The 72089-nt window shown below is 46.6% G+C and overlaps 1 long non-coding RNA gene across 5 annotated transcripts; it reads right to left on the reverse strand.

Moving 5' to 3' along the window:
• Nucleotides 1-1770: 1770 nt before the first annotated feature.
• LOC135184036 (uncharacterized) lies at nucleotides 1771-54195 on the reverse strand. 5 transcript variants are annotated; one of them, XR_010305834.1, is made up of 7 exons: nucleotides 53950-54195; nucleotides 53088-53212; nucleotides 31100-31190; nucleotides 29462-29560; nucleotides 28780-28902; nucleotides 27507-27643; nucleotides 1771-1878 (listed from the first exon to the last, which is right to left on the reverse strand). It is a non-coding gene; the product is annotated as an uncharacterized LOC135184036 (long non-coding RNA). The 5 variants fall into 5 exon arrangements; XR_010305830.1 differs by lacking the exon at nucleotides 1771-1878 and adding an exon at nucleotides 25101-25223; XR_010305832.1 differs by lacking the exon at nucleotides 1771-1878 and adding an exon at nucleotides 25101-25223 and having other exon boundaries at nucleotides 29458-29560.
• Between the last annotated feature and the right edge of the window lie 17894 nt (nucleotides 54196-72089).

Consider the following 72089-nt stretch of genomic DNA (forward strand, 5'->3'; position numbering starts at 1 on the left):
ATGCACAAAGCTTTGCCTAGAGCTCCATGCTGGGAAGCACCAGTGGGCTGGGCAGGTGAGGGCAAGTAGCCCAGGGAATGTTGGGCAGGGCTGGGAAAGGATGGTCACTGAAGCACCCACCACCACCACCTGGCATCACACAATGGCAAAAGCTGCAGTTAATATGGAGAACAGCTGAAGCCTGCTCCTGGAAATGCAATACAACATAAGGCTCCCTACAAAGTCTGCATGGTGACCATACACCACCTCAATTTCCTGGAGTAGTTCAAAGCAGCCCCAAAATGTTATTTTAGCATAGGGTTGGGTTTTTTTGTTATGTTTTTTGGGGGGTTGGGGGTTTTTTTGGAGGGGGTTGGTGGTGGTGGTGTGTGTCTATGAACATTTATTAAACACTCGATTTAAATACCCCTTTAAAAATAAAAATAATAAAGTGAAATAACACTCTAAGCCTCACTACTCCTTATTGCATCGTTAGCAAAATATTGTCATAACTTTCCTCATTTTCTGCCCTGGGGCTTTTGCTAGATGAGCAAAGCTCTCTCTCCCCCCAACCATAGCTCAGCGTGCCTGTTCTGCAGGACAGCAAACATCTTGCTTGGTGGTTAATGAAGTTGCTTAGAACTGTAGGAATGTCAGGATCTGGGAGGAAAAGGAAGCAGAGGGAAGAAATGAAACTTCAGACCTGTTGTCCTGTGGTGAGCATTTGGTTTTCATACACAAGGGTCAGTGTGAGAAGGAAAAAGTTCATCGATGGTTTACTGACATACAGGTCGAGGGAGGTGTTTCTCTCCCTCTGCTTCGCTCTGGTGAGACCCTACCTGGAGTACTGCATCCAGTTTTGGAGCCCCTATTACAAGACGGATGTGGACATGCTGGAGCATGTCCAGAGAAAGGCCACGAGGATGATCAGAGGGCTGGAGCACCTCTCCTATGAGGACAGACTGAAAGAGTTGGGGCCGTTCAGTCTGGAGGAGAGGAGGCTCTGAGGTGACCTTCTTGCAGCCTTCCAGTATCTGAAGGGGGCCTACAAAAAAAGCTGCAGAAGGACTTTTTAGGCTGTCAGGGAGTGACAGGACTAGGGGGAATGGAGCAAAGCTGTAGGTGGGTAAGTTCAGGGTGGTAGTCAGGAGGAAGTTCTTCACCACGAGAGTGGTGAGAGCCTGGAATGGGTTGCCCAGGGAGGTGGTTGAGGCCCCATCCCTGGAGGTGTTTAAGGCCAGGCTGGATGAGGCTCTGATCTAGGGTAGGGTGTCCCTGCCCATGGCAGGGGAGTTGGAACTAGATGATCCTTGTGGCCCCTTCCAACCCTGACTGGTTCTATGATTCTATGTTTGACTCGCAAGGCTTGGGACCTTGGCCAGGACTAAAGGGCTGCTCTGCATGTCCTGGGCTTGGGAGACTTCCCTTTTCTCTGACTCTGCCAGTTATCAGCTAGGAGCAGTCTGGCCACTATAACAGAAGGGCCATGGGGTGATGTCTTTTTTACCTCGGGTCTGGGCCAGCTACACAAGTGCTCTAAACCAGGAGAAAAGCCACACCAACCCCAGAAGCACCCAAACTTCAGCCCTGAAGGCAGTGGAGAAAGATCCAAAAGGCTTGAGCTAAATGATGAAGGCTCCATCTTTTGCTGTACAGCTAGAGAGAACCACAGTGAGGAGGGACCTTTGGGAGGCTCTCAGGATGTGGAACTAGGGTTACCTGTGTGTCTCCCAGAGGTGAACAAAGCTTCCATTGGAGGACCAGGGAAGGATCTCTTACCTTTTCCTCCTGGCTGGTCACCATCCTTGGCCTAGGAGTCTGGTTCTTCCCCAAATGATGACCCTTCCTAACTCATCCACAGCAGCCAGGCTGCCACCTGTGGCCGGTGAGACTCAACACCTAAAAGCAAATCAGCCCATTTTTAAAGTCACCTTATTACCTGGGATAATACAACTCATTTTATGTCCACAGCATTTGCCCCTTTCTGTTCCTAAAAGTGTCTGGTTAGTAAATCCCAAGATAGAGCTGTCACTCTGCCCCCGGCCATCTCTGCTGCTGCTGCACATGAATGGGGACAGACTCATTTTGCAGTGTTCCTGGGGTAAGGGTGACCTACTTTCATGGCTGCCATACAGTTCATTACGAATTCCTAATGATCTCATTGTTCCATTAAATGAAGGTTGCCACCTGTCCCGAAGACTTTAGATCAAGCTGGGATTAACATATCTGCTGACCCATTTCTCCCTTTTGTAGGACACAACCCCATGATCAATAGGAGTTTTTTTTTCATACCAAGGTTGAACTTTAGCAGTGAGGTAGTGCTGAGTCCCATTAGCAGAAGGTGCTGAGCAGTGGGGCTCCTGCTGGTGCTGGGCAATGCAGAAAATCCTGCCCAGCTGATCTGAACATCACATTCCATCTGCCTCGATCCTACCAGAACAGAAAAAAAAGTGGGGGGAGAGTGGGAAAGAAAGGTCAAAGTCTATGCACATAACTCACTATGGAGAAGAGAAAAAGAAAAAGGAGAAGGAATTGCTTAGGTTGCATTTAGGGCAAATTACATTCTTCCAATTTAAGAGAGAGTCTATAAGAGACTTTATTAAGGACCTGGAGGCTGCTTGTGGTTTTGCTTCAGGCAGTCATCCCTACTGCAGCATTATGGTAACAAGAAAAGCCCAGGTAAGCACCCAGCAGCCGCTCTGGGTTGTGGACCCTTGCAGGGATGCTCATTCAGCAGGCCGTCCTAGTACAGCCAGCTTCTCTTTGGCCTCTCCAAGTACAGAACTCAGCAGCCAACAGGGATGGAAAGGGCAGGTTGGAAGCACAAGCCATGCAGCATGAGGAATCAAACAAATAAAGAAAGAAAGGGAGAGGAATAAATTCCCATGGACAGGCTCAGTGAGCGCGTTGCAGCCAAATGACCTCAAGTGCACTGCTTTCTTCCCCTGCTTGAGGAAGGCAGAAGCACAGCTGCATTTTTCATAAATAGGAACACCCTAGCTTGATGTTTTTTAAAGCTGTCTAGACAGTAGTGCAAGACCTTATTTCAAGTCACATAATCACTTTCCCATTTTTCTTTGCAGCAGAGGACGTTTTCCAAGATTAGAGAGAAGCTGGTGGAGCAACATGTTATTAACCTTGGGTGCGCCTCCCTGCTTTAGGCTCTCCTTGTCCGAGTTGGAGGTGCCTTTCTGTCTGATCACGTCCCCCCTTTATTCATGCCTTCCCCTCGTGTCAGAAAAGCTTCTTCTTTCACTAGCTCACAGAAGTTAGATAGAATTACACATGGGCTGCAGACAACTGGGAGCCCGGAGGGTGCTGTGCTAAAATTCCAGCTCCCTTTAGAAGGCAAATATTATCTTATGCTTCCTAGCATGGCACTGATACCTCCACTTGAAAATAGCATTAAGGGGGGGGGGAAGAAAAAGCTTCATGCTGACCTTCACCAGGCCAGTGTGGCCCAGGGTGTTGGAAGGAGGTGGTCAAAGCTGCTAATCGTGAAGGATGGCGAAGAACAAGCTTTGCCAGGGAAGGGTGCTCTGAGCAGAGACACACTGTTTCAGCACACCTTGCATGGTGCAGCATGTGCCTCCCAGGGCTGACTGTCCCTCAATATTGCTCTGTGCACTTCCTAATTCTTCTGCTTTTTTGTGTTGAGACTGCAGCCCATTCCCACGGATCGGAGAAGGCAAAGCAAATACCCATGTGCCATTTGACTGCAGCACGTGGCTGAACCAGCAGCAACAGCTCATCATCAGGGCCTGCGGATAAAGAGCTGCCATGGAGAGGTTCACCAGGCACCTCTGCTGCAAAAGATGCTCCTCTAGGGCCAAGAATGAGGGTTTCTGAGTGTGAATGGCATGATATACGTACATGATTACCATCCTGTACCTGACATGGACCATTTTTGACCACAGTGATGTGCAGCGATCTGTGCCCAGGTTATCTGGGGGAAGCAGAGTCCAGTTCTGCTCGTTATGTTGAATTAAATCAGCAAAAGCTGAAGACAAATAGACCATCACAAATGAGATTATTTCACTTTAGAGAGCCAGGATAAGAGGTTTGCTGCCCTGCCGGAGAAGCACCAGGTCATTAGGATAGAAAGTCAGTGTTTTCAGGGGAGGCAGGGAGGTGTTCATCACCAAAGCAGAGGGTGCATTGCTTGCCTGGTGTTGCAAGAGCAATGCTGACCCTCTTCCTAAGCACCACATACGTAGGGTCACTCATCAGAAGTAAAACATACAGACTGGGACAAGAGGACTGCCCTCCACTGCACCTCTACCCAGGACTGCCACATCTCCCCATGGCTATTACAGTGATTAGCCAAATACAGTAGCAAGACCAGGCAGGGGTCCCTATTTTTTTTCCTTTTGCTTGCTTAATGTCCTGCTTTGGAGAATGCAGAACCTGACTTTGGGAATAATTTCAGTTTTACAGTATCCAGTATTTCTCTGCTCCCTAAGTAAGCAGTTAAAATCATCTGGGGGAGCTGCCTTCCCTTAAATGAATTTTCTACTGCTAGGCAGAAAGTGAATACATGAGCTGCCTAATATTAATGCTTTACTTCATAATTTACATATCAAGTGCTTTAATGAATTGTTTTCAGTATCATTGTCCCTACCATGAATAAACTTAAAAGTAATGGATCTGTAATTAATTAAAGTTTAATTACAATAGTTTGTCATTTTATTATTTGCAATTATTACCATAAAGGTAATAAAAATTGCAGGATGTCACAACTGAATACAGATCCCTAATCAGAAGCAATCAACTTACACTGTAACCTTGAACAAGGGTGATTTTATTAATGCACCAACCCTGGAGCTCAAACTGCTGCCTTACATGTGGTGGCTGTGGTATCCTTAACATGCTGCATGGTACTTTGAGCAGTCATGGTGGGATCCTCTTGTCTCAATCCCTGGGCAGCTCTGTCCACTTCTCCCCTCTGAATCTTTCTCCACATGCAGATAGTCAGTGACAGACTGAAGAACCTTTCACACACCTCCTCTGCATTCCCCTTGAGCACACTGATTTACTAAAGCAGTTATCCACCATAGTCCTTATTAGGTATCATTTTTTCTCCAGATAGCTTAGAGGAGTTTTTCATTTCCATCAGTTTAAAACTCTGTGTTAAATCCTTTTAATCCTTTTTTTTTAATCACATTCTCATAATATTTAATTTTTTTTAATTATGAAAGGTCATTCCTAAACCACTCTCTATTATGTCTCTGACTTGTTGACCCTTGCATCAGAAGTTCCTTTGCCCTGAAGGACAAAGGATAAAAGGAGAAGGGTTAAGTTATATCTGTTTGCTGCTTCTGTCCCCATGACTATTTCCAGGACTCACAGTATCCATGTTCACATGCAGTTAATTCTTGCTACTTGAGGGAACAATATAGGTATTTCCTCATCCCTGCATCTTGATAAGCTCCAATCATACCCATGATTCTTTGGCATATTTCCTTTGGCTTGGCCCAGTATCTTAAAAAAAACATGTTTTCCACTGGCCAGTCTCTCACTGGAGCAGTTTTCCACTGGCCAGTCTCAAGACCTCTTCAGCAGGCATGAGAACTGCACCCAGAGCAGCAATTAGGCTGTAATTAATCAGAGATTTTCCCAGTGAATACCCCCAAGGGACTATATTAGTGATGTGAGAGGGAGTCTTCAGGTTGGCTTGTGCCATTCTGATAAAGTTATTGCTTCTCACCATATTTTGCCCATCTTTTCCACAGACCAAGCCATGATTTAGGTTTGTTCTTTGAAGTTCATTAGTTGGTTTGAAAGGAGTAACTCCAATTTCAGCATCATTTTCTATGTAAAGCATATATGCATTTGCCTGTCCTCCTTTAATCATTATAACATGTATTGGCCAAGTTATAGATTGATAGAAAGCTTTGGTTGGAAGAGATCTTAAAGATGATCTAGTTCCAACCCCTCTGCCATGGACAGGGGCACCTTCCACTAAACCAGATTGCTGAAGGCCCCATCCAACCTGGCCTTGAACACCTCCAGGGAGGCTTTTCACCTCATGTAAAATCCAGTAGAAGGAAAGAAGTTTTGTGGCCACTCTGTCCCTACAACTTACACAGATCCAGCCAGCTGGGGAGTGGCAAGAGAAACCCATTTGATGTCCCTGAATCAGTAAGCAACTTTCACCAGACTTGAGAAACCTGACATATGTACCAAACCCAGGCAGCCCACAGGCCTCTGAGCTGTCATACTTCAAGTGCAAAATGTCTCTGCTGCTTCTGGTTGGGAACTCAGCCATCACTTCATAAATCAACACCCCTGCTATCGCCTTTCCTCTGCCAGCAGACGGTTGGATGTGAAACAATACAGTCCTGGAGGCGTCAGCTTCCTTGGGTTATCTTAGTGGAAGGCTAACATCAGAGACCTACTTTATCCAGTGGATCAGTGGCATTTTCAATCTCCTCACCTCCAACTGAAATTCTCTAGCATGACACCTTGAGATGTCTAAGCAGCCTCTATTTTTAAGCTGTGATACAACAGCCTTTTCAAAACATTCAAGATCTCTTGTATCTTAGCACCTCACCTTGGAGAGGTTTGCAGAGACATTTAGATTCAGGCATGCAATCTTTCAATTGCCATAGCATGAGCTGAGTCATAAACGTGTATATAAAACCTGCAGGGGGGGTCAGGGGGAAGAGTTAAGGGTAGAAAATAAAGACACCATAGTCATAGAATGATAATATCATTTAGATTGGAAAAGACCATTCAGATCATGGAGTCCAACTGTTCACACAGCACTGCCAAATCCACCACTAAATGGTGTCCCTCAGCACAGCTACAGGTCTTTTAAATCCCTTCAGGGATGGTGACTCCACCACTTCCCCAGGCAGTCTATTCCAAGGCTTGACAACCTTTTTGGTGAAGAAATTTTTCCTGATGTCCAAGCTAAACCTGCCCTAGTGCAACTTGAGTCCTAGGGTATTTGCATTGCTCACAAAACTGCTTGCAAAACCACTTAGCAAATGAATGTTAATTGTTCTGCAGAAATCCCACCCTGTTCACTGGGGAAGGGGAAAAAAAAACCCTCTAGGTAGCTGTTGCCAATTTTCCCTTTGACCCCCCAAATAAAATTCAGGTGATCTCATCCCACACTGATCAACAGAGACCGAGTAAGAAAATAAAAAGGAAATTACTTCATTTTAAGTGCCTATTAACCGATGTTGTGATAAAATAAAAAAGCACTATTCACCAGCAAAAATCCATGTGACAAGCCCACGAATGCCAGAACAAGCTGGGTATGGCAGGAGCTGTCAAAGGCATGTAACTGCAAACCTTTAAACCAATTTAAGTGCCTTCAGTTGGGTTTGCGAGACAATTATGCCCTGCACAATCATTTGCATGAAAAAGGCTGCGGGTCTCTGCTTTTGTTGCTTCTCCAGCCAAAAGCTGGAGTATTTTACACACACTGCAGCTGCTGGGGTAGCAGAAACAGATAAAACTTGACAAATTAACACAGCATGCACCAAACAAAGAAAAAGACCTTTGAACTTCAGCCTTGGGGCTGCAGAGGTGCTGAACCCAAGCTTAACTCTGGCTTTTAGACTTGCCCCCATCATTGCATCTGGTCTCAGTGAGGTGATGCTGGCTGCGAGGCCGACAGCATGGATGGATTCAGCATTATCCTTACCCAGGGCTAAGAGCAGAACAAGCCTCAGAAACTAAGCACTTCTCCTGGGATTCAGGGCTTATCAAGATGATTCAGCAACCCCCATTCCAGAAACACCTTCATGCCAGCACTTCTGTAGTTGTTTCAGGCATATTTTTGTGGAGCAAATTCTTCTGTATGAAACCAAACTGAGACCATTACTGTAAGCTAATGCCTACACAAGAACAAGGAGTCTCTTTGGAGAGAGTTCAGGCATCAGCTGTTGAACTTGGTTTGACCTACTGACTGCATGGACCAGTGACTTCCAAAGCAGCCAAGGCTGAGGATCAACATCTCTCTGGCTTTTCTTTTCTCTCCTTGAGCCTTCCTACAAGCTCGCCTCAGTTTTTTTAAGTCTGCCTTAATGAAGGTGACTTCTGCCTATCTTTCGCCTCTCCTAGCAGCCCCATGTCAGATGTTCTTAAGGTAGGAGGGAAACAACTTCCTCCCTCATTTTTCCAGGGCTTTCTGTGTCTGAAACACATTAGTTAATCCATTGTTCAAGGCATAACCTTGGTTCTTATTGTGGAAGAAAAAGGAAGTGAGGTGGCTTGACAGCTCTGTTGCTTTCTTCTCCATGGATTTAGACTTTCACAAATGACCCTGTCAAAGTTGCTGCTTGTGATGCCACAATGCTAATTGCTCACAGTATAGACTGATGACACCATATTAAAGTTGTTTGGCAGGGATAAGAGTTGACATTTTGTGTTCAGACCAACAGCAGTGTGGATGCTTCATCAGACAGAGCATCTCTCAGCCTGCCTCTATATCTGTCCACCAGTGCTTCTACAAGCCAGTGTCTCTGTGGTGGAGTGCACAGTGTCATCTCAGGGCTTCCTGGAAAATGGAAACCATTCTCTTTCCTGAGAGAAACCTTCTCTTTCAGATCGTCTTCTTTATATGGAAATACTCATCAAGTTCCTTAAAATAGAAACAAATGGGAAATTTTTTTATGTGCCACTGAAATAGAGTAAAAATCCTCACTAGATTGACACAAAAGTAAACAAAACATGGACTATGTGGGCAAAAAAAACCCAAAACTGAAATTACTGCAGATGTCACCAAACGATTTGAATTTTTTTGTTAAACAAAATAGATTCATTTTTCCTTACTCTGCCCTTCATTGCTCCAGTGAAAGCTTTGCCAAACTTTGTGGCAATTCTCATTTTCAAGAAAGGAGCTCCTATGAAAAGCTTCTCTTATTTTTTAAGCAAGCAATTTTTGTGACCACTCTTTTTTTTCTGTAGTATCTTGGGTTTGTCACCTAGATCATTCAGTTTCTAGACAGTGGAAGCCAAAAAGAGGAGCCACAACTTCAGAATGGTCTCCTGGCAATTCCTGCCCCTGAAAGGTGCAACTACAACAGCTCACAAGAAGATGGAGGAGAGAAACAAGCCATAAAGCAGGGAAGTGTCTGGGGAGCACCTAACTCCTCATGTTCCATTACATCTCTCAGCACTAAACACTTCCAATGCATGGTGGTCACACTGTGAGGTCTGGACAGGTTCATGCAATGAGGGCTCCACTGAGGGTCAGCAAATAGTGAGCAACTCCCAGGCCCAGAGCAGCTGTTTTTGTAGGATAAAGCAACACCATCTTTTCAAGGTCATCCTCACAAGTCCTTCCAACCTTGACCGGGGCTAGGTGTTTCTGAGAGACCTTGCATCATGATAATCCCACAAGGACTCTCTTCTTTCTTGCTTTTTAAGTCTCTTCTGTGAAAACTACGTGAGGTTTTCACTTTCCTTCAGCAGGGAAATTTGAAGACCTGTGCAGATTCCCTCGTGCCATGCCGAGAGAGGGGAGTGATGACTGATTGATCTAGGTTTCTCCCATCAAGAACACCAAAGGAAGTACCCAAAGTATCTATCTTCTCAAAGAGGGTTAATTACAGAAGCTCAGCTTGCGCACAGGGGTCCCGGCAGTCAGTGTGAGATAAGCAGCCTTGGGAGTATAAATTATTACAGATGATAAGGCAGCATTTCCCCTTTAACAGCTTTGTACATATGTTCCTAAGATTGACTCCAGAGATACCTGTCATCAAATGTCAAACAAGAAGCAACAAAAAATACAGCAAATTAATTTCTTGTCTCTTTTCTTACACGCATATGACACTTTCTCCCTTGTTTAGACTAACCAAGTGATTTCAGATCCTAACAAGATGTGGCTAGATAACAAGACCTGGGAATTGGAACTGATGCCTGATCACCCATGCCTGATCACAGCAGGCTGTGAGAGCTCCACCACTCTATCACGTCTGAAGAAATGGGGGCTGGTTTCAGCTCCAGAAATAAGGTAAATTACAGGCACCAATTGCTACCTGTTTTGTTGTGACTCTCTCTTCTGCAAGACTGCATAAGCAGGAAGCCAAAGTTCCATGCCAGGGTACTGACTCGGCAATGAATGCTGATACAAATCAGGTCATATTGACATCTTTTGTTCACTGCTTTGTTAACACTGTTTATCCCTAATGTCTTGGCCACAGCCATGGAAAACCCCCCACTTTGTCACTCATCTATCACTTTTTTATCCCCCCAAATCACACCATTGGAAACACCTTGCCACTAACCATCCTTCAGACCCAGGTGTACAATTTTGGGGTACAAACTGGGTTACTCCAGTCTCCCAGAGAGGTTTCTTCCTGATGTCTAGGATTTTCCCTGCAAGAAGGAATTTCTCTCTTCTACCATCTTCTCTCCATCTTCCTACTTGCTTAGCAGTGGTGGTGGAATTGCAAGCAGTTGGACTTAATAATCTCAAAGGTTTCTTCCAACCTCAACAGTTCTGTGATTCCACCAAGAAGTCAGTTCTGTTTTAAGTGACTGACCTGCTGAGACACAGCCCACAGCAGGACAAGTCTGCAGCCTAACTGCACCACAGAGCAGAGATCAGCACACATTTGGCTGTCAGCTCTTTACCTCTACCTGGTAGCTTATTCCAAGCCGGAGTTCATCCTACCGGACTGAGTTTACATGCGTTAGGAATCTGTTCCAACACTAACACACCAACATCTGCACTATTGCAACCATGATTCATTCACAATGTTCTGTATTTTACAGCTGTAAAATACAGTTTCCTCCCCAGTCCAGATATGCTGCAAATATCAAGGTAGTGTTCCCACCATCAACTCTGAAACATCAGAAATAGATGACACAAAAGACCCTTGAATTCCTGCATTCATGTTTGAAGGATTTCTTTACCCAGCTGAGTTCACAGCAGGTCACAGGCTTCTGCTGGCAACTCTTTCTTTCACACACCCTTGGCCTTAGAGAAGGAAAGCTACTGTAAAAGTCAAAACTTTGGAACTCAGAGGAGAAAAGTATTTCAGGTGTAAACTCTCACTATTCCACCCACCCCCATTTTTGCCAGCTTGGGGGTTCCTTCTCCATCCCTACATTTCTGCCATATTGCATCAGCTCTTCATCTTTGCAATCCAGCGTGACTCATTTTGACGCACTGCCTCTGTCAAGAGAGTTGTTACTAGCCACACAGCATGAGGAGTTTAACCTTCACTGAGTTAGCTGTGTGCTGAATTCCTTCCTGCCAATCAGCCCCTCCTCTGCATTTACCACATCTTCAGTCATGGAACCATAGAATAGTAGAACACATCTGGTTGGAACGGACCCTTGAAGGTCCTCTTGTCCAACACCCCTGCAGTGAGCAGGGACATCTCCAACGAGATCAGATTTCTCAGGACCCCATCAGGTTTGACCTTGAATGTCTCGAGGAATGGGACCTCCACCATAGTCCTGGGGATCTGTCCAGCTGAACCTTCTGCAGATGGGCAACATAATCCACATTGGTGCCCAAAGTCATTGATTACTTGAGAAGGGCCTACACCCAGTTATTGACTGGGGTGACAGAGCTCAGCCCTAAAGCTGAAATTTGGGACCAAACAGCTCAATACCCTAGGGGTGGAATGGTGAGGAAGAGGATGAAGACTCGAGGGCATTTTACCAGCCAATGACCCACTGAAATTTGTGAGCTGGATCAGCAGGGATATGCAGAGAAACACTTTGTTCAGGGAAATTAGTGCCAGAGGAAGTTTCTACCTCTGTGGCCACATACACAATACTGGGACATGAACTGGCCATTGCATGCTGGTATAAATACCTTGTGGAGCTTCACAGCAGGCTTCTGAAGCACAACAAACAACAAATATCTTGGAAATAACTGCTAAGATCTCCAACTTTCAGAAGTCAAAAGGACCCATCTCAGGCTTCAGGACTTAACAACACGGGAAGAATCCTGTTGGTCCCTGTCAGACCAAGGGCCCACCTAGCCCAGGACTTAGTATCGCACAGCAGCAGGCAATCCTTGTTTGGGGAGTACATGAGCCCCACTTCTCTCTTGGATGCCTCCAGCAGTCCCAGCTCCTGCCTACACCCATCAAGGTAGCAATTTTCCCCAGTTTGCTCTTTCAGTTATTGTCATGATTTTGCAGACCTCCACTGTCCCCTCCATCCTGAGCAGCCCTAACATTTCCAGTCCCTCCTGGAAAAGCTTTTTGCCCTCTGTGGTTTTGGCTGCCCTTCCTGGTCCCTGCTCTACCTCTTCTGCCTTCCTCAAGATAAGGACAAAAAAAATCCTTATTATAACCCCAGGACAACGCAGTTAGGAGCAGAGTCTTTCCAGTTCTCATAGACAACCACGTGCAGTTAAAAATCTCGCAGCTGGTCAGAGCAGCCAGATGTTATTGCTGCAAATTTCCTCGGCCCTGTGCTTCTTCTGTGAAAGGATAACTCTGGTTGGAGCTGCAGTTGTAGAAGACTCTGCTAGAGATATAGGGTGGGCTTGGTGCTGTGCTTCTTCGAGGTCCTGATGGCAAGAGAGCTCTGCACATACTCAGATATTCCCAGTCACATCCTAGCCGAACCAGTGTGAACTGGGAAGTTGGGCTCAACAGGGCTGCATCCAGCTTCCATCCTGCACATGCTGAAAGGTTAAGAAAGGCCATGCCACCACGTGGGGCAGGGTTTCATCCTGTCCTTAATTTGCCTGTGGGATCCAAAAGGAATTTTTTCCTATTTCTCTGCCAGGCAGAGGGAAAAAAAATCACAAAAAAAACCCAACCTCAAACTTTGTTGTTGTTTATACTGGATGGGATTAAAGTTTTCAATATTTGTTATATTTAGATGTCTTTCAGACACACATTACACATGATTCTTGCTCTGTTTACCCTTCACTCCATTCCCTTGCTTTTATTGTTCTTCAAGTTTATTCCTCTTCCAATTTAGGTCGCATTTCCTGAGGACTGCAGCATAACCCCAGATTTCCCAGGGAAAGCAGCACCTCTCAGCAGCAGTGACTAGTTTTGTCATTCCAGCCAGACCACTTTGGTCCTCCCTAAAGCAAAGTGCATCCTCATGGCTGAAGTTTATTGCCAGTGCAGACCCAGGCAGAGATGAGGCAAATCACTCTTTCCTGAATAACAACCCTAAAGACCCCTTAAAGTAAGTAATGCACCCCAGGACAAAGACACCTATTCTGAGCATGATGCTTTGTCTGGAATCCTTCAATCTGCCCTTGCTTCCTTCAAAAAGGAGCTCTCAATGCCTGCTGTGCTTCAGGGCTGGGACCAAGGTGCAGCACAACTCTGGCTTCTCCAGGGTCTGAGGAATTGTTATTACTCTTCCCCTCTCTGAATTTCCTTGGGAGGAAGAAGTGCTGAGTATCCCTGCAGTGAAGGACTTGCAAGCAAATCCTAGGCTGCAACATATTCTCATAAAACCTTCCCAAAGATGCCTCTATAGACAGGGCAGATGGGAGAGAAGTTTACATCCACTGCCCATTTTCCAGTAAATCATTGCGTTCAGTCTAGCTGAGAAACACCTTCCCCACCCCCACCCCTAAACTCCACGTCTGCTGCAGTTTTCCAGAGCAGACACATGTTTTGGTGAGCTCTTCCTTCACCCTCCCTGGCCATCAAGGCAGGGCAGATACTCAATCTCTCTGCTCTGCCCTGGCTAATGGAAAAAAGCTGCTCACTCGGAGCTGCTCTGATTTATTCCGTAACAACCTCTCTGATAGGGAGTCTTTGACCTCCCCGTTGGAGGCGCCATTAAAACCAAGCCTGATGGCTGGGTAAGGACAGGTAGTTACCTTTTCCTGTTAGCAATAGTTGGGCACAGTAATGTGCCTTTTCTGCACATTGTCTTCACCTTAAATGCAAAGACAGCCAAGAGACCTGAAGCCGTATGAGTAGTTCTTCAAATTCTGGTCCAGAACCCTTAGTTTGCTTTAGCTTAAAACCCTGTGCACAGATCCTGGCAGAGATCCTGCCTGTGTTTAATTTGAGGAGCACAAGCTATTTGCCTGCTCAAATCTGAGCTTGTGCAGAGCTGCATGGAGGAACAGGATGTAAAAGGCACTTTGACGCTGGTTAAGCCTGACCTATCCCTTTTGGTCACGGGAAACACAGGAACAGATGTTTGGTGCTGGGATTTGTCTCCCAAAATACCTCTGATGTTTAAGTCACATTGTACAGATTTGCTATCGCCATGTGTAGCAAAGAGAGCACACAGTTGGCTTGCAGGAAGGTAAAGAAGGCATCTACCAGCTCTCCTCCTCTTCTTACAGATGGCTCAAGAGAAGGTTTTGTTTTTGTAAGTGATGGGCAACTTTTCAAATGCATTCACTATGAGCTTGTTGGAAGTCTTTGCTATCTTCCATTTTTAAACACGGTGCTATTATAGCCTGAATAGTGGAGCACTGAGCATTTACAGAGAGGGGCACATCTTCCATTAGCCCAAATGATGTCACTGGTACTATAACCAGATGAGCTTTCAAGTGCAAAAGTCCTTCTGCAATTCTTTGATCTGACTGTTCACCCAAAGATCACTGCATTATTGGGCTGGGGGATTTTTTCCCCCTTCAAGCTGTATGCTGTTTGCAGTGGTTAAGTGATTTCAGAGAAGACTTTTGCTAGCAGTTGATTGTTACATTTGAAGGAGTCTTTGCATGTGGCAATTTTTAAGACCTCACCACATCATCCCCTGATTTATTTCAGTTCTAGGCCTCTGAGCTGGCCTAGAAATATTAAGGCACATGGCTGGTTTTACTCCTTTTTGACCCAAAAGGGAACAATGGCTGCATGCACTAACTGCTACAGAAGGGAGCCAGGGCGTTCAATCAGAAGACAATTGATGTGCAGGAGTGCAGGTCTTAGGTGACCAAATATTTACTGCAGCAGTGAAACTATTAATAAAAAAAAATCCCACTCCAAAATAATTGAAATTATCAGACTTTCTCCCAATTTTTCTCTATATGAGCAATCAGAAAGTTTCCTCTGGGAAGAGCTCACAGAGCCACAGCTGCATTCCCCTCTAGCTGAACAGCAAGGAGCATCCTCTGGACACAGATCAGGAGGCAGAAAGAGGTGAAGGACCCTAAATATATGCTCCACACCAGTCCTCCAAGGACAAGGAGAATCTCACAGTCCCAGCTGTGTTTGGGGATTTTATTAACATGAATAAGTCAATGCTAAAAATAACTCGGGGGCAGAGAGAGCCTTGCTGCACCTCCCCATCAGGACTGGAGGGAAGATGGCAGAACAGAGGAGGGCGAGTGGCAAGGTGGGACCTTGCTGATCCTGCTCCTCCATATAAGGGGTTTCTTTCAAGCACATGGATTGATGGGAGTTGTTTTCCCAGACATTGCAAAAGGTTGGGGTTTTTTATGCCCCCTCAGCTCTCTAATCAGGAGAATACCACCACCAGAGTGGGAAGTGACCAGCATCTGCCTCTATGTAACTCTTGGATCCATTTACAGGCCTCATGAGGCTACAGATGTGCCTTACCCTCCATGGTGAAGCCACTGAGCACCTGTTCTGCAGCCATGTTTGCTGCTCAGCTTTCCAGGCAGCTGCTTACTGTCCCTGACATCACTCAGGCTCTTCGTTGACTATGCCACACATCCCTGACACATCATTGTCTTTTTTGGGGGGTATTTTTCAGACCAAGGATTCCTTGCAGGCTGGATGGACTTTCTGCAATTACAGCATTTTTTTACAGGGCATGAAAACCATTTTCCATTAAACCCTGGGGAACACAGATGAGAGTCCTGACAGGGCCAGGGCCAGAGCCAGAGCCAGGATATTTTCTGTCCTCCCCTCCTGGGGGGCTGCTCTACTTGGTAGCTGGGCTGCAGAGAGGGCTGATGTAACAGCCTTTACATGCTACATTGTCCACATGGAGCTGAGCCATCTGGGAGACCCTGGAGCTAAACCTGAGTGCTCGCAGGTGTGATAAGGATGGGGTGGATGGATGGGTTGCTGTATGCCAGCCATCTGTTCACATGCCCTTCGTTGCTCCCTGCAAGAGCATGGCAGGGAGTGGAAGTGAGGACACCAGCACAGGCAGTTGCTGGCACACACCCTGGCTCTGATAAGACTTGGAAGCTTGGTAAGTGTGGTTGAGCTTTGACAGCCAAAGGTGAGAAAAATGGAAGATGTTTTTCTTTCCTGGCTTCCATTGGACAGCTGGTTGTTGCTAGCTCCTAACTCTGACTCCAGCCCCATGGACAGCTGCCACATTATAGAATCATGGAATGTTCTGGCTTGGAAGGGATGTTTAAAGGTCATCTAGTCCAACCTCCCTGCAGTGAACAGGAGCATATGCAACTAGATCAGGTTGCTCAGAGCCCCATCCACCTGATCTGAAATGTTTCCAGGGATGGAGCATCTTCTACCTCTCTGGGCAACCTGGGCCAGTTTTACCACCATTATTGTAAGAGATTTCTTCCTTCTATCCAGTCTAAATCATACAGGATCACAGGATGCCAGGGGTTGGAAGGAACCTAAAGAGATCATCAAGTCCAATCCCCCTGCCAAAGCAGGACCATAATCTAGCTCAGGTCATAGAGGAACTCATCCAGATGGGCCTTGAAAGTCTCCAGAGAAGGAGACTCCACAACCCCTCTGGGGAGTCTGTTCCAGTGCTTCTTCAAATCTCTTCTTTTAGTTTAAAATCATCATCCTCTGTCCTGTTGCAACAGGTCCTGTTCACGTCTTTCTTATTGGCCCCCTTTATGTACTGAAAGGCTGCAATAAAGTCTCCCCATCTCTAGAGTAAATAACCCAAACTTTCTCAGCCTGTCCTCACAGCAGAGGGGTTCCAGCCCTCTGATCATTTTTGTATTCTTCCTCTGGACCTGCTCCAACAAGTCCATGTCTTTCCAGTGCTGAAGACTCCAGAACTAGACACTACAGCAGGTGGGGTCTCACCAAAGCAGACTGGAGTGGCAGGACTCCTACCCTCAACCTGCTGTCCAGGCTGCTCTGGATGCAGCCCAGGGTACCGCTGGTCTTCTAGGCTGCAAGTGGACATTCCTGGCTCATGTCCAACTGTTCATCCACAGGTCTCCCACCTGGTCCAGGATGTCCAGGTAACATTTCCTTCAGGACAGGGCACTGACTCTTCATCAACTTTCAAGATCCCAAAGCCACAGCAACTCACCTCCTGCACAAGTGCCCAGACACCCACAAACTGATTTCTAACCCTACCCTGAACCCTGTAAGCAGAGGAGTCCTGCACAGCCAGCCAAAATGCCTGGACCCAAAAGCAACTAAATACCCCAGGGCCAGTGCAGCTATGCCAGGAATGCTCCAGTGGGCTGCCAGCCAAAAATATGAGCTCCTTTGGCAACGCAGTGCTAAGCAGTTTGCATTGGGTTGATTTGCTCCTTCCATTGTGATTTCTCTCTTTTCATGCTAGTTCTACAGCTCAGTAGTTCAAGCATGCTGATCCTTTATCTGCAGTTTCTATATGCACACGAAGGACCCATATTTCCAGTGATCAAAGTGAGAATGCAACAGAGTTAAAGAGATTGCATTGTGCAGGAGAGGAAATGCAAAGCAGCGAGCAAGAGAAAGCTCAGCCTCTCCTTTGCTCCTCAGCATGACTATAGCTATAGGACCTTACAGCCAATGTTTTCAAAGTTTGGGAAAACATGGGATTTGGGGACCTATCTAAAATAGAAGATGATAACAGAAAACTGAACCCTTAGCTCTGAGCTCATAGGTGGGACCCTGAGTGCCATTGGGAGCAATTTCCTCAAAGGAATTCAGATCAGTCCCATCATGGTGCTGCCTGCCGTGGGGCCACCACTGCACGTCTCACTCCATAGCAAGAGAGATGACAGACTTAAGGCAACGTACAGATGTGGGGATAAGCACCCTGATTTCCCTCCCTCCCAACAGAAATTCTGTCCTGCTGCTGTACTGCTGACCTAAGATCTTCCATTTAGAGTCTCTCCCAGCCAAAAAATGCTGCATTTCAAAGCAAATGCTCCTGCCAGCATCTCTGTTTATACGGTATCAAGCGCTGATGCCATTTAACAACCCCCTCCCTTTTCTCGACATTATCTTGCCAAATTAAGCAAACTCGTTGCCCAGCATATGTTATTTCTCATCTTTTTCTCCTCTCCCCACAACCACAGGCACTACCATCCCTCAAAGGGACCAAGTACAAATAATTCAGCCTCTGCCACTTGAACTGATTTTAATCAAAGGATTTGCTGGGTTTCTGCTGCGTGGGACACCTCATTAACAACTTCACACCTTTAAGAAAGGGGAGGAGGGGGGGAAAAAAAAAGTGGTGCTACCCATTTCAACATTGCCGTGCTTAATGCTAGTACCCGGTGTTTTGCACCAGGGACAAGGTTTGTTTTGGTGGGGAACAAAACAACAACAAGATTTCAAAAAGAAGGAGAAGAAGAAGAAGCATTGCTGAGCTGAAAAGGCTTAGAGATCGGCAGGAGTGTATTGGTCAGAAAGGAGATTAGAGCCTAATGAAATTTGTCTTTGTGCATGTGTCTGTTTCCCTCTTCTTTTTTTTCTTTTTGGGGGGGGTCTGTGTGTCTTTGTAGAAAGGCAGGCTTATTAAAATGCAGAGAGAACCTCACACAAAAGACATTTCTTAGGGTCCAAAGGCGTGCTTATTAATGTGGAGGGGTTTTGTACAGAGCATGGCAGTTTGGGGAGATTTTGGGTATTGTTTGGAGAGAAGAAAGCAAGCCTCACTGATCATTTTCTTTCCCAGTTTTAATCACAGCAGCTGAAACAAGCAGGTGCTGCGATTCAGAGCCTGCGGCAAAAAGCAGGAGATGGGGGGAGGGAAACGTCACCGGGGCAAAAACTCATCTGCATGAGGGAGTTTTGCTCTTTTGGCTTTTTGAGTTGCTGTGCAGCGGTGGTCTGTCCACGCTCCTAGATTCCTCTGTGAGAACAGCAAGGAGCTGCTGGGAAAGCATTGTCCCACCAGGGGAGGAATAATAAATTGCACCAGTACAGGCTGAGAGGTGATCTGCTGGAGAGCAGCCCTGTGGAGAGGGACTGGGAGTCCTGGTGGATAACAAGTTACCCATGGCACAGCAATGTGCCCTTGTGGCCAAGAAGGCCAATGGGATCCTGGGGTGTTTTAGGAGGAGTGTGTCCAGGTTCTCCTCCCCCTCTCCTCTGTCCTGGTAAGACCTAATCTTGAATTCTGTGCTCAGTTTTGAGCTCCCCAGTATAAGAGGGACAGGGATCTGCTGGAGAGAGTCCAGCAGCGTGGTACGAGGATGATTAGGGTACTCCTCATCAGGCTGGAGCACTGCCTGATGAGCAGAGGCTGAGGGCCCTGGGGCTTTTGAGTCTGAAGAGAAGACTGAGAGAGGATTTAATAAATGTTTATAAATACCTGAGGGCTGAGTGTCAGGAGGGAGGGGACAGGCTCTTTCCACTTGTTCCTTGTGATAAGACAAGGAACAACGGATGTAAGCTGCAGCACAGGAGGTTCCACCTCAGCACAAGAGGGATCTTCTTTAAGGGTCAGAGCACTGGAATGGACTGCCCAGAGAGGTTGTGGAGTCTCCTTCTCTGGAGATTTTGAAGGCCCATCTGGGTGCATTCCTCTGTGACCTGAGTGAGATTGTATGGTCCTGCTCTGGCAGGGGGGTTGGACTCAATGATCTCTTTGGGTCTCTCCCAACCCCTGACATCCTGTGATCCTGTGACCATCGGAAGTCAAAGACTACTTCAGCTGCAAGAGGTTGACATCTAACCAGCAATTTTAAGCAAGGCATTGATTTTCCCACTTCAAGTCTCTGATGTCCGCGTGGAAGAACAAGGGATTGTAACTGAGATACTGGAGCACAACTTGGATTTCTTCCACCCATTTCCAAACACAGTGGACTCAGCCCTCTGCTGCAGCAAGCTCACCACAATGTCAGTGAGTAGCATTCGCAGCTGTGTGGCTGCACAGCATTGCTTTACCCTAACAGGATCCTAAAGCTGGGAAAGTATGGTGGTGGCACTGTGCCCAGGGAGCTTTTGCATGCAGAGCAGTGATGACAGCAATGGCAGCCCAAGCACACTGGCATGGGTTTGGAGAAAAGGAGGAGAGGGAGAGTCTTGCCCCTGTCCTAAGGAGGACATTGGTACACCTCCAAGAAAATACTTGCATCGTTGCTCATGCTTGGAAAAGCAAACCCAGAGGTGGATTGCACAAGGGGCTGGGACTCCACCAAGTCCTCATGTGCAAGAGGAGAAAATACTTGCAAATCTCCACAAGGCACTTTCAGCAGTTCTCACCACTCTCAACCCGAAGGGGGAAGCCCATCTCTGCCTTCTGGTTGGGAAACCTGCCTGAGGCTCCTGCTAACATGTTTCTCAAGCGTGACTTGTTTGCTATTGGCAGCAGAGCCCTTAGGAGTGTTTGCTCAAGAAGAGCAACAGTAGGAGTTTCTATTAATTAGCTTTTGACACTTTGACAACAGAGTTGGGTCCACCCAGCTGGTTTTCTTTCCACCCTGCTTGCACGTTTCCACCTGCTATGCTATTAAAGCTATGAGAAACATCTCATGTGTTTACTTATGAGATTTCTCTTTTGAGGACATGTGAGAACTGGTTCCACTCTGCCTCAGCTGAGAGAAGAGCCGGTGGAGGGTAAGCACTGAGGAGGACACAGAAGATGGAACACTGACCCCTGAGAACCAACCAGCACATAGAACTGACAGAAAAACATCCCAGAAAGGCATGGAAGCAAACTCCCTTGGTACTGTTTTGTCTTTTTATGCTTGACCTAAGCTCCTTGCAACAACAACAACAAAACACCCCAGCAACCAATGTTCAGGATCAAATACCATAAGCTGCCCCTGTTCATGAATAAACCACATGAATTATAGCTCTATGAAGTATCTGGTGGCTGTGTGGAAACAGAACAAATAATAACAATCAAATTCAATGTAAGCATGTTACAGAACATCATCTGACTTGTTCTGCAAAGGCCCAGAGACTCTCACAGCACACACTCAGCAATGCCATCTCATCAAGGTACAAGACATCTGTGGGTTATAGTCATTTAGGTCTTAAGTCATATTTTGCCAACATCTCTTTCACCTCTTACAAGAGCAGAGCAAACCGTATCAAACATCTTTGCTTATTTACTAAAGAAAAGCCTGCCATCATCCTCCCATCACTGCCAGACCAACAGAGTACCCCATGGACAAGGGGAGCAGAAAGCTGAGGCTGGACTAAAATTGCTTAGTAACTCTGACTGTTTCCACCTTTGCTCAGAGGGTATTTTAATGGAAATCACATGGACTGAGTCTGAGGATAGGAGTTCAGCTCAGAGAAGCAAAAGCTTCTCCCCCTGAGGCTGGTGAGGGCTTGAAACCTCACAAAATCTTTGCTGTTGTTGCACTCTTCATGCTGCAGCCCTGCTCAAGAGCCCCTCTCAAGCTGAGGCACCCGATTTCCACAGGCACATACAAAGGCACATTCCCTAACAGCTTGCATATGGGAAACATTTTGATAGATATCAGTGTATATCATAATAGCATTTTAAAAATGCCTGGGAGAGTTCATCTCTCATCTTACTGGATACATTAGAGAAGGAATCTCTTGGTCAGCCAGCAGTGAACAAGACAGGTGAAGAAGCCCTTTTGACAGACTTTCATACAATGGCATCCTGGCCTGCATCAGGAATGGTGTGGTCAGCAGGAGCAGGGAGGTCATTCTGCCCCTGTACTCTGCACTGGTTAGACCACACCTTGAGTACTGTGTTCAGTTCTGGGCCCCCCAGTTTAGGAGGGACACTGAGATGCTTGAGCGTGTCCAGAGAAGGGTGACGAGGCTGGTGAGAGGCCTTGAGCACAGCCCTACGAGGAGAGGCTAAGGGAGCTGGGATTGTTTAGCCTGGAGAAGAGGAGGCTCAGGGGTGACCTTATTGCTGTCTACAACTACCTGAGGGGTGGTTGTGGCCAGGAGGAGGTTGCTCTCTTCTCTCAGGTGGCCAGCACCAGAACGAGAGGACACAGCCTCAAGCTACGCCAGGGGAAATTTAGGCTGGAGGTGAGGAGAAAGTTCTTCACTGAGAGAGTCATTGGACACTGGAATGGGCTGCCCGGGGAGGTGGTGGAGTCGCCGTCCCTGGAGCTGTTCAAGGCAGGATTGGACGTGGCACTTGGTGCCATGGTCTAGCCTTGGGCACTGTGGTAAAGGGTTGGACTTGATGATCTGTGAGGTCTCTTCCAACCCTGATAATACTGTGATACGGTGAAATGGAGCACCAGCTGCTGGGCAAAAGCAATGTAATGTGTTGGGAGGATATCTCCCACCCTTAAGCATGCAAAGCTTCAGGGTTACAAAGAAAGGTCAATGAAAAGATTGAGCTTTTAACCTTGCACTTGATTTGCATGGGGTTCATCTGCTTCTTGAAGGTCACCTTTCTAGGTTTTGTTCAGCACAGTAAATGAAGAATCTTTGTAAGGGTTAACAGGATTTCACAGGGCTCTGGATGAAACCATGAGGACCAGCAATAAGGTGGCTGGTTCCAAATCACTTGGGCTGTGCTAAGTCACAGGAACAGGCTGCAGATGGCAACACTGAATACCAGCCAACTGAAAATGGGTGTACATTTATATACATACGTATGAAAAAGAAATAAATATACTCCCATGTATATATATGGGAAACACCACAGAGCTGTGGAGCTCATAGTCACAATACAACCCATTTTAAGACTTCATTCATGTTCAAAGAAAGGCTGAGTATTTGTCTTAGCAGCTTGGCACACTTCAAGGAGCACATCAAGTTGTGCCCATCCAAAAGCAGGAAGAAATCTTTGTTAATCATTTCCACGGTGATTATTTCCCCTTTTACCTTGAGGCTGCCAGCTAGTGGCTGTAGAAAACCAGACCAGGTGGACCATCTCCACTTGAAAGCCCCAAGCAGATACACCTCTGGGTTGTTTTCAGGCCCCAAGCCCATTCCTGCCTCTGACTGACTGCATTATCTGGTCCCGCAGCCCACCAGATGGTGCTCTCAGTATTAGTTAATACCGAATTAATCTGTGCCTTTTCCTTCCAGTGAGAAAATCCAGCACAGGTGAGGTGTGGAGAAACAGCACCAAGAGCAACGAAACAGATTTCTGAGATTTCCTAGAGCAGCAGCCAAATAACGTGGCTTCATTGCAAGGTTAATGTGGTATAAAACCCAGAAACATGCTTTTGAAGCATCTGAAGGCAATGGTGGGTTACAGGTGCTAGCATGCACCTTTAAACCCAAATGCAGCTTGTGGCCCTCTTACTGTACCATGGCATTAAGCCAAAAAACACTGGATAAGATGGGAGAAGCAAAGCTGGTGGGGAGTGTGAACGTGTCCTGATGCTGAGGACAATGTATCACACGCCAGTGGACCAACAAGCCCACTGGAATGCACCAGAGTGTTTGTTTCTTGAAGTTGTTCTCCCCAGGACCAGCTTCTTGCGCTTTTCTGGACTGATATACTGTGGCCAAGATAGTTGGCTGGGACTATGGTAGGGTTTGGTATTTCTGCTTGTTAGAAAGGTGAAAAGTTTTGTATTTGAGTTGTAAAATCAGGGAGAGGCGCAGGGCCATCGAGGGATCAACGTGTTCAGCTCGCACTGACATCCACCAGCTGTAGTCACAAAATTTAAGGTTCAGCTCAGCTGTCATTTCTCTCTGATTTTCTCAAAGAGGAACTTCTGCACTGCCCATGCCCTTTCCAAACTGTGATGCTTGTTATTATATCAGATTGGGAGAACTGGCCTTAATGCTGTAGGGCTGATCCTAAGGCTGCTTCCTTGGCCCAGCAGGACAGACTGTTTTCCTTCTGTGTTTCCAGCTTAACAAGGTTTTCTTTAATTTCTCCTTAATAAAACTTGGGGCAAAGGGGAACGTTTAATGTGCAGTTAAATTGAAACCAGAAAGCACACCATACTGGCTGACTTCTTAAAAACTAAGCCTGCTTTCTACAGTCATCATCCACAGGACATCAGCAACAAAATAAAACCTCAAGCACAGGAGGCTGACCAGTAGGCAAACCAGCAGCTAACTCTGCAGCTTTTGTTTTTTACCAATAATGTGTTTTTATCACTGAGAAGCCGGAAGAGGGAGAGCATTAAAGGCTGCCTGCACGGGTACGCACGACTGCTCTGGCCATTTACGCCCGTAATGAGTTTTGCTGCCTCTGAGCAGAGCACAGGTAATAACAGATCATAAAGTGGGTTTACCACCCCAATTGCCAGTCTCTGAAGGTTACTAAAAGCCCGTTCAAATGAGCATGGTCAGGTCTGTTCTGGCTGTTTGGAAATCACCGCTTTCTTAATGACTCGGTGGAAACTTCTGCTTCTCCTCCTATTGAAATGGGTCAAAATCAGGAGAAGAGCAAATGAAGCCAACCCAGGAGGGATTCTGTCCAGGAGGAGTCTGGCCAGAATCACTTACATTTGTTTTCTTTGTCCAAAGCTGTCCCATTGATTGGTTATAAAACTTCCCCGTGTTATAAAAAGTGCTTATAAAGCCTCTCCACATTGGACAGCAGTCATCCAGCCAGGGCATGTTTCTCAAGCATCATGTCTGCAATACCCTCCAGGGTTCAGAGGCCCTTGCTGAGTGGAAAGATCCACCACTGTGTCCCAAGGGCTGAACCTCCCTGTGGCAAAGGGGTTAATAGAAGCTCTGGGGATAAACAGCTCCCCATTTCCTTTGTTCCCACCCTGCAGGAAACTGCTCAGAAGAGCCATGAGTTGGTTACTTCTAGGGAAATAAATTAATCCATCCCTCCTTTTTCTTTTAGGAAATTAAGTGATGCTGGAGATGTCTCCAACAGCCTTTGTTACAGAAAACTCTCTGGTTATGAATCACAGAATGAAATTACATCACTTTCCCAACCCAAAAGGGCCCAAGAAGGCAGGCAATGCTCTGTAGAAGGAAAAAGGCCTCCAACACATTTGCTGCTGTGGTTTCAGGTTTCAATGCTCCATTTTTCTAACACTCCAAAGGACATGGAGAGCATTGCTTCCCAACTTGCCCTCCCTCATCCCACTAAGCTGGTATCACTGCCCCTGGGATCTCCTTCAAACCTACACCAAGATCAAAAAAGTGTTTTTTTCTGCTCAGCCTGAATCAGACTTTCTCCTCTTCGACCCAACTGCTGAGAGAGGGGGAAGGAGCACACTGATTTGGTAGGTATTCTGGCACGGTTGTGGATGTTACAGATTGCTTCACTTCAAGGTTTCTTTACTCCCTCACAGAGAGCAGGCCACATCTCCATCCAAAGGAAAGCTGTGGAAGTCATAGAATCACAGAATGTTTTGAGTTGGAAGGGACCTTTAAAGGTAATTTAGTCCAAAATTCCTGCAGTGAGCCATGACATCTTCCTCTAGATCAGGCTGCTCAGAGCCTTGTCCAATCTGACCTGGAACACTTCCAGGGATGGGACTTCTATCAACTCGCTGGGCAACCTCTGTCATTGTTTCACTACCCTCGGTGTAACAAATGTCTTTCTTCTACCTACTCTAAATCTTCCCTCTTATAGTCTAAAACCATTACTCCTAAGTCAGTGCATCAGTATTTTGCTTCAGAAATTTGTCCCACAAGAGTAGAGTGGCAGTGTGCTGGGGATGCAATTGCTTAGATGTGAGGTGTATGAAGCTCCTTGAAGACTTCTTTATTTTAGGAAACAAAAGAGATTCACTTGGAGTGGCCTATCTTTCATCTTGCATTAGCAGACAGACAGGAGAGCTACGTGGTCCTAAGACACAGCCAGAAGGGTCTATGCAGCATTTAGTCTGAGGGAAGATGTTCAGCCAGTTAGCAACACAATGATAAAAGCACCAAGAGGTCAGTGGCATGAAGGGCTCAAGCTTGGAACTGCCACGATGGATGATGTCTGGGGCCTTGAGGGATAGGTTGGACTGGATGATCTTGGAGGTCTCTTCCAACCTGGTTGATTCTATGATTCTATCCCATAATGCTCTCGATGTGGGGCAGAACAGACATTTACTTGAGAAGATTTTCACTTTTTGGAGAACCCAACTCCATCTTGTGCACAGGCTTTTCCACTTGCAGCCAGAAAGAGAATAAAAAGCTGCATTTCCATTGTTCCTTTAGCTCTTTAATTCCTCCCCGTTTCCCTTGCCTTTGTCTGTGTGGGAATGTGCATTTGTGGGAACACAGAAGATAATTTAATGTTTTCTGCAGTTGTTTAATGGGTCCCCTTCTGAAGCCTTATGGACCACCATGGGCTGAGAAACCGGGAGGGAAGATCCAGAGAGACAGACTCGTGCAAATCCAGTGTCATCCCTTTGAAGTCCTTGGGGCTTCCACGGCAGCCAGAAGTAATTAGCGAGAGAAAGGGATTGTAAGAGCCGTGCTGGCTCGCCGTCAGCGCTTCCCGCTGGCTTTGAATACAGCGGAGCTGAGCCAATCCCGAGCGCTGCTGGGACTACCACACCAAACGTCCAACCTATTTATTGAGCAAGCTGCGAGGCTTGGAGACGCCGCTCTGCAGTGGGACTCACGCCATGGACCATGCGTGGTGGTACTACCAAAATGACTTAGCCAAAACGAACCAGAGGCTCACATGCTAGAGCAGAACTAGTCATGCTGTCCCTCCTGTGCCACCATCCATAGAATCATAGCATCTAGCAGGCTGGAAGACACCTCCAAGATCATCCACTCCAACCTAGTATCCAGCCCTGTCCAGTCAACTAGACCATGGCACTAAGTGCCTCATCCAGGCTTTTCTTGAAGACCCCCAGGGACGGTGACTCCACCACCTCCCTGGGCAGCCCATTCCAATGGCAAATCACTCTCTCTGTGAAGAACTTCTTCCTAATATCCAGCCTATACCTACCCTGGCACAACTTGAGACTGTGTCCCCTTGTTCTGTTGCTGGTTGCCTGGCAGAAGAGACCAACCCCCACCTGGCTACAGCCTCCCTTCAGGTAGCTGTAGACAGCAATGAGGTCACCCCTGAGCCTCCTCTTCTCCAGGCTAAACAACCCCAGCTCCCTCAGCCTCTCCTCATAGGATTTGTGTTCCAGGCCTCTCACCAGCTTTGTTGCCCTTCTCTGGACACATTCCAGCACCTCAACATCTCTCTTGAATTGAGGAGCCCAGAATTGGACACAGCACTCAAGGTGTGGCCTGACCAGTGTTGAGCACAGGGGAAGAATAACCTCCCTTGTCCTACTGGCCACACTGTTCCTGATCCAGGCCAGGATGCCATTGGCTCTCTTGGCCACCTGGGCACACTGCTGACTCATGTTCAGCTACTATCTACCAGTGCCTCCAGACCTCTTCCTGGCTGCTCTCCAGCCACTCTGTCCCCAGCCTGTAGTGCTGCTTGAGGTTGTTGTGGCCAAAGTGTAGAACCCTGCACTTGGCCTTGTTAAATCTCATCCCATCAAGCCAAGGATGGATCTTGGCTCTCATTTCCCCAGCAGACAGAGTTCAATAATAACCAGCACAGCTACCAGCACAAGCAAGAACTACCAAGTGACTATGCAGCAACCAGATTTGCAAAGGAAGTCAGTACTTGATAATCAAAATGCTCCTTCTTACCTTAACCTGTTGATCTGTTGAGTGCTCCTTCTGCTGTGGAGTGCTGAGCCTCAGTGACTCGGACTGCTCCTTCCTCTCGCTTCATGCAACAGCTCCTGCCATATGATTTGGTGCTTCTGCTTGCCATTTTCTCCTCTCTGTGTAAAGCAAAGTGGGTAAAATGAAACACACCTGCCCAGTGCTTAACAATCCAGCTGTCCTATGCCTTCCCCATTATTGGATGCTCCTTGCTGTTGGAGGTGTCACTTTCCCAGAGATGCTTCATGCACCTGGGAAAATTTCTCCTCCATCACTGAACTGAGAGATCAGGTCTGTAAGGGGGCTGGAGGAAAACACTTTGGGGATGTTTTGGAAGAAAATGAAGGAATTTTAAACTCAAGGCCTGGAAAGGTACAAGTACTCTTCCTGCTTTTTGCCTTCTAGGTATGGCTTTGAGAAGCGTATTCCTTTACCACTGTTTTACAGTATCACAGTATCACCAAGGTTGGAAGAGACCTCAGAGATCATCAAGTCCAACCTGTTACCACAGAGCTCAAGGTTAGACCATGGCACCAAGTGCCACGTCCAATCCTGCTTTGAACAGCTCCAGGGACAGCGACTCCACCACCTCCCCGGGCAGCCCATTCCAGTGTCCAATGACTCTCTCAGTGAAGAACTTTCTCCTCACCTCCAGCCTAAATCTCCCCTGGCGCAGCTTGAGGCTGTGTCCTCTTGTTCTGGTGCTGGCCACCTGAGAGAAGAGAGCAACCTCCCCCTGGCCACAACCACCCCTCAGGTAGTTGTAGGCAGCAGTAAGGTCATCCCTGAGCCTTTTAGTTCTGCTATCTTGCCTTTTTCCTCCCCTCTTGCTATGCTTCCTACCTTCTTCCTCCACTATTGTTTTAGCAAAGTTACTATTTCACCTAGGAAAGACTGTAGGCATCACCACAGTCAGAAAGGACCTTGGGAGGTCTCTAGTCCAACCTCTTCTTCAAAGCATGGCCAGCTCCAAAGCTGGAACCCAAGTTTTGTGTGTAGTTATCAACTTTTGCTATAAAGAAGAGCACAGATGTGCTGGTAACCTCTGTTTGAGGCAAACCACCACAATTCCCAGAGCAGTTTCCTAGCAGTAAATCTGATTCATCTGAAATGTTTTGACATTCTGATTCATCCAAGATCATTTGGGTTGTGGCAGAATTTTGATTTTTAAGGCACTGGACAGCAAAACATCAGAAATAGTTAAATTTGAAACAAAAAAGTTTATTTTTTTTCTTTTTCATGTTGCTTAATTTACCTTTTTCTTTCACTCCGATGTCCATGTTTTATAGCTCTTTACTCAATAGACTGAAACAAAATGGTCCACTTTAATAAAGTCACTTCCATGGTTCTGGCTCTACATTTCACAAGAACTTCATCTCTGTGGAAAAAAAAAAACCAAAAACCAACCAAACTACTTCAACTTTTTTTCCTGATTTGGAAATAAAATAGAAAAACACCAGAATATTTCATTCCATGTGATGGGAATTTGACTTTTTGGATGGCTTTCTTTGCTGTCATGAAGGGTAGCTGGCTGAGACAGCTCATGAAAGCTTTGAAAGTTCATACAAAGACTCTAAAGCTGGCAACATGTCCCCAAATCCTTGCATCGGCTGCCAATATCATGTGGATGGGATTTTTCAGGGCTCCCTCGAAGAACTGAATATATGGTTCCCAAGATGCCTGAAGTCTCTAGAATTCTGCAAGGCTCCTTTTGAAGAGCCCTAACCCTATTTTTTAATTAATTTTTTTTCCCCTTTCTGCTTTAGATAACCAGAGCAGGCCTCTCACTCATGGGAAGCATTGTTATATGTGTCACCTCCCACCAAGAGAAGTGAAGAAGTGGGGGGGAGGGGGAGGGGAAAGCCACATGAAGATATTAAAACAAGAAACTGGAATGTCTACAAACTGCTCAGAGGGTTCATTCTCAACTCACATACCCCTGTTGAAAATGGCTCTTTAGCTCTTTATGGCGCTGCAGGCAATCACTCTTGGTTTCCGCTTCGCCTCAGATGGATGGTTGGCCCACATGTCTCAAGCTGCATTTCAGTAGGAGAGTGGGGCAGGGGGGGAAAGAAAGAAGAGAAGGTATAGAAGCGAACAGACCTTTTTGGATGGCCACATCTGGTCCCCATGTGTTAAGTCCAGCCTTGTGGAAAGTCTGCTGATGGAGAAGAGTTTCATGCTGTGGTTCTAGAGAAGCTTCATTTATAGCTCTGGTACATGCTTACAGGCACAGCCATTTTATAGATATGGGTGAACATACACAGACAGACAGATAGTGAGCAAGAAAAACTGGCAACTGTTTCTCTTCTGAAGCTTGCAGAGCCCACTTGGCCAGAAGCAGACCACTGGGCAGGACTATTTTATTGCATAACAAGGATGCTCCATCCTTGCACCTTGCCAGATGGCGAGAGGCTAGGGAGCAAAGAGGAACTCTGCATACCCCTGAGGTTGACAGGGAAAGACCTGAGACAGAAAGCAGAAGGGCTGATGTGAAGTTTCAGACAGGTTTATGTGAACTTTCTAAACTGCACACAGATTGCAGGGCCTGGCAACGGATGAGACACTTTGCCACTCTGCCAGATCCACCAACCTGTGTCCTGACAGAGCTGGTGCTGCTTTCTGGCCATCACAGCCTGTCATGCTCTGCTCCTGTGGAAAGGGGATGCTTGGAGATGCTTCCACATATATTTCAAAACAGCATTAGCATTTATACACCTCCTTCTTTATCTCATGACTTCACTTATAATTTGCCCTGAATGTGCTTTTAAGTCATCTTGCTCTCATCAGATGGGCAAATTCACACCATCGGCTGTGGGTTCAGTTTTCTAAGGCCACTTTAACACCGATACCCCTTTCCTTAAGACCCAAATTCTCTCTTTTTCCCATCTCCACGGCCGAGTTGGTATCCTCTTCCTCTCTTTTCTTCCTCCAGCACCCCCATCTCAACTGTGACAGAAGAAATAATACTGCTGGGATGTTATGGCTAATCAGCGGGACATCTTTAACATATCATTAATTTGGAAGGCAAACAAAATAAAGAGGAACAAAACCAACTCACCCTCTCGGCTCCCAAGGAACCCATCCTCAATAAGATGTTAAGAAAGGAGCAAGCCATGTATGTGTGAGCACTGCTGATGACCTGGTGCTTTGCTGAATTAGGGCTGATGGCCCCAGTACTAAAGCCTTGTCGGTGGAGAATTGCTTCTAGGTTTGAAATACACTTGAGGTGAATGGGGCATGAAATGGATACTTAAAGCCTTGTTTTCCCCTGGCCAGACCATAGATTTCATAGAACCATAGAATGGTTTGTGTTGGAGTGGACCTTAAAAGGTCATCTAGTCCAACCGGCTTGCAGTGAGCAGGGACATCATCAACTAGGTCAGACTACCCAGAGTCCCATCCAACCTGACCTGGAATGTTCTACCATCTGACTGGAAACCTGTGTCAGTGTTTCACCACCCTCACTGTAAAAAGTTCTCCTTTCTGTCTAGTCTAAATCTCTCTCCTTTGTTTAAAACCATCGCCCCTTGTTCTGTTGAAGCAGTGAAGTTGAGGTGGGGATGCAGACTTACCCATCAGTTGCCTTTTCAGGAGGACCCTGCTCATGGTACCTCTTCACATGACGCTGGAGCAAAAGGGCATATCAAACTGATCTGCTTTTTTCTGCCAAAAAGGAAAAAAAAGACCATCATATCTTCCTGTGAGAAGCTGCTGCCCTGAGGCCCCCATTTAAACCAGAAACTGGTTTTGCCTGCTTTTTTGAAGGACTTGAAAATAAGGCAGCGATAAATGCAGTGAACTTTAACATTTGCATTAGAAGCTGCCATTTGTGGCACAAACAAAGAAAAAACAAATCCCAATACATGCTCCTAGCCTGTATTTTCCCCCTAGCAGACCCCAGAATGGCTTTCAATATTTTCTTGAAGTTTTACAAGCCATCAATAGAATGGTTTGAGTTCGAGGGGACCTTAAAGACTGCCTCCCTCACACAGGGCAAGACTGAAATACTATATTTCTGCAGCACCTAGCAGTATTGAACATGCTCTTTCAATAACCCTGCTCATACTCACAAGTGAGTGAGATGTATTAATTGCTGCTGGCTTTTTCCAGGGCTGGGATTGTGGTTCCACGAGGGCATTAAAGCAAACATTTCCCAAGTGCTTGCTCTTATTTATGCTACAGAACACTAAGTAAATGACTGAAAAAAAACCCCTGCCTTTAAGAAGTTAAGTATTGCATCTTCTTTTCTTTAGATCAGGCCATAACTTTTGCAGCAGGGGGAACTTTCTGTGGCTAAAAACGATAATGAGAACCAGAGTTTTAATAAATGAGCCTTGCACCCTTGGATGGAAGATGCACACCCTCTGCTTGGGAGTGGAGGGCTTTTCTGGGGGGAGTTTGTTAAAGATGGGTTTTGTTCATGTGCAGATTCCTTTGTATTTCCAAATGACACACACAACTTTTTCCATTTTTCTCTGGCAGCAAATTTGGCTTGGCCAAAAGCAGAAGCAAGTGGGTTGTGCAGAATGCACATAGGAGATGAAAAGATGGGCTCTATACTAGGCACAAATCTGGAAATTGACAGTTTGCAAGATAGAGAAATTCCTGGGAATCATCCAAAATAAAAGCAATTTTCCCATTATAAGCAGATTGAAACTAGAACTGCAGTTCCAACCCTCTTCAAAACCGAGCTACAGTTTAGACGAGCCACCCTAAAACTGGAATCCATTGACTCCCTTTTTGATGTGGGAACCCAAAGCAGATCAGTTTCAGAATACTGTTTCAGATGGGGCTGAAAAACTCACACAAGCTACAGATCTTCCCATGTTTGCCTGCTTGCAAAATGGCTGCAGGTCCTTCTTTGAGCCAAGAAGCATGAGTATCACTAGCAAAACCTGTCAGCATTGAGTCTAAGACCATTCTCCCAAACCTAATTTCACAGAAGCATCCAGGTTGGAAAAGACCCTCAGGATCACCAGGTCCAACCTGTAACCCTGCTCCACAAGCCTGACTTTAAACCATATCCCTAAACACCACATCCAAACGACCCTTAAACGCATCATGGGCTGGTGACTCAACCACCTCCCTGGGCAGCTCATTCCAGTGCCTGACCTCTCTCTCTGTGAAAAACCTTTCCCTAATGTCCTATCTAAACCCACCCGTCACAGCTTGAGGCCATTCCTCCTTGTTCTGTTTCCAACCAAACTGCACCACAGCAGCTTCCCATAGCTTTCTTGGAGGTTAGCTCAGGCACGGAGGTTTACATCATTTTGGAGAGATAGGTTTGGTGGTAAGCTTATCATCCACTTGCTTGGCTCTCCTTCTAGTAACTGTTGTTAATATTCCAGTCAGTTTTGTAAGCAGCAAAACATTTCCCCAGTTGCAAACTGAGCAAATTTTAATTACTCCCATAATTTTGCCTGCAAGGGAAAAGCCAACCGTATTAATCAGATAATGAGAGCAATTGCTCTGGGTACCACACTCCCAAATACACAAGCCAGGGGATGAGCTCAAACAAAAATAAACCTGAGGCACTATTTGGATTGTGTGAATGTGCCATTAAAAAAAGGGGAAAAAAGGGGGGAAATTTACTTCAGAGCCTTTTCTTCAGCTTTGGGTCTTCCATAGCCTTAAGGCTGCCTGTGCATAACTCCATTACATCTCTTTCCTCCAACCCCCATCCCCTCTCTCTGCAACAAGGACCTTTGCCAAGTAATACTTCTAGCTGTATCCAAAGGATAAGACACACAAAGCTATAGTACAGTCAAATAAAGATTGGAAATCATTTGCTTACAGGAAGGAGCTATCCCAGTTTGTCTTCCCTTCCTTTTGATTACTACACAGCTCAGACCATAGATAGTCAGGAAATTACACTGTCTACAGGAAAATCAAATACACTGAAATAAAAACAAAAAAAATACTAAAAGAAGAGAAGAACACCAAGGAAAAGGATTTTTTTCCATCTCCTGCCAAAAACAACCCCACAACTTTTTTGAGGTTTTGAAGGCTCAGATACATTTCTTTTCTCTTCTTCTTTGGTGAAGTTTTAACCTTAACAAACATCACTTTGCACATCTTCCTTGTTTTTAAACATAGCATGGGTCACTGTAAGAACGTGCATACATTTGCTCCCAGCTCTAGGGTCGTATTGAAGGTGGATGGATGGATACTGATGATGACAACATAGAACCATAGAATCAACCAGGTTGGAAGAGACCTCCAAGATCATCCAGTCCAACCTAGCACCCAGCCCTAGCCAGTCAACTAGACCATGGCACTAAGTGCCTCATCCAATCTTGTCTTGAACACCTCCAGGGATGGTGACTCCACCACCTCCCTGAGCAGCCCATTCCAATGCCAATCACTCTCTCTGTGAAGAACTTCCTCCTAACATCCAGCCTATACTTCCCCCAGCACAACTTGAGACTGTGTCCCCTTGTTCTATTGCTGGTTGCCTGGGAGAAGAGACCAACCCCCACCTGGCTACAATGTCCCTTCAGGTAGTTGTAGACAGCAATGAGGTCACCCTTAAGCCTCCTCTTCTCCAGGCTGAACAACCTCAGCTTCCTCAGCCTCTCCTCATAGGATTTGTGCTCCAGGCCTTTCACCAGCTTTGTTGCCCTTCTCTGGACATGTTCCAGCACCCCTACATCTCTCTTGAATTGAGGGGCCCAGAACTGGACACAGCACTCAAGGTGTGGCCTGACCAGTGCTGAGTACAGGGGAAGAATAACCTCCCTTGTCCTACTGGCCACACTGTTCCTGATGCAGGCCAGGATGCCATTGGCTCTCTTGGCCACCTGGGCACACTGCTGGCTCATCTTCAGCTACTATCCACCAGTACCCTCCAGGTCCCTTTCTGCCTGGCTGCTTTCCAGCCACTCTGTCCCCAGACTGCAGCTCTGCTTGGGGTTGTTGTGGCCAAAGTGTAGGACCCTGTGCTTGGCCTTGTTAAATCTCATCCCACTGGCCTCTGCCCACCCATCCAGCCTGTCCAGGTCCCTCTGCAGGGCTCTCCTACCTTCCAACAGATCAACACCTGCTCCTATCCTGGTGTCATCTGCAAACTTCCTAATGCAGGACTCAAGCCCCTCGTCCAGTCTGCCCCATGACCTGGAGAAGAACTTGAGCACTGTTGAGAGGGCTAACTTGGCTCTGCATGACAGAAGTTCATCCCTGGTGCTTTTTGATGAAGAACTGACCTAAAGAAAATCTGTCACTGCAGCATGTGAACTTTGTTTTTCCTGGCCTGGAAAACAAGTGAGATGAGCATCCTCTGAGCAAAGGTAAGCTTTTCTAGGTAATAAAGTAGGGTGAAATGTGAAACACGTTGTGCCTAAACACAGAACCTCTGATTCTGTGATCAGTCAGTCATCAGTCAGCATGGACAAACCTGTTGTTTTACCTCTGCTCCTGACTAAACTCAGTGGGGAAGAGGGAGAGCGCAAAGCTTTCTGACAGATGGAGATAAAAGGCAGCTGAATTATTTACTTCCAGTATTAGATTAACTGCACTACAGGAACAACAGGGCCAGGTGGTTAAAATACTTTCATCAAAATGATTTATGTTTGGCTTTTGTAAGAAGATACTACGTGACAGCCTATGCCACGCTCAGTTTAACTCAGCCTGCACTCTCATAGCACTACCCATTCCTTGCAGTTTATGAACACATTTAATTTCCCTGTTGTGCCAACCTGTCAAGAAAGCAGGTCAGTTGTGTGCTTCTACAGGCCACTTCTCTGAGTTCTGCATCAACCATATGTAGGAATTTGCAGCCCCCAAAGACTTGCAAAATCTGCTCAGAGTTGGTCACCCAAATTCTTATGGCACAGGCACAACTGGCCCCAGTTTTCAGGGGTGAATCTACAGGGAGGCAGAATGAGCCCCTTGCAGAAAGTAAAGTGAAGGCAAGCCATCGGCATGGAGCGAGTGAAGGCATAAATCTTCCTTACAGAGATAATCAGATCAGTCTTGTCTGACAATGCAAAGCCAAGGGAGGAACTTGTGAGGCTGGCTGAGAACGGGAGAACCAGGAGCAGCAGGGCCTGGAAACACCATGAGGCTCATACACAAGACCCAACCATATTTTAGCAGAGGATCAGAGCTCAGTTTAGTCCCTTGGTGGGACTACGCATGGTGTTTGCCTTCAAACCATACCCTGCAGGCAGCAACTATTTGTACATCACAGTCCTGTTCATAACCAGCCTTAAATACATGCACTGACACAGCATGGGAATTAATTCCTCATGTGCAGCTGGCAAAGGGGATGCTTTCATCCCCACAAAACTGAAACCTGTCTTATGGAAGCTGGGCACAACACCAGTAAAAAAATGACTTTAAAGCATATCCAAAATTTCTGATGACACCATTACTTTTCCTAGAGTAGGACAATGAATTTCTCTGACACAAACCATGACTGCCTTTAAGAGCAAAGTATTGTTTTCATTGCCAGCTGCTGGGGAAGCAGAGCAAGCTCCTGGCTAGGCAGAAGAACAAGAGAGAGCACAACTCCTCAACTTTCTGATCAGCTGTCCCAGTTTAAGCTTTTGCAGCTGCCCCACACTTGAAAAATATACACCCAAAACCTTTGATGTTGCCTTGCCTCTTCTAAGGAGAAGAATGTGGTCTGAGCACTGCAGTCCTGTGGAAGAGGGATGCCCCATCTCACAGCTTAGCTAAAACCCGCAGGCAATCCCATTCATAGAATCATAGAATCATAGAATCAACCAGATTGGAAGAGACCTCCAAGATCATCCAGTCCAACCTAGCACCCAGCCCTAACCAATCAACTAGACCATGGCACCAAGTGCCTCATCCAGGCTTTTCTTGAAGACCTCCAGGGACGGTGCCTCCACCACCTCCCTGGGCAGCCCATTCCAATGCCAATCACTCTCTCTGGGAAGAACTTCCTCCTAACATCCAGCCTATACCTACCCTGGCACAACTTGAGACTGTGTCCCCTTGTTCTATTGCTGGTTGCCTGGGAGAAGAGACCACCCCCCACCTGGCTACAACCTCCCTTCAGGTAGTTGTAGACAGTAATAAGATCACCCCTGAGCCTCCTCTTCTCCAGGCTAAACAACCCCAGCTCCCTCAGCCTCTCCTCATAGGATTTGTGCTCCAGGCCCCTCACCAGCTTCATCTCCCTTCTCTGGACATGTTCCAGCACCTCAACATCTCTCTTGAATTGAGGAGCCCAGAACTGGACACAGCACTCAAGGTGTGGCCTGACCAGTGCTGAGTACAGGGGCAGAATAACCTCCCTTGTCCTACTGGCCACACTGTTCCTGATGCAGGCCAGGATGCCATTGGCTCTCTTGGCCACCTGGGCACACTGCTGGCTCATCTTCAGCTTACTATCTATCAGTACCCCCAGGTCCCTTTCCTCCTGGCTGCTCTCCAGCCACTCAGTCTCCAGCCTGTAGCACTGCTTGGGGTTGTTGTGGCCAAAGTGTAGAACCCTGCACTTGGCCTTGTTAAATCTCATCCCATTGGCCTCTGCCCACCCATCCACCCTGTCCAGGTCCCTCTGCAGGGCTCTCCTACCTTCCAACAGATCCACACCTGCAGGAGCTTGGTGTCATCTGCAAACTTACTGATGCTGGACTCAATCCCCTCGTCCAGGTCACTATGGCTTTGGTAATGCTTCTTTAGTGTTTACTTGTAAAAGAAGCACTCTCAGATGGACGTTGAAGGCCATGCTCCTGCCTTGCTGTGTGTCCCCAGTTAATGAGGATGCGGCTGCCCGGCTGAGGTGCTGTTTCCACCCAGCTCCTCTGTTTCTGCTCACATCTCTGTGGTTCGTCCTCCCCAAGCAGTTCCCATCCCCTCTCTCCCATCCCTCCTCCCTCTGGCTCCTCTTCCACCTCTGCTAGCCCAGCCACTACAACCCACCACACAAACAAACGCTTTCAAGAAGCTGCTGGTTATTTGTTTTAAATATCCCTCCCCGGGGAACACTCCTCAGATACAAATCTTAGAGCAACACCCAGCAAAGTCTTTGTAAGCTTTGGCACGTGGGCATTTGACACAGGTTGGAGAAAATCCCTGACTCATCCCCAGCCTAAGAGCATCTTCAGACCAGAGTGAACACAAAGCATGGCTTTGTTTTCTTTTGTTATTACTGAAGATCAAAACAAAGCCAGGAGCACGGCAGAGGGGCTCCAGAGTCAGCAGGGAAATGGGAAGGGGTCAAAGCAACACAACTAGGAGAGCAAGGCACAGCACATCAACTCCTGCATCCAAAGTGGGGTGACTCAGCCTGAGAAGCCCCTCTCCCTCCCTCTATAGAGGAGCCCACAGGGGTCCCAGTTCCATTCCAGAGCACCAGGACCCTCATCAAGCCCTACACCAGCGAGCCACTCACCACACCACTTCAACAGGCACAAATCCAATTTCATTAAACATCCCAATGCAGCAAACATTTCTGGTTAGCTCTTCAGTGGGGTAAATGTGCTAGCTTGAAGCTAGCTAGAATGTTTTAGTGAGAACAACTAGATTACAGGCTGTGGAAAGGGAACAATGATGATGTCTACTTCACTTATAGGCTTGCTGAGTTGTATAACAAGAACATAAATACAGATAACAGAGTTGCTCTCTGGGCTTTGTGGGCTGCACCTCTCTCTAACCTAACCTGCTGTCTGTGTGACTAATCCATCTGCTTCCTAGCCCCCCTCCAAACTTACCTTGAATATAAGGCAAGATCTTGGGTAAGGTAGAAGGGTGGGAGGAAGGTGGAAGGGTGCTCGAGAGCCCCTCCTGGGGACTCAGGTTTCTGGGAGGGCTGTTGTGTTTCTGTATTACTTTTAAACTTGTATATTCCTGTACATAGCTGTAGATATTGTAAATATCTGCTTGCATATTGTGCTGAGCTGTAAAGACAAAAGCTTCATTCAATTTCCAGAGCTGTCTGAGTCTACTCTCGGGGATTTTCCAAAGTGGGGGGGGGGGGGCAGGCAACACCCAAACCATCACAAGTAAATCAGTGCAGCTTGCAAGTGTCAGTGGAAGCACAGAGTCACTTCTGAACTGGTGACACAGCTTGTCCTAGCCTCATTTCTCTCTTTGAAACACTAGCACCACACAGCAAATCATGCTATGTAGCCTAGGGAGCAAAGCACCGCTTCAGCTCTTGATGGCTAGGAGACGACAGTTTTACAGCAGTGGGCATCCTGCTGCCTTTGACCTAGGGGTCATATGCTACCATGGCTTATCTGACAGGGTTCCCAGGCAACCCTCATCTGAGGCAAGCCCTCCCTGAGACTGCCCTCTCAGTGTCCACTCACCCTTAAAGCTTGCTCCCAAGCCCAGCCAATTCTTCTTCCAAAGGGTCATTCAGCATGTCCTGACACTGCTAGGCTGGCTTGCAAAACAACTGAGCCACCTTTTAAAAGTTCAACCTTAGCACAAGCTGAAACCCCAAAAACCTTGCCAACTAGGGGCTGAATTTTCATCCAAGAAAGGGTTCTTTACAGTGAGGGTGGTGAGACACTGGAACAGATTGCCCAGAGATGTTGCGGATGTGTTCAAGGCCAGGTTGGATTAAGCCTTGAGCGACCTCTTCTAGGAGGTGTCCCTGCCTATGGCAGGGGAGTGGAACTGGATGATCTTTGAGGTCCCTTCTAATCTAAGCCATTCTATGATTCTATATCCATCAGGAATTATTTTGTTTGCCTTGTGCAGGAAGAAGATTATTGTGGAATCTCTTGAAGACCACAAAGAAGAGCTCCCACCAGGGCCTGGGAACTATCCAATCTAACATCATCAGCCAAAAGTAGTTGGAGCTCTGAGACATACTTGCAAAACATTTTAATTTTTTCTTAATTTTAACTCCCTTCAAGTATCATCAGGTGTCTTGTAAAACAACTGATCTGGTAGACAGCAGTGGTTTCTTAACCTTCTCTGCACCACTCACTATTTCATAAACCCTACTAAAGCACCTCTTACCCTGCTCCTCACTAAATTAAACAGCCCTCATCTCTTTAACCTTCTTGGCCTCCTTCTCCACCTGTGGAAGCCTTTCCAAGCTCCTCACTGTCTCTGTGTCCCTTTGCTGGCCCCACTTCAGTCACATTTCCATCAGCATAGGAGAGCTCCCAAAGGTGACAGCACTCCTGTCAATCTGTAGAATGCCACTGAGATAGCCTCAGGATTTTCCTTCAACTCTTAAAGCAATGAAATGCCTCCTGCAACAGAAACCAGGCACCACCACTCCCAGACAGTGCAGTATCTAGAATCATAGAAGCAACCAGGTTGGAAGAGACCTCCAAGATCATCCAGTCCAACCTAGCACCCAGCCCCAGCCAGTCAACTAGACCATGGCACTAAGTGCCTTGTCCTGTCTTCTCCTGAACACCTCCAGGGACGGTGACTCCACCACCTCCCTGGGCAGCCCATTCCAATGCCAATCACTCTCTCTGGGAAGAACTTCCTCCTAACATCCAGCCTATACCTCCCCCAGCACAACTTGAGACTGTGTCCCCTTCTTCTGTTGCTGGTTGTCTGGAAGAAGAGGCCAACCCCCACCTGGCTACAACCTCCCTTCAGGTAGCTGTAGACAGCAATGAGGTCACTCCTGAGCCTCCTCTTCCCAGGCTAAACACTCCCAGCTCCCGCAGCCTCTCCTCACAGGGCTGTGTTCCAGGCCCCTCACCAGCCTTGTTGCCCTTCTCTGGACACGTTCCAGCACCTCAACATCTCTCTTGAATCGAGGAGCCCAGAACTGGACATAAACATTGCCAGGCCTGGCCTTAGGAATTATTTCAGGAAAGCATAAAAAACATGTAGATGTGGTGCTGAGGGTTGTGGTTTAATGATAGATTTGGCAGTGCTGGCTTAAAAGTTGGACTTGATAGTCTTAAAGATCTTTTCCAACTTGAATGATTCTATGATTTCTACTTGGAGAGTGTTAAATTGGACATTTCTGCCATGGGAAGAAGAGATGAAGAAGTTCAACTCACCTCTGGGATTGTCATTCTGGGATTGAAAGTTAAAAGATGATAGGGAAATGTGCTAGTTTGAAGCTAGCTACAATGTTTTGGTGAGAAGAACTAGATTACAGGCTGTGAAAGACAAACAAGAGTGATGTCTACTTCACTCATAGGCTTGCTGAGAGGTATAAGAACAAGAATCCAAACATTGAGCACTTCTGCTGGGGAACTGGCTGAGCTGCTTTTCTCTCTAGCCTCTCTGCCATTTCTCTGATTAATCCACTTTGCTTCCTAACCCCCTGGCCAAACCTCCATTCTTCCTTGGGACTGGGGTAAGGTTGAGAGGGGTGGGAGAATGTGGAAGGGTGGTTGAGAGCCCCTCCTGGGGACTCAGGTTTCTGGGAGGGCTGCTTTGTTTCTCTATTACCTTTTACCTTGCATATTTCTGTGTATAACTGTATCTACTGTAAATACCTGCTTGTATATTGTGCTAGCTGTAAATAAATAGCTTCATTCAAATTTCCAGAGCTGGCTGAGTCTAGTCTGGGTGATTTCTAAAGTGGGGGGGTGGGAGGGCTAACACCCAAACCACTACAGGAAATTACCATCTTCTGCCATAGATATCAAAGATCCCAGTGTCTTCCATTTTGGGTATCCTTAGGACATTAATGGTGCTCCTGGCAGTCCTATAGCTGGAATTGAAATGTCACCTCTGGAAGGTCGACAACACAGCATCAATACACTTGGCAGTCTCCATGTGGTCCTGGCAGCTCCTGGCACACAGCCATGCACAAGAACTTCAGCTTCACAAAAAGGCTGAGTTTGGCAAACTTTCAGCCCCCAGAGGCTGCTGTGGAAAAAAAAGTGTTTTGCCATGCAGCATCTCCATAGCTGAGGAAGAAGACAATTTTCTTTTTCACTAAATATCTCTGGCTGTGCACTAAGAAAAAACACCATTTAAAAAAGAACAGAATAAAACCAAACCCAGAATTATTTTGCTTTTCTCACCAATCCCCTTCCCCCCTTTTCTGGTGGGGAGATGGAAAATTATATGGGAGGTGGAAAGAAAATGAGGGGGGGGGAAAGGCTTCTTTAGAATAATACTTTTTTCTAAATGAAAAACTGAAAAAAAAAAGGCCCAACTTAATCTAAAAGAGCTGAACTGCCAGGCTTCTCCTGGGTCACCTCATTCCTCTAAGCCTCTTGCCCTGCAGTGATCCAGACACTTCCACACCTGCTCACTCTGCAGCCTTTGGGCTCTCCTGCACTATGATGGTTTAAACTGAAAAGACAGAGGATGGAGGAAGGGGAGAAAACATGAATTGGATCTCTCCAAAGATAAAAGCTGCCCTGTGGAAACTCAGATGGCTGTAAGCCTCTTGCAGCTCACTGCTCCAGAGCTAATAATTTGGTGGTCTCTATCCAGTGGTGGGCAACCATCCAACCTGCAGACAATGTGCTAAGAAAACAGCAGCTGTGTCTTCTGGACAGGGAGAGCACCCGGAGATAGGACTCACGCACAAGCCCTCAGCATCCCTGGGGAAGGGCAGAGCAGCCAGAACTGTTTTGGAAGTGCACAGTCGCCCACAATGCCATGAAGATGGTCCCCTGGATGTGTGCCAGTCACTCCCTTGACAAACTGCTGTTTTCATTTAAAAGGTAACAGAGCTTCCCAAGAGAAGACCATGCTAAAGAAATTAAGGATCAAGTCCAAGGCCAGACAAGATCTAATCAGCCCATGTCAAATTCTGTTGTCACATCCAATTGGCCTACATCCCCAGATAGGATATCCAACTCAAGTCCAACTCCAGCACATCAGCAGGCTGGGCTGTCCTACCTCATACAAAGCAACATACCCAAGATCACATCACCAGTGGACAGGCTAGTGCTGCCTGTGTCTATTGGGCCAAGTTGGTTACAGCTGCTGCATCATCCATGAGACACTGCTGAACAACCACAGAACTTTTTCCCAACCTGTTGTCAATCTCTTCCTCAGCACATGGGGATTACTGTAACTTTTCAGGCACCCAGAGATTTTTTCCCCCTTCTTTTTCAATTATATGTTTCATTAACTGCCTCTGCCTCCTGATTAGTCAATGACTAGCTGAGGTTTCCAGACTGAAGAAATGAAGAGGGAAACAAAACTATGATCTATTACCATTTACAGCTGCCATGAGATGGCACAAAATTTCATCAGTTGTTGGTAAAATGCTTTCACTAGCATGGAGAAAACACTGGAGATGGAAAAAAACCCAAACAAACAGAAAAAGTAATCCCATGCTGGAGATATTTTCCATCTCATCTCCCCCTCAATTCTCTTTTAAAGAAGTTCCTGGGGAAGTGAAAGGCCTCAAAGTGTGTCCCACTGATGATGTCTCCAGGCAGAAGGCTCATAAGTTCCTTCCAACTATGCCTTTGCTTCTGTCTCTTCCCACTGGTCACCAGACCACGGGGTCACTTTTCTTCTGGCTACACACAACCCTACCTCACACAAAAGAGCCACCTTTAAGGGACCAGAAAGCCAGCAGACCTCCCTCTGACTTCGCCCAGCACTGAAGCACAAGGCATCATGGGTTACAGCAAGACCAAGCTCTGAAGTCAATCCCTTTAGCCTTCCATTGGTTTGTCACAGGTTCAGAACTCCTCTCTGGCCAGCTCTGCTCATGACAAATGAGTTTAGTCAGCAATCCTTGGTTGGCTTTTTGAGGACAGTCATCCCTTCTGACAAGACCAGTCCAACATGATTTACTGACCTGATGCAATCCTGCTGGTACTAACAGCTCCATGTAGCTTTTCCTCAAAGAGATGGTCAGCAGATAGATATGGACAGCCCCTTCCAGTTCACCTCTACTTAATCGTGCAAGTGGCTTCAGCTCAACATCAGCCATCACCACTGTCCCAGCAGCATTAGAGGAATTCAGCTGGTTCCACACTTGCACATTCCTCCCTGATAATACCTCTCTGCTCTCTGACTCAGCCCACGTTAATTGTGCACGATGTCTTAAAGACCACCCAGCTTGAGCTGCAAAGCATTCAGTGATGGATAAAAATAACAATTGCATTGAGAGAGGCTACACTCCTTGCCAAAAAGATTAGCAGTGGGAAAATTCCTCCTTTAGGGAGCTTTGCAGCCAAGGACCAGCCCATAGAGTTCATGACCGACAGCGTGCCCCATAGACATTTAACAGCTATGGGTAAAGTGTGGGAAGAATTATGAGCCTAGTGGCTTCTCCTAAGTCTTGCTTTTGTCCTCATTCCTATGAGTGTGGTCAGCTCAGTGATCCCAGCAGGTCCACAGGCAACTAACACCAAGGTTTATTTATCAGAGACATTTTATAGGGGGTGCTGGTGATGGTACTGGAAGGCTCAAACAACTGAAGCCTCATCTTTCTTTCCAGTCCAGTTGTTGCTTCAAATAAACCAAACCAAATAGACAATATTTCAGCACTAGGAAGAAACACCTTTGTGATGGTTTGGGTGTTACCTACCCTCCCACACTTTGGACAATCACCCAGACTAGACTCAGCCACTGAGAAATGAGTGAATGAAGCTATATTTACAGCTTAGCACAAGATACAAGCAGATATTTACAGTGTATACAGTTATGTACAGAAATAGACAGGGTAAAAAGTAATACAGAAACACAACAACCCATCCAGAAACCAGAGTCCCCAGGAGGGGCTCTCAAGCACCCTTCCACCTTCCTCCCACCCCTCTACCTTACCCCAGACCTTGCCTGATGCTTAAGGTAGTTTGGAGGCTCCTCCAGGGGGGTTAGGAAGCAGAAGGATTAGTTGCACAGATGGCAGGTTAGGTTAGAGAAAAGTTCATGCAGCCCCAAGAGACAGACTCCCTTATCTATATTTGTGTTCTTGTTGTTATACATCTCAGCAAGCCTACGAGTGAAGCAGACACCACCATTGTTTCCTTTTCACAGCCTATAATCTAATTCCTCTCACCAAAATATCTCAGATAGGCTCAAACTAGCACAACCTTATTTAATTATCAAACATATTTCCACTGAGTACCTCCAAGAACAGGTCCATAGGTAGCCAATCCAATGTGCCAGAGTGCATTGTGTAACAAAAAGCCACAAAAAGTCAGGAGACAGACTATGGACCAGAGAGAAAGATATTCCCCAGAGGTAAAAGATAAATACTGACACATACAGACAATATCTTTACTAATTCTGAGTAGCTGGAAATCTGTTGAAAATGCTTCTTTTCCTCTGGTATCTCAAAGTCAAAGACTGTTGAGTCCAGTCTGTTTGGAGAAGGTATTTGAAAGAGCCAGTTGTTCTGATGCTTCTAACCTTTATGATCCTGCTGGACAAAGGACTGGGACTGGCTACAGAGAAGCTTGTCTACACAACCAATTCTCAACTGTTAAAAACTCCCTATGGGGCTTCTTAAAGGGTATGTCCATTCTCCAACCCTTTCCAACACTGGCTCTCAAAATGGTTCAGGAAAGTCTGCTACATGGTTTTATAATTGTTTTTGCTGGAAAGAGCACTTCAACATTGGACCAAGGAGGACTTTGTACTTTATGCACTGCAATGGATTTCTTTGGCTGCTTTTCATCATTTAAATCCAAGTAGAGGTTATTGGGTACTTTTACAGTGCAGTGCAGAGGTCATCTTTATGTTACATAAATAATGTCTTGTCAGATCAGAAACACACCAAGACATAGCAAAACCATTCACCTAAGATGCAGAGGCTGACACACATACATGATCTACTCCTGTTGATCATAGATAATACAGTTAGAACCATAGAATCATTCAGGATGAAAAAGACCTTTAAGGACATTTGTTTGGATCTGGTGCTTAGGGATACGGTTTAAGATGAATCTTGTAGAATAGGTTTATAGGTTGGACTTGGTTATCCTGAGGGTCTTTCCCTACCTGGATGTTTCTGTGATTCTGTGACACTGAGTCCAACCTAACACTATGAGTCCACTGCACCACATCTACATGTTTTATAAATCCCTCCAGAGATGATGATTCAACCCCTTCCCTGGGAAGCCTGTGCCAATGAGTGACAACCTACTCAGTGAAGAAACTTTTCCTGATGTCCAACCTAAACCTCTTTGGCACAGCTTAAGGCCATTTGCCTTCATCCTGTCACCTGCTAATTGAAAAAAGGTGTTCAAGAGAAGACTGGATGAGGCACTTGGTGCCATGGTCTAGTTGACTGGATAGGGCTGGGTGCTAGGTTGGACTGGCTGATCTTGGAGGTCTCTTCCAACCTGGTTGATTCTATGAAAAGCAGACCAACCCCCACCTTGCTCCAACCTCTTTTCAGGTAGTTGTAGAGAATTTGCTCTTTTGTTCCAGGCTGAAGGACACAGTTGTGTGAGCCACTCCTCACAGGACTTGTTCTACAAATCCTTTGTCCAGCAGGATCATAAAGGTTAGAAGCATCAGAACAACTGGCTCTTTCAAATACCTTCTCCAAACAGACTGGACTCAACAGTCTTTGACTATGAGATACCAGAGGAAAAGAAGAATTTTCAACAGATTTCCAGCTCCTCAAAGTTAGCAAAGATATTATCTGTATGTGTCAGTACTTATCTTTCACCTCTGGGGAATATCTTTCTCTCTGATCCACAGTTCACCAGCTTTGTTTCCCTTTATATTTAATGGACACATTTAATGATTAAAATGATTTCTCTGAACATCAGACTTCTAGGGATCTGACAACATTTTTTTCCAAGTAAGTATCACATGGAATAGATGTATAGACAGCCACGACAAAAAAAGGCCTCCAAGGCCTCTAAACACCTTCCAAATTAATTAATAAGTTCACCCCCCTAATAAGTCTTCTCCTTAGAGCCCCAGGGCCAAGATTTTATGGGTTTTGGCTGATTTTTATTTAACCACAGAGCTTGTTAGTCCCTGGAAAGCACCCCAAATTAATGGGGCTGCTGTATCGTGCCTGCCCTCCTTTGGATCCCAAGCATGAGATCCAGAGATGGTGCCACCCAGCCAGATGTTCTCAGTGCCTTTTCTAAAGAAATGCATCTTTTCTTTTATTACACACCCTGGCAAGAGAGCCCACGTGGAATGTAAACTCTGTGTGCAGAGATATATATTTTCTCTCACTGTTTATAAACACAGAGAGTCTAGTTCTTCCCCTACTGGGGTTATATGAGCCCAGGAGAACATATTCCTGATGTACACTGGAGTGAACAAATTGCAGGAGGAATTGCTAGCAATTGCTGGTTTGCATATAGAATCAAATACACATACAACCCATATTTAGACTGCTTGCAGTAAACAAACTTGCCACAATACCCACAAAGGCAAACCTCAGATTCTGACGAAAGCCAGGGAAAAACATCCTCATCCTCCCCAGCAGGAAGAGAAGCTGCTCAGACATGAAAACTGCCCTTGGCAACACCCTGGCTTGGCATCTGCTTTGACATCTATAAGCCAGCCCTCAAATTTTCTTTAGATCGCAGAGTCACAGAATGGATTGGGTTGGAAGGGACCTTGGAAGGTCATCTAGTCCAACCCTCCTGCAATCAGCAGGGACATCTGCAACTATAACAGGATGATCAGGGCCACATCCAACCTGACCTGGATTTTTTCCAGGGATAGGGCTTCTACCACCTCCCTGGGCAACCTGGGCCAGTGTTTCACCACCCTCCACGTAATGAATTTCTTCCACATATGCACTCAATCTCCCCTCTTTCAGTTGTCCTGTCACAACAGACCTTGCTGAAAAGTCTGGCCCTGTTTTTCTTATAGGCCTCCTTTAAGTATTAGAAGGCTGCATTGAGGTCTCCCCACAGCCCTGTCTTCCTCTGGCTGAACAACTCCAACTCTCTCAGCTTGTCCTCATAGAGAGGTGTTCCAACCCACTGATCATTTCTGTGACCCTTTTCTGGACCTGCTCCAACAGGTCTATGTCTTTCCTGTGCTGACAACTCCAGAGCTGGACACATCACAGCAGGTAGAGTCTTGCCAGAGTTGGGGGGGGGGGGGGGTCAGAATCACCTCCCTTGACATAGTGGTGGCACCGTTTTTGATGCGGTGCAGGCTACGCTTGGCCTTCTGGCCTGCAAGTGCAAATGCCACTTCGTGTCCAGCTTTTCATCTGCCAGTACCACCAAGTCCTTCCTCAAGTCCTCCCCTGCAGAGCTGCTCTCAATCACACCACCCCCCAAATCTTTTCTAAAAGAGCAGGGTCAGTGTCATGAGTTGTATGCCCACAGACCTACAGAGGTATTGCTGCCTTCTCACCAGCTTTCTCATGCTTATCTGTAGCTCCAAGCTCCCTTTCCTTCCAGTTTCTGCTGCCTTGCTCCTTGATCTTGCTATTGGGAAGAGATTTAACAAGACCAAGTGCAGGGTTCTGCACTTTGGCCACAACAACCCCAAGCAGTGCCACAGGCTGGGGACTGAGTGGCTGGAGAGCAGCCAGGAGGAAAGGGACCTGGGGTACTGATAGATAGTAGGCTGAAGATGAGCCAGCAGTGTGCCCAGGTGGCCAAGAAAGCCAATGGCATCCTGGCCTGGATCAGGAACAGTGTGGCCAGTAGGACAAGGGAGGTTATTCTTCCCCTGTACTCAGCACTGGTCAGGCCACACCTTGAGTGCTGTGTCCAGTTCTGGGCCCCTCAATTCAAGAGAGATGTTGAGGTGCTGGAACATGTCCAGAGAAGGGCAACAAAGCTGGTGAAAGGCCTGGAGCACAAATCCTATGAGGAGAGGCTGAGGGAGCTGGGAGTGTTTAGCCTGGAGAAGAGGAGGCTCAGGGGTGACCTCATTGCTGTCTACAACTACCTGAAGGGAGGCTGTAGCCAGGTGGGGGTTGGTGTCTTCTCCCAGGCAACCAGCAACAGAACAAGGGGACACAGTCTCAAGTTGTGCTGGGGGAAGTATAGGCTGGATGTTAGGAGGAAGTTCTTCACAGAGAGAGTGATTTGCCTTTGGAGTAGGCTGCCTGGGGCGTGGTGGAGTCACCGTCCCTGGACGTGTTGAAGAAAAGCCTGGATGAGGCACTTAGTGCCATGGTCTAGTTGACTGGCTAGGGCTGGGTGCTAGGTTGGACTGGATGATCTTGGAGGTCTCTTCCAACCTGGTTGATTCTATGATCCTCCATCCCATATGTGCTGCACCACAGGACTGAAGGCTGGTCTTAAGGCAGATTTCTGGGCTGGGTCTATCTTTCCCCACCCAGCTGCTGGCCCATGTGACTCCAGTGGAAGCAAGCATGTGGTTTCTGCTCATGGGCTACAAAGCGTGAAATCAAAGTACGTTCACTTGATAGCTGGCATGCATACGGGTGAGGTTACAATGATGGCTAGAATGAAGTGTCCTCACAAGAAGTTGCAGAAGACTTTGTAATACTTGTGAGCTCTGATAACGACACATTTTCTGGCCCCAATAGCAATGCTGTTGGTGAAATAACATAAACATACTGCTAATGGAATAAAGCAAGCCCTGTGTATACAGATGTTTATACACACTCCTATTTATAGATACACACACACATATATAGGATGGGATAGATAAATATCTGTAGCTCACAAATGAGAGGTTTTAGGGAACTGCAGGACACGAGAGAGGATTTTGTTTAGAGTACAGCTTCTCCTTTCCAAGATGAGATCTCTAACATCTGTCAACTATCATCTTCCAGGCAAGCCAAAGGGGTCCCAAGAGCTCAACAGACACCACACAGCAAGGTGACACTTGATTTTGGGTGGATGAGGAGTGCTCACTGTGTTTATCCCCTATAGTTTCTGCCTGCTGGGGCTGCAAAGGTCTGGCAGAGTGATGCTCCTCTGCCATGTTGATTTAAAGAATCAGGGATAACTCTGACAGTCAAAACTGTCCCAAGGAAAGTTTAACCACCAGTGCTGGATCTCTCTCCCTCCAGCCTCTCCATTCCATGGCTGTATCTGAATATGGATAGAGATGCCTCACTCCTTTAATCAATTTTAAAAATCCTCTTATAGAGGGAATCTGGGTTCATCAAGCTTAATAAATCTTGTGTGTTTAGAAAAGCAGAGGGGGGCAGAAAAAGGGAGACAATTATACTTACACACTACTACTATATAGACACTAATAAAATCCCAGAAGTGGGGAGGATGGAAAAGCTGTATTACAGCAGAAGGAGCTCTGTTAGCACAAGACATGTGTGAACACACATTGCCAGGAGCAGGAGGAGACTCAGTGGTGCAGCTCCCAGAGGTTAGTGTATGCCAGGGCAGCATCACTCCAGGAGCAAACAGGAAAAAAAAAACAACCAACAATTGCTTTAATGGTAGAACTGAATCAAACGGGTCTCTGAAAGGGCTCTTAAAGGGAGGACATTGCCCATGGATTCACCTCAAGCACTGGCTCAGGTGCAAAGAAACCTTGAAGCCAACTGCCACACTGGAGCAGTTACCTCTTGGCCCTTTCATTCACTGCTTGCAAGGCTGCATTTGAAAAGCAGGAAAGCTCAGCAGTGACCAAGCAGCTGATGTGGGGGTTATTGCTTCTCACCCATCTGCACCCGGCAGAGCTTTTCAATGTTTGCAGGAGCTTAATGCTGGAAGAGTTCAGGTGGCCCCTTGTGAACTGACTGCTCAGAGCTGGTGGATGCAGGTCTAAGGCAGTTTGGCATGAGTGGTTGTAGCCAGTAGCTCAACCAACCCCAGTTAAGGCTTTCCCCCTGAAAACAGTACCATGAACACATCCCTCACTAGACACGTGCATATAGGTATGGGTGATCCACGCAGGAGCAGCAACAGTCTGAATATATCAACATCTGGTAGCTCCTGGTTCTTCATGACAGCAGAAGTGGATGACCATCAGGCAGATGGAGAGGGCCACCAGCAAAAGCAGAGATTACATTACCAAAGGTGAGTACATCTTGGAGCTGGTGAAGGGGAGAGCTATCGCAGCTTGACTTAAAGTCCAACCACTCCTTTGGGAGATTAAATCCTTCTGGCAGCAGGAAAAGATTGATATCAAACATCTTCCCCTGCTCTGGGATATTCCTTTCGGAAGGTGATGCCAAACCACAAGGAAGCACATCCTTCCTTCACGTCAAGCTATGTGGGACAGCCTCCAGCGTGGCTGCTCAGAAATCCCTCCTGGGGCTGAGCAGCAATCCTGACCATGAATCATACACGCTTAGCCAATCCCTATCGTAAATGTCTGGCAGCTTACCTTACACTGGGCTTCTGCAGAATGAGAACTGTGTGTCATTTTCCTAGGAATAAAATTAAACAAGGCCTCCTCCTTCCTTCAGCTATTCCTTGGAGGGGACTTTGAGCTTTCTCTTTTCTGTTCCAAACTGTCTAGAGGCATATGACAGGACAAAAATGTGGGGATAAAAACCCCAAACCACTATATCTAATCATGATACTCCTTCTTTGCGGTTGGCTCTTGATCCTAGCCCAAGACTCATCTTCCTTTTAGCCCAGAAGAATCATCTCAATGGGGTGGTCTGTTAAGAGTACAGACCAGAAGGCGAGCTGAGCAGACATGGTAGCTGCTGTCAGCACAGTTCAGTCTTAGATGATTGTTCTCCAGTGTCCTTGGATAGCTCTTCACAAAAGCTCAGAGAAGACAGATGAATTATCCCACAATACTTTGGGATTTTCCAGGAGTCCTTGGCATCAAATATCTGCACCCTGTACAGGGAGGATGCTAAAGTCTGAGGTTTAATTTGCAGTAAATTTGCTCTCATAAGCTGGCCAGCCCAGTGCAAAGGATCTGAGGCGCAGCTCGTTGTTGTGAGCTGCACTTGGGGGCTCTGCAAAGCACCCCCAGAGAGCAAACTTGCTGTGAAAGCCAGCTAGAAAGCTTCTGCAGGGGAAGTTTTTCCGACTTAAAAAGCATAAAGTCCAAATTCTTCCCTGGACAATATCCCTTTTGTTTAAGAGGGAAAGCAGTCCTGAAAAAGCAAAGTTTTTCTGTTGGAAAACTTGAACAGCTAAGCCCTGGGAGGCTGTTGAACTCAGTTTCCACAGCCATCAGGAGGAAGGTGAAGCTGAAATAGTCCATCCAGGAAAGGCCCTCAGGAACACAAAACCTATTTGTTTCTCGATGATTTTCCTCTTTCTTCCACATGGGAAGCAGTTGTTTTTCCACTTGGCTTCACCTGCCACTACTTTACACACCCACCCATAAAATCCTTTTTCTGCCAACACATTAGCTGCACCCATCCAGCCTGATCTATATCATGCAAAGATCCTCTTCCTCAGGGTCCAGTAACACAGTGGAGATGAAAATCCCAGCAAGGCAACATTCCCCCATTTAATTAGCACAGGTTTCCTTATGCAAACCCTCTGACTACGCTGCAGCAACAGTGGACAGGGGGAAAGACCCCAGATGATGCAATTAGCTCCCCTGTCCTTGAGAAGAGGCCTTGAGAGTGTCAGCAGCTGCAGAGCATTGCAATGCTCAGCCACTGAAGACGTGCCCATATTTCTGAGAACTGGATGCAAAATCTGGGGATATTTTTCCATGAGATGAAGTAAACAGCACTGCCCAAATACATGGTAGTCAAAGTAAATTAATTAAATATCTTTCCAGATCATCTCAAGGCAGATCTGGAGATAGTCCCTTCCCAGTTAAAGCAGAGAATGTGGAGGAGGAAGCCAGCTTTTGGATGAAACTGAGCATGACATAGGATGATGTTGACATGATCTTGCCTGCACATTGCAAGCATCCCAAGGCTAACCATCTCAAACAACATTCCAATGCCTCTGGGGCTGACTCTTGTTCCTCTAATTCCCAAAAATCACAAACAGAAGAGCAGGCACCATGGAAGACAGAGAACAAAACAAGGGAGAGGACCACAAACCCACCAGAATTCAGGCCACCAAAGCTTTTGCACAGCACAGAGTAGGACGCAGCCTAAGCATCATTTGCTCAGTGACACACACTGTAAATTTAGGGCAGCAGAAGGACACACATTGCAGGTCCTGCACTAGGTCCACTCCCTTTTGGAGGCAGCAGGACTTTTGTCAACAACACAAACAGCAGCAGGCTCCAGAGATGGGCTTCTCATCCACACACTTAGAGCTGCTTTAGCTCACAAACCCCATAGAATTAAAAGAGAAGAAAAATAATAGTGTGGTTTTGTTGAATCCCACTTTGCCAGCTGACCGAGCTAATTTCAGGGTCCAACAAGTGCTGAACCCAGGGCTAGACAAACAGAGGGAGTGCAGGATTAGAATGGAGATAACAAAAAGGGGATACCTCCACTTTTGAAGCCACTGTATTGTTAGATTGCCTCCAGCTGCCTTTCCAAACCCAAACCATGGGAGCCAGGGTGGCAAGGAACAGCCAGCTGCCACCAAACCACCAGACAGCAAATGCAAGGATTAAGAAGGAAAACAAAGAGAGTAAAATACAACCTGCCTAAGAATCAGCTTCTGAGCTGGACAGCCTAAGAGTTAGATAAAGACAGCTAGAAGAGATAGCCCATGCAGAGGCATTCACAGAAAAAGGAGGCTGTCTGGAACCATTTAATGTGGCCTCAAGACCCAAATTCCAGCTTAAAACTCTGCCTGCGGGAGGAAGAAAGCAGCCAGAGAAAAACAGAGATGGAAGTTTGACCTCCAGAAACAGAAGATAGGAAACCCTATAACGCCCCCCTTGAAACATCCCCAGGCACCTACTCACATGTTACAGAGCTGATGTCTGATGACTGTAATAGTAGTGGTTTTGCATAGGCTCCTGGACCAAGCAGGGATTGTGGAATCCAACAGCTGCTCCTCTTCCAGGTTCTGGCACCACAGGTTTGACACCTTAAGCATAAAATAAGTCCTTCTAAGTAGGGGTAGGCAAGACAGTCTCTTGTAGTGTTTCTTCCCATGAACAAAAATTGCTAAGTTGTATTCAAAGCATTTTCTGTGGCACTTGGAGTGAGTGAAAGGAGAGGAAAAAAATAAATGGTGAACTAACTTACAAAATAAAGTAGAAAAAGCAGAAGAAAAATATTCTCAGAACAAATGGAGCAAGTTGTGTCTCCTCCTTGGCCCCTTCTGCTTTCACCAGGTGCACCCACTTATCTCACACAGGGGCTGGTGAAGGACAGGCTCAGTATCTGCCTTTTCTGATGACTTTGAGATTTATCCTCCTATTGTCTTCTCCAGCATGAGAAAATTTTAGTCTGCAACTGCCTGCCTTCCACCCCATAACCTCTACCAACCTCCACCATGTTCCTCCTCAGATGCAGAAGCACCACTGAATACTCAAGATCCAGGTGCACCAAAGCTTTGTTTATTGGTTCTCACCACTCTCTTCTGTAAATCTAAATGGCTTAAAGCACTGTTCCCAACACCTGGGCCCCACTGCATTTGCTATTATGAGTGTTTCTTGGATCAAGACCTCCTGACCTAGATGTTGGATACCACCAGGACCCAAGCCAGAATGGCACCCCTCCTTGTGGGTTTTAGGACTGTACAAGTTCCTCTCATTTCAAAGAGATCCCTGGTTCCTAACACCACAATATCACTGCTCTCTATGCCCAGCTCAGACTTACCTTGCATACCTACATAAAGCCTTCCTACGTGCACATGAGCAGACACACTACAGGCTGGGCAGTAACTTGGATGACTCCCACTGTGTCATGGGTTCTGCCTGCTTCCTGAGCTGTGGACCTTTGCCTTCCATTGCTAATTAGTGTAGCTTCCTCTCTAATAAAGATTGCTGCTATCTTTCCCTACTCTATCGTTACTAACCTAAGCAGGAGAAAATAAGATGCAGCCTAGCTGAGGCAGCACAGACAGTGATGGGAAGAGCTTCAAGAAGCAAACTCAGCTGATGTCCTCAATAGCTCCATATCAGTGTGAACAGCTATATAATTCTCCTTCTCCTCACCTGCTGTCCTCATTCCCAGAATTGCTGCTGGCTTAGCTCCTTCCCTGTTATCTTCTCCTGAGACAGATCTGCTCCATCATTATGACAAAGTCCCACCCTTCTCAGCCCCATCACTGCTCTCAAGGGGGCAACCTCATGGTAAGCATTCCAGCACTGTTCCAGCTCACCTTTCTTGCTCCATGAGGCTAGAGTGGAGGCCAGGCAAAAGTGCAGACAAAGTCTCTTGCCTTGGGGCAGCTCTAGCAGCCACATGTGTTTTGGGTTAAGACTGGGGTATGTTTCCAGTAAGTAATGCCACTCTGTCTCCTGAGTAATGCTGCAATTTGAGATTAATTGCAACAAGAAGTCACCTATTTTGTAAGGCCATTAGCAAGATTCAGAGCCTAATTAAATTGCAAGCTCAGAGGCAGAGTATGACTAACTCCCAGCCTTTCCTCAGAAGTCTTGGAAGTGCCATGCAAGCAAGAATACCATCACTGCCCTTTCAGCAACTGAGAAACCGAGGCATGGAAGATGATGTGACTGTTCCTGCACATCCAGCTGGCCCTCGGCAGAGAAAGTCTCTTCCCAGAGTTATGGTGCAGTCTGAGACATGAGGTGACTGCCTGCAGCTACCTGTAATGAACAGCCCACAAGGGAGACTACCTCACATCAAACTGAGGATTCCTCTTAGCCAGATGGGAGGTGGGGGAGGGAGGATTGCTCAGCTTTTGCAATCTCTAAAAGGCTCAGAGAGGCTCAAAACTTCTGTTCCAGACTTAAGGGAAAAGAGAGATACTTCAGTTAAGATTAGGAGGAAAAGAAAGAAGCACTTGAGTTCTTCATCAACATTTGACACAGGGGACGTATCACCTGCTCCCACCAGGCAAGTCCCTGCTGGCAGCTGGGGAACTGTGTGTTCAGCTAGCACCAGGACATATTTTCAGAAGGTGAAACAGCCCCCACTGGACCCATCTTTAAGAGGCAGATGCTGAGCTTTGCAAGCATGGTCTATCATCTGGATGAGGCTTGAAGATGTCACTTCTGCCCAAATGGCAACCACCTCATGCCTCCTTACCCTGGAAATGATCTCTCTGCTGTATCCTTAGAGATTCAGGATCTTAGAGATGGAGATATCCTTAGAGACAGAGGTTTAATTCCCTGGGAGATGATACCTCTTGCCTGGCTCTGGTTGGTACGCTTCAGTTTGCACCACAGCACACTTGCTACCCACTCTGGAGGATCCTGAGGTCCCTTTGAACACATCACTCCCAGATCTCCAGGGTGGAGTTGAGAACAGGGAGTTAGTAGATGGGATTTTCCTGGGGGTCCCTGCAAAGTGAGAACTGAGCAGCAGCAGGCACAGCTGCAGTCTGACCTCCCAGCATCACCCTCTGCAGCGAAGTTTAACACAGGCAATTCACATTTCATCTAGGAGAAAAGTGAAAAGCTTAACAAGAAAGCTTCTTGTCCCCCACTTGGTGGAGAAATACATGGCCCTGGAATTCCTGTTTATAAAAATGCAATCATTGCAAGCATAAATTAGGTAGAATCAGTCAAGAGTAGGAAATTGCTGTCAAGATTTTTTTATATATAATTAAAAAAAAAAGGCAACTTAAACCCACTCTAGCTGCTGAGCTTTCATAAAAGCTCTCCAAGACTGCATTTCTATGCTGCATGTCACCATGGAAGACACCTGAGATGTAGTGAAATCCCCAAAGTTAATTGGAATTATGCCACAAAACAGATGTGTTCTTTGGTGCACAAAGAACCTTTTCCTTCCATTTCAAAATGACTGCTGCCACATCCCATCAGCTCTTATTATCCCACTGCATCATTGGACGTGACATAACGAGTCATGACACCCTTGTATTTCATCAGGAGAGATGGTAGCCACTCCACTCAAGTTGGGAAGGGCATTTGTAACACCGTTCTGGTTTAGGAGAAGGTTTGATGCAAAACTGGAGCAGCTGTCTTGAGGGCATTTGAGAGATTCTGCTTTCTGCACCAATTAAGACCTCACAATCAGGCAGCTTGCAGGAATGAAGGTGGAATCAATCGGTGAATCATATGGAATTTCACCCTCTGGGCTCAACTCCCGACTGGTGGGAAAAGACAGATTTAATCAGAAGCTTTGAAAGCAGGAAGAAATCATTAGAAACACCCAGCCTGGCCTCCTGCCTTAGAGAGGGCTGTGCTTGTCACCCAGAAATTCCTTATTCAAGTCCAATAATCCAGAGCTAAGGAGGAATCTGCCACTGCATGATCGATATAAGCCTGAGAGGAAGAAATCATTAGAAACACCCAGCCTGGCCTCCTGCCTTAGAGAGGGCTGTGCTTGTCACCCAGAAATTCCTTATTCAAGTCCAATAATCCAGAGCTAAGGAGGAATCTGCCACTGCATGATCGATATAAGCCTGAGACCAAGCTGAGAAAAAATGCACAAGATCCTTTGGACATCTCCCGTGGTTAAAAACCCTTTCATCTTTAGAAAGCATTTAACCTGATACTCAGCTTCTGCCTTCAGTTTGCAGTCACTGTACATGGCTAGTCAACACCTTTTTAGCAGGACCCATTGTGACAGGTCAAGGGGTGATGGTTTTAAACTAAAAGAGGGCAGATTTAGACTACACACAAGTAAGAAATCTGTTACAATCAGGGTGGTAAAACACTGGCAAAATTTTCCCAGAAGGGTGGTAGATGCCCCATCTCTGCTTACTGCAAAGGAATTAGAGTGGGTGACCTCTAAAGGTCCCTTCCAACCCAAACCATTCTATGATTCTCCTGCTTGGTTGAGAACACCTCTACAGCCAAGTTTCAGTGGCATGCAAGTGGCTGCTCCAGGTGGCAGATTTGCTGAGTTGAGAGTGTGGGGCTGTCAGCAATGTTTTCCATGTGCTCTGGGAAGAAGTAGCATCATTCCCTCCTACAATGACCTCCTTTGAAATCTTTCCACTCCAAGTGGTAGTTCAAGGACTGCCACCAACCACACTGTTCTGCAGTCTTTCTTTGGATGCTCTTTGTGCTAGTTAGAAGCAAGCTGGAATGTTTTGGTAAAAGAACTAGATAACGGGCAGTGAAATGAAAAACAATTGATGTCAACTTCTCTCACAGTCTCGCTGAGAGCTCTGGGAAGAAGAAGTAAACATTCTCCATTTGCCTTTGTCTTCAGACCTAGTCACATCTCATTAACCTTGCTCCTACTAACCTTGCTCCCTAACCTCTTGGCCGCACCTCTCTTCTTCCTGAGAACTGGGGTAAGGTTGAGAGGGCCAGGGGAGGTGTTGGGGTGGTTTGAGAGCCCCTCCTGGGGACTCAGGTTTCTGGGAGGGGAGTTGTGCTTTTGTATTGTTTATCCTTTGTATATTTCTGTATATAATTGTATATAACTGTATATATTGTAAATAGCTGCTTGTAAATTCTGCTAGCTGTAAATAAATTGCTTCATCTATATTCCCAGGGTCCGTCTGAGTTAGCTGGGGCAAATACAAAGTGTGGGGGGGCAGGTAAGAGCCCAAACCATCACACTCTTAGAGCCTAGGTAACAAACATCTTGTGTTTGATGTCTTTGCCTTGTTTGATCACTACATTTCCATCCTTTTCCATGCCTCCGGATACCCCAATCAACTGTAACATGAAGCTTCTCTCTCCTGCTCTTGCCACACTGAGTACAGATAACCATGACCATGGGAAATGTGCCCTTTGGCATGACCTAATGTTGATTTAAGCAGTTTTCTCCCATTGGAGCCTATAGATCCTCCACATAAGCCCATTATACCTCCAGTTCTGCTCTTTCCATGACTTGAACTAACTCTAAGTATACAAAGGTACATTTACACACCCAGGTTTGCAGGACACAGTTACATTTGATTTTCCCCCTTAGGTAAGTTGCTGTAAGAAGAGCTCTGCTGGATTCTGAGGTAAACTTCCCAGATGTGAGTCATTCTCTGCATCATATGCAAGGAGGAAAAGTCCAATTTTACAGCACTTCTGGTAAAGGAATGCAGGGAATGTGTCATAAACACTCCCCCCATCAAATAGGTGGTAAATTGAGCCATGAATGTTTGAAACACTGGATTATGGAGCACTGGTGGAAATGGTTTGGAATTTTGAGGCTCTTTCAGTAAAATTGCCTGTTCTTTCCATTTCTCTCTCTTTTTTTTTTACATTCTTTTGTGTTTGAGATGATGAGGAAGTTATTTTCTCTGCTTTACTCTCCTGGTATGCCATGCTGGTTGCCGGTAAAAAGACTTACTGAATCACAGAATCAACCAGGTTAGAAAAGACCTTTGTGATCATCGAGTCCAATCTATCATCCAATGCCTTCTGATTAACCAAACTATAGCACTAAGTTCCACATCCAGTCTCCTTTTAAACATCTCCAGGGATGGTGACTCCACCACCTCCCCGGGCAGCCCATTCCAATGGCAAATCACTCTTTCTGTGAAGTTCTTCCTAATGTCCAGCCTAAACCTGGCCTGGCACAGTTTGAGACTGTGTCCTCTTCTTCTGTCACTGACTGCCTGGGTTACCATAACTGAGGAGAAAATCATAGAATCATAGAATCAACCAGGTTGGAAGAGATCTCCAAGATCATCCAGTCCAACCTAGCACCCAGCCCTAGCCAGCCAACCAGACCATGGCACTAAGTGCCTCATCCAGTCTTGTCTTGAACACCTCCAGGGATGGTGACTCCACCACCTCCCTGGGCAGCCCATTCCAATGCCAATCACTCTCTCTGGCAAGAACTTCCTCCTAACATTCAGCCTATACCACCCCTGGCACAACTTGAGACTGTGTCCCCTTGTTCTGTTGCTGATTGTCTGGCAGAAGAGACCAACCCCCACCTGGCTACAGCCTCCCTTCAGGTAGTTGTAGACAGCAATGAGGTCCCCCCTGAGCCTCCTCTTCTCCAGGCTAAGCAACCCCAGCTCCCTCAGCCTCTCCTCATAGGGTTTGTGTCTCTCTGTCTATATATATATACATTTTGTCCTTAGCTCCAGGATGACTCCCTTAGTAAACCACATCCCAAACCATGCCCAAGGGCTGCACTGAACATCACCTTTCTGCCTGTCAGATGGAAGACCATGGGTGTTTTCCCACCTTCAGGAGATCTTTATCCAGAAAGAGGCAAACAAATAAACCACCCAGCAACCTTTCTTCCCCTAGCAAAACTATTTAACTATCCCAGATAAAAGAGGTAAGCTTGCCAAGGCATTACATGTGCTTTTCATGATTTTTTTTTGCAGGAGGTGGTTTCTGGACTGACTTAAGGAATGCACTTAGCATGCTGTTTCCCCTATATAAAAACATTTCTCCCTGTGATTCTCAGCGTGATATTGCTACGTGCAGAGCAATGCAGGACACGGCTAAGAACCCATAAAAAAGGCTCTTATAAAACTGTATGCCACTTGGTTTGCTTTTGTTAGCCTCTTGATTTCACCAGTTGTTCCGCCTGCTGATAGCAACAAGGGTCTCCTCCAGAGTGCTCTTGTGCTTATCAAGAATCTCTGCTCTCCATGATACCAGTGGAATAGGTGGCCACCAGCCAGCTGAAAACAATGATCCCAGTGAGTATCTGGAGATAGTAGCCTGCTTGTCCTGAGCCATTATCAGGCATGGGGTTGGCAACAGGAAGACAGGACACTCCCTTTGACCCCATGGGCAAGAATGTCCAGAGGGAACCAATCTTCAGGGACCATCTAAGTTATTCCTTAGGCGCATTTTAATTCTCAGTTGGTTCTGTTCTCATTTAGTACCTGGCACCTAATTTACGAGCCCATGTTTCTTTAAGACTGGCATTAGAGCACAGAAGTAACAATCTAGGGTTAAGAAGGTTAGGCATTATGTCTAGATGAATATTATCAGATGACCCGAAGCAGAGGTTATATTAAAACCCCCTGCCTTAATTAAAAAATACAGGTCAGAACCAGTTTAAGCTCCAAACCTCCGGTTATGTTCATTAATTAGAAGGCTTGGACACATGCCTCAGAGTGATGGATGAGCTGTATCTGCCTCATGGCATCACATGAAGAGACGAGACGTGGCTCCCCAGGCATGGGGCTCAGGCAGGATTGCACCAGTTTTCTTCATTTCAATTCACCTCTCCTTCTTTTCCCAGAAATTAATAGACCACAGGCATTCAGGAACCAGAAATCAGCAGGGCACTAACTCCTTGTTTGCTTCACTCTGAACTTCAGCTTATGCGCTGAAGCCTTGCCAGCTGTTTTCTGAGGCAAAGCACAGCTTATACTTTAACACGTTGTTAGCTCACTGAGCAACCTGAGCTGGAGTTAGAGATGTCCCTGCTCACAGCAGGGGGTTTGGACCTTCAAGGGTCCCTTCCAACCCAATTCATTCAGTGATTCTGCTGACAAACCTCCAAAGCACCTACACAGGACTCAGGACAGGAGGTTGTAGCCAGGTGGAGGTTGGTCTCTTCCAACCTGGTTGATTCTATGAGTTTCTATGAGGAGATTTACTTTCCTTCCTTTACCCAAACAGATTAAGTGTTCTATCCTGAAGGACACCCTACACTTCTGCAGGGTGTTCTCAAAGTCTTCAGACTCGCTCTGATAGAGGTCTGCATCTTCTGCACAAGAAAGGCTTGCAAGGAGACCACAGCAACCACATCTAAAGCCTGTGAGTTGAGCAACCTTGAGCAAGAGGCAGGTGTTAAGTTTGAGTCCCAATGAATGTCCCCAGATTTTCAGCAGATAGCAGGAAGAGTCACCCTGCTGACTCCCCCCACCTTGTACACAGACACACATACAGATGCCTTGCATGGTTCATAGAATCACAGAATCATAGAATTATTTAGGTTGGAAAAGGTCTTTAAGATCACAGAATCATAGAATCAACCAGGTTGGAAGAGACCTCCAAGATCATCCACTCCAACCTAGCACCCAGCCCTATCCAGTCAACCAGACCATGACACTAAATGCTTCATCCAGGCTTTTCTTGAACACCTCCAGGCACGACGACTCCACCACCTCCCTGGGCAGCCCATTCCAATGCCAATCACTCTCTCTGGGAACAACTTCCTCCTAACATCCAGCCTATACCTGCCCCAGCACAATTCAAGACTGTGTCCCCTTGTTCTGTTGCTGGGAGAAGAGGCCAACCCCCACCTAGCTACAGCCTCCCTTCAGGTAGTTGTAGACAGCAATAAGATCACCCCTGAGCCTCCTCTTCTCCAGGCTAAGCAACCCCAGCTCCCTCAGCCTCTCCTCATAGGATTTGTGCTCCAGGCCCCTCACCAGCTTTGTCACCCTTCTCTGGACATGTTCCAGCACCTCAACATCTCTCTTGAATTGAGGGGCCCAGAACTGGACACAGTACTCAAGGTGTGGCCTGACCAGTGTTGAGTACAGGAGAAAAATGATTTCCCTTGTCCTACTGGCCACACTGTTCCTGATACAGGCCAGGATGCCATTGGCTCTCTTGGCCAACTAAGCACACTGCTGGCTCATCTTCAGCTACTATCTACCAGTACCCACAGGTCCCTTTCTGCCTGGCTGCTCTCCAGCCACTCTGTCCCCAGCCTGTAGCTCTGCTTGGGGTTGTTGTGGCCAAAGTGCAGAACCCTGCACTTGGCCTTGTTAAATCTCATCCCATTGGCCTCTGCCCACCCATCCAGCCTGTCAAGGTCCCTCTGCAGGGCTCTCCTACCCTCCAGCAGATCCGCTCCTCCTCCTAGCTTCATATCATCTGTGTCAAGATCATCGAGTCCAACTGTTAACCCAGCACTGCCAAGTCCAAACAAAAGCAAACCATTCAAACCAGGTAAAGAGGAGCAAGGAGAAAAGCAAGTCCAAGGAGAAATGTTGCAGAGTCAGATATGGTAGGAGTTACTCCTGCTATCCCTCTGTACCTTCTCCTTTCACTTTAAGGCTGCATGGCAGCAAGTTTGTGGCCAGGACATAGGTGTTATCCTAGCCTACCTGGGATCACCATGCAAGACAAGATCCTCATTAGAACTGCCAAGGACAGTCTTGGGCCCTATATAACCCCACAATGGTGGTTTCAGAGGAAGCCAAACCTTTCCCTGCCAAGGCCATTGCAAGTCCTTGTTAAAGAAGAACAAATCTTCCCCACAATCCTTACCTTATGCTTGAAATATCCACCAGGCATTTGAGCAGAACTGCTTTTTCACCCAGAGAAAAATCTCATCTCTTGAAGAAGGCCACAAGGAAGGTTCCAGAGACAAGGTGAGGAGATGAGCCTCTCACCATGAGAAGTAAAAGACCTACACCACTGGAAAGAAAAGCAAGCAAAGTCTTCATCAGGCTGTGTGCTACCAGCTGCAGGATTTCCTGTTCACATTAACCAGAAACCAAACTGTGCCCTCAGTACAGAGCTTGTAAAAAAACCAAGCAAATAATTTCTTTTTTTAAGGTTATGGTATATTATGCCCCATCAAAAATGGAAATAACCTGCATACTTCCTGCATTTATCTGCTGCCCTAGGCAGAGGTTTTGCTACATGGCTTGTCATTCCCCTGGGAAAGCAAACTGCCAATCTGATAGGAAAGCCACAAATGGGAGACTGCCTTCCAATTTAAAGGGGGAAAAAACCCAACACATTTCCTTGCATAAAAGGGTTCATTACTTGGGTATTTCAGCATGCAAGCAAAATTAGTGAGCATTCGGTAGATATCTCAGATAAAATGAGAAAGGGAATTGTCACAGGGCTGACCCCATTGCTGTCTAAAACTACCTGAAGGGACACTGTAGCCAGGTGGGGGTTGGGCTCTTCTCCCAGGCAACCAGCAACAGAACAAGGGGACACAGTCTCAAGTTGTGCTGGGGGGAAGTATAGGCTGGATGTTAGGAGGAAGTTCCTGACAGAGAGAGTGATTGGCATTGGAATGGGCTGCCCAGGGAGGTGGTGAAGTCACCATCCCTGGAGGTGTTCAAGAAGAGACTGGATGAGGCACTTAGTGCCATGGTCTAGTTGACTGGATAGAGCTTGGGGATAGGTTGGACTCGATGATCTTGGAGGTCTCTTTCAACCTGTTTGATTCTATGATTCTATGAATTCATTTGTTTGGTATTAGTTCCATTGTGCTCTATCACGCTGCTTCTCCGTGAGTGTGCTAGTTTGAAGCTAGCTAGAATGTTTTGGTGAGGACTAGACTACAGGCTGGGAAAGGAAAACAGAATGATATCTACTTCACTCATAGGCTTGCTGAGATGTATAAAAATAAGAATCAAAACATAAAGTATTTCTGCTGGGGAACTGGCTGAGCTGCATCTCTCTCTCTAACCTCACCCTCCATTTTCTTTAATTAATTCACTTTGCTTCCTAATCCCCTGACCAAATCTCCATTCTTCTCTGGGGCTGGGGTAATGTTAAGAGGGGTAGGGGTAAGGTGAAGGGGTGGTTGGGAGCCCCTCCTGGGGACTCAGCCTTCTGGGAGGGCTGTTGTGTTTCTGTATTACCTTTTACCTTGTATATTTCTGTATATAACTGTATATACTGTAAATATCTGTTTGTATATTGTGCTAAGCTGTAAATAATAAGCTTCATTCAATTTCCCGAGCCAGCTGAGTCTAGTCTGGGTGATTTCCAAAGTGTGGGGGGGCAGGGAACACCCAAACCATCACAATGAGCAGGCATCACTGCTGTCCTGTTTCATTTACGTAATGAGCATTGATGAGCTGACAGGGCCTGCGTGGTGAGACACTTCACCTTTCCTGTTGTAGGAGAAGGCAACTAGGTGTATCCATCCCACCACCTTGTCAATCCATTTGGGGTGCACATCAAATGACAACAGCAGACCTTTACTAGGCACAGGCCTCAGGTAACCATCCTGTCCACCACTTCCCTCATCCTCACTCATACAACACAAGAAATCATTCCAAAAACATCTGCGTTCAACAATCCTGAGCCCCCACAGTGAGATTAACAACCAAGCACCATGAGATCTGCAAGGCAAACAACATCTCCATTGGTACCAATTTGTATGACCCCTCACACCATGTGGCTCTAACCACTGATCAGAGCCACATGGTCTCCATCCTGACAGATCCCACATTTCTTTGTAACCCCTTTTCCTTCTGTAATCCCCACAGGCTCCCATCCATGCCTGGGGAGCTCTATACGCAATTGTTGAAGCATGACAGAGGGAGAATGAAGTTTGGTGAGAGCTGCTGACAGATGAGTGTGTTAGGATATCATTGAGTCAATAGCATCTTTTGGACAATGCAGTCATAAGGCTCCTGCATCCCAAAAAGCAGTTGAGGAAAGAAACAAAGAAGCATCTCCTTTTAGAAACCATCATCTGAGTATTTGGTCCTTTCTCAACACACCAGGGCATGCACAGAGGATCAGAACAGTCTTTCCTTCATCCCAGATTTATTACTGGGGAAGATGTGCTCTAGGAAACCTGCAGGGTTTCTGGTTCTCATCTCCTCCTCTCTGTGGCTGCTGCATTGCTCAGCATCACAAACTGCACAAATTAGGAGTAAGGGCAGGGAGATGAAAGCGTAAATAGGCTGTCAGAGAACTTATTGACACTAAAGGGCAAACCCTGCCCTGGCAGGCACCCTGCAACCTCCCATTCATTAGGAGGGAGATGGAAGGGCTTCATGTCAAGGCAAATGTCAAACCTTAGGACTGAGGCTGTGTGGATGGCAGGTTCAACTGATGAGGGCACCTGCGGGTCAAAGGAGAAGATGCTTCAGCCCTATCTGCTTCCCACTGACTGAGAATTGGGTTTAACAGCTACCCACCATGTAATCCCCTCAAATCCCATTCCCATCTCACAGATCCAAGTGATTTATGCACCAGCACAGCTCAAGCAGGACAGTGGTGCTTTGTAGTGAGATTGGCAAGGAAAAACCATGGAGAGACTCAGACTTTTGGAAGATGATGAGGAATTACAAGTGCCTTGTTTGAGACCTCATGGGAATGGGGGAGAGGGGAAGAAATACTGTGTACAGAGCACTGAGCCTTTTAATTCAAAACTCTGATATCTTCACAGTATCACAGTATTATCAGGGTTGGAAGAGACCTCACAGATCATCAAGTCCAACCCTTTACCACAGAGCTCAAGGCTAGACCATGGCACCAAGTGCCACGTCCAATCCTGCCTTGAACAGCCCCAGGGACGGCGACTCCACCACCTCCCCGGGCAGCCCATTCCAGTGTCCAATGACTCTCTCAGTGAAGAACTTTCTCCTCACCTCCAGCCTAAATCTCCCCTGGCACAGCCTGAAGCTGTGTCCTCTCGTTCTGGTGCTGGCCACCTGAGAGAAGAGAGCAACCTCCTCCTGGCCACAACCACCCCTCAGGTAGTTGTAGACAGCAATAAGGTCTCCCCTGAGCCTCCTCTTCTCCAGGCTAAACAATCCCAGCTCCCTCAGCCTCTCCTCGTAGGGCTGTGCTCAAGGCCTCTCACCAGCCTTGTCGCCCTTCTCTGGACATGCTCAAGCATCTCAATGTCCCTCCTAAACTGGGGGGCCCAGAACTGAACACAGTACTCAAGGTGTGGTCTAACCAGTGCAGAGTACAGGGGCAGAATGACCTCCCTGCTCCTGCTGACCACACCATTCCTGATGCAGGCCAGGATGCCATTGGCTCTCTTGGCCACCTGGGCACACTGCTGGCTCATGTTCAGGCGGGTATCAATCAGCACCCCCAGATCCCTCTCTGTTTGGCTGCTCTCCAGCCACTCCGACCCCAGCCTGTATCTCTGCGTGGGGTTGTTGTGGCCAAAGTGCAGCACCCTGCACTTGGAGCTATTGAACCCCATCCCATTGGACTCTGCCCATCTGTCCAGGTGGTCAAGGTCCTGCTGCAGAGCCCTTCTGCCCTCCAAATCTTAAAGCTTTCTGTTCTTGACTTGTGAGTGAGAACCACTACTTTGTCTGTACAAAAGCCAATATCTTTCTAAATTGCCTCCTTAAAAGCTGTGAACTGAAAAGGAAGAATCCAGACATATTCAAGTCTACAACTCTGGGATTTTAAGCACTTCTCCTGAATTACGGATGGGAGACCAGAAGTGTTCTCAAGGGAAGCTGACTCCCAGGGCCTGGCCTTAGCACGCTGAAAGTTTAAAAACCAAACATACACACACCAAAACCAACCAACCAAAAAAAAACCCAAACCCCACACAGACAAACTAAAAACTCCTTTGAAATAACCATGAATCCCAAAGAGAGCTTCCAAGAGCTTCACTAGAACATTTGCACACAAATCACTGCCCAAGGGAGCAGCATGACCAACATCACCAGCTCTTTACAGCAGAGCATCAGCTCTTCCCCAGGCACAAGGCCCTTAACTTTTCCCCTCTCTCCTATCTTGCTGCTTTTCACATCACAGTTAGGCTTTCCTGGGACTGCTTCTCCGCTGTACCAGCAGACAGGAGGAATGTGGCACACCAGGTTTGTTTGGATAAAGCAAGAAGGGAGGATTACCCTAATGGAAAGCTGGCACCACCATTTACCTCTTAAGACTGTAGGAAGTTCTACAAATAAAAATTGGACACAGGAGGGGGAAGCCTCTGAACTCCCTAAAACAGAGTGAATTACCAATACTCTGGGAGGAGTGATTAGGCAGGATGCCAAGCCATAGCTAATGTCTTCCAAAAATAACTTAGTCAGAAGTCCATAAGCGTCAGGAACTCCTAGCACAGAAAATGCAGCCCACGTGTTCTCAGACACCCAGCTAGGAGCAAGCCTAGCAAAGCCTTAAGTGAGAGTGGGACTCATGCTGCTGACTTTGGTGGTCCGAGGAGCTATTTACATGGTCCACATCAGAGTGACCTTTTTCCTGGTTTGCAAATATTTCCCTGCTGGCAAAAAGCAAATCAAGAGAGGAAAGGGATGAAAAGAGCTAAAGGCCAAGTTCAGCTTGTTTGCGTTGTCCCTTGACCCTAGAAGCCAGACCTCAAGCATATCAATAGGGAAACCATGGCGAGGGGGGGTTAAAAACTCCCCCATCAGGCCCTCTACAGAGGTGCCTTATGCTGGAAATTGCACTTCCTGCTCTTGAACCGCTACTGAGCTGGCTGTTTAAGGGCTGCTGAAGTAGTCCTTCCACTCCCTCGCAGCGACTGCAGTGGGTGAACACTCTCTTTCTTCCAGAGACAGCTCTCTTTCTCTCCATCAGCCCTGTCTGCTCTGCATAGCAGGAGCTTTAGTAAGGAACAAAGAGAAAGAAACACAACAGCAAAACTACTTTTCAAGCCCACCAGAAACCCACACAGAGCTGAAAAGTATTTCACAGAATCATAGAACTAACCAGGTTGGAAAAGATCTTTGAGATCATTTGGTCCAACCTATCACCTAATACCTTCTAATTAACTAAACCATGGCACTAAATGCCTCATCCAGTCTCCTTTTAAACACCTCCAGGGATGGTGACTCCACCACCTCCCCAGGTAGCTCATTCCAATGGCAGTCACTCTTTCCAGAACTTCTTCCAGCCTAAACCTGCCCTGGAGCAGCTTGACTGTGTCCTCTTGTTCTGTCACTGGTTGCCTGGGAGAAGAGACCAATTCCCACCTGACTACAACCTCCCTTCAGGTAGTTGTAGAGAGCAATAATGTCTGCCCTGTCAGCCTCTTCTCCAGGCTGAACAACCCCAACTATCCCTTATAGCCTTTTTTGGCGTTCTGATGCTGCTGCCGCTCAGCAGGGCAGTCACTGTCCAGAGAGTGGGAGACCCCAGAGCTGTAGAGGTGGAGAAACACAAGTGGACACTACAGCTCTTCTTACAGATGTGCATAAGATGAGTAAAGATGACCACTACATCATTCTTCTCAAAGATGACTGCAGCAGACTCTTTTCTTCTCTGCTTACAATCTGTTCCTGCTGCCCCACACAGAGTGGTGTAATGAGGTGGCAGTTTTTGGGGGGAAATCCCAAGGACAAACATTTTCTGTCATTCAGCAGGCAGAGCCTATGTGGCCAGGTCAATGTAAGAAGATGTTCCATACTTTAAACCCTGCATTTAAAACAGCATATTTAGCCTGGAGAAGACAAGCCTCTGGGAAGATATTATTGAGACCTTTCAGTACTGAAAGGGGGTTTATAAGAGATATGGGGACAATAATTCTAGCAGGATCTGTTGCAACAAGGCAAGGGGTGATAGCCTTAAAATAAAAGAGGGGAGATTAAGGCTAGATCTAAGAAAGTTATGTTACAGAGGGTGGTGAAACACTGGCACAGGCTGATGCCCAGAGAGGTAGTGGATGCCCTGTCCCTGGAAACACTCCAGGTCAGGTTGAATGAGGCAATGTGATCTAGCTGAAGATGTCCCTGTTTAGAGTAGGAGGATTAGACTAGATGACCTTTGAAGGTCATTTCCAACCCAAACTATTCTATGATCCTAAATTTGTTTCTCACCAAGCCTGACTTTGCTTGGGCTACTGCTTAGCTGAAACAAAACTCAGGACATAAAGTGACTTGAGGTTTTTTTGCTTAGAGATGCAGAGTCATCCACATGGAAACACTTGCAAGGCTTTGGTGCCTTCCCCTGAACAACCTCAGGAGGACAGTCCAGCAGACATACTGAGAGTTTAGCACAATTTAGGAATTGTGCTAAACTGTATCCTTCCAGCTTTACAGTTTTATTTTCCAAAGTGATAAACCATAATCTCATTAGCTTGGCTCCTTTCACAATGCAGAATGCCCCCTATCTGATTGGCAAAAGGAGGCAGGGTTTCAGAAAGCAGGCTTGTGTTCTCATTTAGGCATGAGCAGTATTTTTTTTTAGCCTACTCCTGTTTCAACAAGACATTAGTATGTACAATGTGTGCTCTGGAACTACTTTGGTCTAATCCTCTTTGTTTGCCATTCAGCATCACAGTTTTTAAATTAGTGTGGCATTACCCTGCTGAGGAAAATGCAAGGCTGGCTTACTCCAAGTAAGTTGTTAGAGCCACAAGCTTTGGTTACTTGTGACAGCACTTCCAGAAGCAAGTGCCATACTGAGCAAAGTCCAGGAGGAAAGCCTAGAGCGGGTTTCCATCACCACTGTCAGCAACACAGTGTTACTGGAAAGAACTGATGTGAAACAGGGGTAAATAAGCACCTTCCCAGAATCGAGACTATCCATTTTAACTAAGTATCTGAAAAAGCTGACAGTGTTTCCCAGATTTCACACATCTTTCAAGTACCAAAGTTTCCAGCGAATCTGTTCAAAAGTTTCATTATTAATAATCTAAACCTTCTGTTAAAAATGCAGTTAGAAATTAGTTTGACATAAGTACTCATAGGAAACACTTCCACTCCTTTTCAAATGCAATGAAAATCCCCAAACCTGCAAGTTCTGAAGTCGCATTTGAATTGATATTATTCTGTTTTTGATATAGAGAATATACTGTTGAGTAAGTTTGCAGATGACACCAAGCTAGGAGCAGGTGTTGATCTGTTGGAAGGCAGGAGAGCCCTGCAGAGGGACCTTGACAGGCTGGATGGGTGGGCAGAGGCCAATGGGATGAGATTTCACAAGGCCAAGTGCAGCGTTCTGCACTTTGGCCATAACAACCCCAAGCAGTGCTACAGGCAGGGGACAGAGTGGCTGGAGAGGAGCCAGAAGGAAGAAAGGGACCTGTGGGTACTGGTAGATAGTAGCTGAAGATGAGCCAGCAGTGTGCTCAGGTGGCCAAGAGAGCCAATGGCATCCTGGCCTGCATCAGGAACAGTGTGGCCAGCAGGATGAGGGAGGTTATTCTTCCACTGTACTCAACACTGGTCAGGCCACACCTTGAGTCCTGTGTCCGGTTCTGAGCTCCTCAATTCAAGAGAGATGTTGAGATACTGGAACCTGTCCAGAGAAGGGCAACAAGGCTGGTGAGAGGCCTGGAACACAAACCCTATGAGAAGAGGCTGAGGGAGCTGAGAGTGTGACCTCATTGCTGTCTACAACTACCTGAAGGGAGGTTGTAGTCAGGTGGGGGTTGGTCTCTTCTGCCAGGCAACCAGCAATAGAACAAGGGGACACAGTCTCAAGTTGTGCCGGGGGAAGTATAGGCTGGATGTTAGGAGGAAGTTCTTCACAGAGAGAGTGATTGGCATTGGAATGGGCTGCCCAGGGAGGTGGTGGAGTCACTGTGCCTGGAGGTGGTCAAGAAAAGACTGGATGAGGCACTTAGTGCCATGGTCTAGTTGACTGTCTAGGGCTGAGTGATAGGTTGGACTGGATGATCTTGGAGGTCTCTTCCAACCTGGTTGATTCTATGATTCTATGATTTATACATTTGGTAATGAGCCTTTTAAGAGGCAAAGCACAGACAAAGGAAAAGAAAAAGAATCTGCTTTTAAAAATCTATTTTTAACAGGCAAAACCAATGTAATAAAAGAGATGTAATTGCAGGCAACCAGCAAAGTGAGCTCCAAAGGACATAAGCTATTGAGGAAGAGCTTGGCAGAAATAAAGAAAGAAATGTAGCTGGAAATCGAGGGCATGCATTACCAAGCACCTGTTCTGATCTGTTTACCTCTTTCTCTTTTGGGGAAGGTTGCCCAATGGCAATATTCTTCCATTTTTCCTCATTACCGGTCACTGCCATGCAAACCAGATCCTGAATAATTCCCTAAGCTCAGCAGCAAAGAGCTGGAACATCTGAATTATCTCTCTGTTAGATAAGGTTCTGCTGGGGTACTCAGCCTGGAGTGAAGTCATATTTGTAAAACCTGGAGTTAGAAGAGAATATGGTATCTGGCAGGTGCTGCAGAGTTTGCTAGCCCATCCTTGCTTGTTCATGCCAGAGGCATTTCCAGAGCACTACAGAAAATACACTGCTTTAGGGTTTCATTAAATGTTTTCCTCTTTAGTAAAGCTTGCAGATTTTATGCCTCTTTGCAACCTCCAAAATGTGGCAGCCTGGAAAAAAGTTCAAGGCGAGGCACAACTGTTCATTAAGGTGGGCCTGGTGGGACCAAAAGAAATGCAAATTTAGCCTAGAGACTGCCAGGAATCGCTCTCCAGGCTCTCTAGGTTGGCATGCACGCTGTGGGAGCCCTTCAGCCCCCTGGTGTGGCCAACAATGAGCCCTGGGTTCAGGGAGGCTAATGCAAAGCAGGCAGAGACCCAAGCATTGCCCTGGCTTCCAGCTGCAGAGACCTGCTGGATGACCTCACCAATGGAGCTAATGTGCTGTCTACCCAGGGCTCCATCACTGTTTTCTCCAGCCAAAAGACAATGGCATGGAAGACACAAGCCTTTAGATGTCCTTAGACTAAAAGCTGTGACAGGCTCTCAGAGAATCTGCCAAACAGTGAGACATTTTTCTCTCGAGTCCAGCTTGTTTGTTGCCAGCAAAGGAGAGGCAAATTGTTTAAAGCGATTAAAATTACCTCAAACCCTCTCAAGCCTTTGAAGCACCTATCTTCAGAAAGATGTCCTGCTACCACCTACTCCATCCCATGGTCACCCTGAGCCATGTGTGATCCCATTTATCCAGGGTCCATAAGGACTGATGGGAGCAAAGCTTTTCAGTCCTCCTCTATCAGGTGACACACTAGAGAAGAGCAATCCCCATCTTTTTTCTCCTCTCTCTTTCTCTCTTCTTTCAAGCTTTCCCCACAGCACCACAGCAGTTTTACTTGAAAGGAATGCCAGTGGTGGAAAGGAGGCAAAGCCCCATGAGAAACTCATCTCCCACCTTCACTCCAAGTCAGCCAAATTTTATTTGGGATGGTTCCCAAAAAGACATTCAAACTGATTTTCCAACTTCATTTGCAAAGCTAGGGAGTTCTAATCAAAGGATGGAGACGAAGCATTGCTGGCTCAGTTGAGAGCCAGAGGATTGCTGCACATCTGCAATACCCTTCATCCAATTTTGCCTTTCTTGTGGTTACTGAAGCTGAT

Source organism: Pogoniulus pusillus, chromosome 2, assembly GCF_015220805.1.
Source record: "Pogoniulus pusillus isolate bPogPus1 chromosome 2, bPogPus1.pri, whole genome shotgun sequence".
In the NCBI taxonomy this organism is placed as follows: Eukaryota; Metazoa; Chordata; class Aves; order Piciformes; family Lybiidae; genus Pogoniulus; species Pogoniulus pusillus.